Source organism: Rosa rugosa, chromosome 5 (genome assembly GCF_958449725.1).
Source record: "Rosa rugosa chromosome 5, drRosRugo1.1, whole genome shotgun sequence".
Lineage (NCBI taxonomy): Eukaryota > Viridiplantae > Streptophyta > Magnoliopsida > Rosales > Rosaceae > Rosa > Rosa rugosa.
This window is the reverse complement of record NC_084824.1, coordinates 43,294,859-43,365,765: the sequence shown is the minus strand read 5'-3', so window position 1 is coordinate 43,365,765 and position 70,907 is coordinate 43,294,859. Positions and strand designations below refer to the sequence as shown.

The following is a 70,907-nucleotide window of genomic DNA, read 5'->3' as shown; positions in this document are numbered from 1 at the left end:
TACATGTGATAGAACTGAAAGAAACCTGATCCATCCTTTTTTTTAATGAGCAACTGAATTGCATAGGTGGCACTGGTCGAGGAAAATTGAAAGTGTGTGACATGCCCATGAGACCAAAGAAAAAGGTACTGGGTTGAGGTATTAGGGTTTAAGCCTTTAAGAAGTTGGACAGAAAGAAAAATTTTGGGGCGAAGTAGAAAGAATTGGATAGTTGAAGGATTGATTTTGTAATTAACCATAACATTCTCTAGTTCCCAACCAAGGCTAATCCGGACATTTCTTGTACATCAACGGCTGAAGTATACCGTGCTATTAATAGGCCATTCGAGTCCGTCGATTGCCGAAGCCGTCTCATACGTAACCCCGGCAGCGAAACCAGCGCTCCAAGATGTCAAACACTGACCAGACCACGTACCGGGTAACTTCACTTGTTCTCTTCTGTTTTCATCTGCATGTAAATCAAGAAAACTGCCTCGTATTCTTCATTGTGGTTGCCGCTATGTTTTCCAGAGGATGGGCGAAGAAGTTAAGGGAGCAGTCTTGGTTCCGGAATCAGTTTTGAAGAAAACAAAGAGGGCAGAGGAATGGGGTCTGGCAAAGAAGCAAGCTCTGGAAACTGTAAAGAAATATGCAAGTTGATTTAGGGCTAAGAAATATGCACAGGAGTGGGTAAGCATTTTGGAACATGGTATTTGGTACTACTGATGGAATGTTGCTTATGATTTTACTCTTCTGAAATGTTCAGTATCAATGCCATTGACCCAAAAACTAAGAAGATTCTCCAGCTTCTGCGTTTGAGACAGGTAAAACCTCAGTTAGATTTTATATTACTTAAGCTGTAGTTACAACAGAGTAAATTCATACAATTTACATTTGCTGATTCTTAATGTTCGTCTGGTGACAGATCTTCAATGGTGTGTTCTTGAAAGTAAACAAAGTAACATTGAACTGAACCTTATGTGACTTATGGGTAATGCCATTTTTATTTTGGGACCTAAATAGTCCTGTGGTTGTTTCCAGGTTGCCTTGTTGGTGATATCTTGTTAATAGTTTAATACTATGTAGTTGACTTCAGGTATCCTAACTTGAAGAGTGTCAAGGAATTAATCTACAAGAGGGGCTATGGAAAGCTCAACAAGCAGAGAACTGCTTTGACCGACAATTCTGTTGTTGAACAGGTCTGTAGTCGAGAGTTTATGATTAGTAAATAGAGTAGTAATAGGATCAATTGTTCTTATTAACACATTGGAATTATTCATTTATTACTTTCATGTTAAATCACAGGCTTTGGGTAAGCATGGAATCATTTGCGTGGAGGACCTTATCCATGAGATCTTGACTGTTGGACCCCATTTCAAGGAGGCAAACAACTACCTCTGGCCACTTAAGCTCAAGGCACCCCTTGGTGGTTTGAAGAAAAAGAGAAACCACTATGTTGAAGGCGGTGATGCAGGAAACCGCGAAGATTACATCAATGAGCTCATCAGGAGGATGAATTAGGTCTATGCAGGATGTTTCTCCTCTTTAAAATTTTGTTGCCTTCACCTTATCTTTATCAGACTTTTAGTACGCTATTTAAGTTGAATTGTAATATCTTAGCAGAGGTAGTTACTTTTGATTTTGGGAAGCTGAGATTTTCTCAATACTAGTCATTGGAAACATCGAGCTTGTTAAATGTAGTCTGCCTGCTTACCTTTTCATATGGTGGCTACCGACATTTTACAATAACTGAATGTGCATTTGGTATATTAGAAGAATAGCCAATGTCTTCAATACAGCAGCCGTTTGAGGTGGGGATAGCCGTATTAGCCATCTGGCACGACTGCTGCTCAATTAAAATTCACTTAATTTTGCTTGCATCTCTAATTATCCTTACTTAATTAAAGTAAAAAACTCAAAACACTCTTAAAACATCTCCTGTATGTGCACTGATTAGTCAGACTACACATATGGCACGGCTGCTGTATGGAAGTTCTTTCTCCTTAGAATATAAGTCGGAATTTTCCTTTCTTTAAACACTCGGTAAGAGGTGCCGTAATGGTACTGAAATTTGGAACAAATCGTCGATAAAAAGTTGCTAATCCATGAAAGCTTCGCACATCACTAACAGTTTTTGGAGTAGGCCATTCCCTAATTGCTTTGACTTTGTCTTCATCAACATGTATTCCTTCGGAGCTGACAACATAACCCAAGAATAATAACTTGTCGGTGAGGAAGGTACACTTCTTCAAATTGATGTATAATTGATTCTCTTGTAAAACTTCAAGGACTTGTCTTAGATGATCTAGGTGTTCTTCCTCGGACCTACTATATATGAGAATATCATCAAAGTAGACGACCACGAACGTACCAATAAATGGGCGTAACACTTGATTCATAAGATGCATAAAAGTACTTGGGGCATTGGAAAGCCCAAACGGCATCACTAGCCACTCATACAGACCATCCTTGCTCTTGAAAGCTGTCTTCCATTCATCTCCGGGTCTAATTCGAATTTGGTGGTATCCACTCCGCAAATCAATTTTAGAGAAAAACTTAGACCCCCCCAAAACATCAAGCATGTCTTCTAAGCGCGGAATTGGAAATCTGTACCTGATGGTGATTTGATTAATGGCTCGACTATCAACACACATACGCCAGCTGCCATCTTTCTTTGGTACCAACAATACAGGCACTGCACAAGGACTTATGCTTTCGCGAATAAACCCTTTTCGTAGTAAGTCTTCAATTTTCTCCCTCAAGATTTCATTCTCTTTCGGACTCATGCGGTAGTGAGGAAGATTGGGCAAGCTAGATCCAGGAATTAAATCAATTCGATGTTGAATGTTTCTCATAGGTGGTAGTTCATCTGGCAAGTCTTCTGACACCAACTTTTGGAAAGCACGAATTATAGGCTGAACCTTTTCTGGAATTTGTGTCTCCTTTAATTCTTGTTCAGTGGTTAAGATACCTTTCATCACAATAGGACAACAAGCTAGTGCTTCCTTAATTTCAACTTCTAGTTCACGTTCTGACCTTGATAGAGTGAGAAAGTTTGTTGCCTCCAATTTCTCAACATATTTATTCTCACGTGGGCTAGTAGGCTTCAAGACAATTTTGTTTTTATCCCAAACAAAACTGTAGATATTTTTGTAGCCATCAAATCCAACTCTTACATCATACTGCCACGGTCTTCCAAGTAAAATGTGTGAGGCATCCATGTCTATAACATCACATATGATATCGTCCTTGTATGGTCCTATAATTATAGGAACTCTGCAAGTTTCTGTCACAGGCTCTGCAGGCCTTTTTTTTTTTTTTTGAAAAGGGTTTGGAACCCAGCCTAGCTGGGAGGCTCAGCCCCACGCCCGATTTTAATCCAACCCACGGAATAAGGAGTCGGATGCTTTGTTGTTGGAAGCTTAAAACAGTCAACCACTTTCTTGGACACAAAGTTTTCGCAACTGCCAGTGTCAATGATTAGATTGCATGCCATGCCTCCAATGATACACTTAGAGCGAAATATGTTATGCCTTTGAGTTTCCGGTCCTTGCTTTGTTAACAAAAGTCGTTGGCAAACTAGAAACGGCGGGATATCATCAAAATCTCGGTCTTCGATTTCAGTAGTTGCAACTTCATTCTGCTCTTCATCATCTTCATATTCCTCCACATAATGCAATCCTTTTCGTTGAGTACATTTATCAGAAGTGTGACCAGGAATACCGCATCGATTACACTTTTCACCCCTTGGTTTGGCATAATCTCCGAAACCACCTGGTTGCCCTTGTTTTCGAAACGGAACAGTAGCCTTTCCTCGGTCTCCACCACTTGTTTCTATTCTAATGTGCTGCTCTTTTGAAGGTTCTTTAATCTGCAACCCTTTTGAAGTAGATGACTCAGCCCAATTTTTACGATAGCCCATGGTAGTCTGTTGATTGAATTTAGTTTTTGCTAGTAAGGTTTCCGCTTTGAATGCTAAGTTCATGGCTTCTGCTAGAGTCCATATCACTTGCAACCCTATCTTGTCTCGGATTTCCGGCTTCAAACCATGTAGATACCTTGCAACTTTCTGAGTTTCCCTTTCTTCCAATCTGTTACGCTCGCTAAGTCGCATAAACTCATGGTTATAGTCAAATACAGATCGATTTTGCTGAGCGCAATCATAGTACTTCTCAAATAAAGTCTGCTCATAATCTCGAGGTAAGAAACGTCCTCTGAGAAGGGTTTTCATCTTCCGCCATGTTTTGACAGTCTCTTTTCCTTGTCGAATTCGTGACTCCTGCAAATCATCCCACCAACAGGCAGCGGTGGTTTTTAGCTTCCAAGCAACTGTCTTCACTTGCTTGTTTTCTGGAACATCCATTAAACTGAAGAACCTATCCACTTCAAAAAGCCAATCAAGAAATTCTTCTATCTGTAAGTTTCCATAGAAGAAAGATATGTCAGCTTTCATTCTATAATTTTCTTCTTGGTGATTTTGTTGTTGATTGTTTGGTGGGCCCCTTTCGTCTTCTTCCTCAGAATCGTAGTTTCGTTCTTGCTGACGGTGTTGGCCTCGGGCAACTCCTCCGGCTCGCACTGCCACTGTAAGCTGCTGAACGTTATTTGCCAATTGATCCACAAGATTTGTTAGATTTGCCAAATTCTTGCTGGTGTCTTGACGAAAATTCCCAATATCTTGTTTCATAGCAGTAATCTCCCAACCAGCGTCGGCGAGTGTTGTGATATTAACTCTCGCTTCGTCGTCTGCCATCAATACAGGCGAAACCATGCTCTGATGCCAACTAACGCAGTGAAAGCTACAAGGATGATAGATGAAAACGGTAGACAAGCGTCGAACCGAATATGGAACAATAAGAGAGATAAATCTCTGAGAAACTGAATTGTTATTGAATTGTTGAATGCCTAATACAACGTAGAGGGTGCCTTATATAGGCTCTAACTCATAATCCTATTTATTTTAGAACTAGGAAATAACAAACTTGCTGGACTGGAAGTCCTTATTGAAATAGTAAATGTATGCTAAGTCTATGAAGATAAGGAAAATAAACCTAAGAATTATAGGAAACTTATGCTTGCTTACGACGTTGTTTATCGATGCGTTTCTCAAGCTGCTCTTTGAATTCTTCTGCAAGGCGTTCTACATCAGTCTAGAATCCTACTTCTCCTTTGGGGATGTATTTCTTGTTTTGTTTGTATTGAAATGAAATGTTCTATTCCCAACGTCACAGTAATTTTGGCCAAACTATGAGAAATAGCACTTCTTCTGAGGTGCTCTACTTGCTACCTTCACATATATCTTATTACTTGGCAGTGGCAAGTAGCGGCTACCTCAGGTCCTCCTCATACGTGTAGGCTCCTTGCTGCTTGGCTTATGGAAAAGACACATAGGTATGCCACTAATAAATCTATCTCACCAGAAAAATGACACGTATACTATTAGCTCGTGTATAAGATGACTCGTGGATTGAGATTGGAGACAACAAAACATCAAAGATACAGAAGTTTGAAAGACATTAGCTGCATAAACAAAGATGGAGGCTCACAAAGAGAGGAGAGAGCAGATGGAGAATGAGGAAAAGAAGAATGCTACCACCACTACTAGTTGCTGCCGTGGAGGAGTTGCCGATCCGGTGGCGAAGGCGGTTATTCGAGAATCCATAATCAGTGACAGTACTAGCGATGGTAAGGGTCGTGATGAAAAGGGTGGAGCTCAACACCCTGATGATGTTCTTGCTTTTTCCCGATGCGTTAACACAATTGACTCTTCACTTGAGTAAAACAATGGTCCATTGTGTGTTGATAACAAGTTTTTTTTTTTCTGCACCATGTTGCTTGTATGTTCAGAATCAACTGATCCATAGTCAAATTCAGAACGATACAACAAACTATGCAGGTTAGTGCTTAATTGATAATTGATGAAATCAATCGAGCTATATATGGACTAAGCAAAGTGTTTTTTTCCCCCCTTTATTGAGTATGTATAACTTTGATCTCATCGTTGGTTAAAAGTTAATTAAAACATGTTAACTACGACAAGATCCCGTGTAGTGGGGTGAAGATCTATCTTGTCTACAAAATGCAAATCCTAATTAACTATATTATAAACTGCTACCAAGATTGAAAAGATAATTAGAAAAAAAATAAAAAAAAATTAATAAAAAATGCTTTAGTTTTGCAAACTTCATCTTCTACGCGCATGAGGATGTGTTCATAAAACATTCCATCTATTGTGATGGGCAATTACAAATAATGCAATTTGGATGCAATCTGTATCTTTGTCTTGATATTGTCGCTGGGCTAATCTATAACACCTTAATTTTCAATTTTCCCGATGTCTCAAAATTATTAAAAATTGTTTTTCTCTTTTACGAAAAAGCAAATGCTGTTATAAATCAGTCCATCTCATTTTGAGAATATCAAGTTCAGCAGATTTCTTTATAATATTTGCTGCATGACATTTCTTCACTTTAGCACCTGAATCCTGATGTTGAATTTTTAAGTACCATTTTAGAAGTTGTAGTGGAGATAGAAAGCTAGTAGGACTAATTAAATGTAGTATTTTATTTACTTGGTTTTTATAGTATCTAGCTAGTTCTTAGGGCAACTCCATCCTCATTTTAGCACCTCTTTCTTACACTATTTATATTAGTCATATAGCACCAAATTCTCATCTCCAACGATGATGTACTATATTAGGCTATGTTTGTTAAGCAGGATTGGATGGGACTGGACAGGCTTATCTGTTATAAGTTATCCCATGTTTGGCAACAACAGGGATTCGATTAAATGAGACTATGCAGTCCCCAATATGCTCCCAACACCTTCTTACACAGCGACCCCAAAATTCACCGGACTGTGGAAGCAAGTCTTCAACAGCGCTAAAATCTCATTCTTGTCGCTCTTGGCTTAAGCCTCATCGTTCTCACTCACTTGTTTCTTTCATCCCAGTCTCATTCGGCTGCTCTTTTTCAGGCTCTATTTCTTGTGTTGATTATCTTTCACTCTCCCCTTCTAACCCCCTCTACCTTTTTCTTTCTCTGTCGACTGTAATCTGTTTTATAAAAGACTATGGAGTGATTAACTCTTGTAATTTGTTTATGGTTGTGATATTTTACTGATTGATTAAGGATTTGGTGTCTGGGTAGCTTGATCTATGATCAATTTCATGACTGGGTTTATTGATTTTGATGTTGATTTCATGGACAGAGTTATTTGTGTCATCTCTCCTGGTTTACAATATTGCATAGTCTGTCGCAGCCGGCAGTGGAAGAAATAGGGGACTTGTGGAGGCAGAATCTGATCGCAGGTATGTCCACGCCGGTGCCGCTTTTGTAAGATGATCTGTTTCTTCTTTCCTGAAAGAAATGGTATCAAATACACGCGTCTCCAGTGATGTTTATGGGTTGTAATTTGTAAAATATCAATTGCTGATTGTTTATGGGTTGTAATTTGTATCACTGTGGAATACAAATTTACAGATTCTTGAAATTTATTAGCAGCTAACTTCAATGTTATAGCAGCCTTATTACATCTCTACTCTCTCTTCATCAAACAACAATAATAAACCAATTAAGATGGCCACTGCCCAGAATTGAACAAATTATACTATATGGTAATTTAAGACCAAGTGCACAACAATTATTCAACATGATATTTTACTCGGATGCTGTTGCTGTTGCTGTTGCTGAAGCATAGTTAATTTGAAACCATTGCTGATGCTGTTTTCCTATCAGATTTGTAATTGAGGATCCATTTTTGTTTTTTGTTTTTGGAGTCCTTTAACTGGTTGTTTATGTAATTGACTCTCCAAGCACATAGACCTTGCTTGTTTGTTGTTTAACATGGACATTCTTGGCTTCTTGCTCTGTCTCTCAAGTTGGTTTCTTTTCCATAATAAAATGGGTCTTTACAAGATAATATTCTTAGAAATATTATCTTTTATTAATAGATAACTTTTTGCTCAACAACAAAAATATTGTGGTATCCAAAATTAATTTAGTCCAATATGCCATCAAACATAGGATATCACTATTGTGATTATTCTGCTCTTTAGTCCTACGCTTACCAAACATGAGTCAGGTATTAGTATAACATAAGCCAGGCTAGTGGAGTCCTGGACTGTTATAGAAATTAAGGTGGGGGATAATAGTCCTGTGAAACAAACATAGCTTTAGGGTGCTATTTTCACTATTTTTAATTAAAATATAATATAAGTATAATATTTATTAATATTATATCAAAAACATGTTAACTGATTTAATTGAAAATGTGTGGTCTCAAGCTACTGTTCATGGTCATATATCAACTAAAGCTTGGATTCGTTTTATCGCCCCACACATGCCTGGACACTCTAATGGGATCTTGGACAGTAAGTTACTTGTGGGGTTAGGTGTAACTCCAGTGCCGAAAATTAGGCGAATTCCTCGACTTGTTTTTTGGCATCTCCCTATTCTTCCTTGGTTGAAACTTAATACCGATGGCCTTGCTAAAGGAAATCCAGGCCCTGCTGCTTGTGGTGGTGTTTTCCGGGATTGTTCTGGCCAATTCGTTGGAGGTTTTTGTAAAGGCTTAGATCAACAAAGTGCTTTCTTCTCTGATCCTCTTTTTATATAAGGAGAAAAGAAAAAGAAAAAGTGCTTTCTTCTCTGAATTAACGGGGTCACTATTGGGGTTGAATTAGCTTACCGGATGGGGTGGCATCATATTTGGCTTGAAAGTGATTCAACAAGTATTCTGGCATGTCTCTCTTCCTCTTCTTTTATCCCACCATGGCCGCTGCGAATTTTGTGGTTAAATTGCCTAGATCGGATTCGTGCCATGCATTTCTTTTGCTCTCATATTCTTCGTGAGGGCAACACAGTGGCTGATAAGATTACGAGCTTGGGTTTAACATCCACATCTCTTGTTTGGTATGCTACTCCTCCATCTGAGCTTCTCCCATTGTTATATGTGGATGCCATGGGTTTCCCATATGTTAGGGCAACTTAATTTGGCAATCTTTCTTATGGGTTTTGTCCATTATTATAGTTATGGTTGTGCACCTACTTTTAATCCATGTTGGAGTACTATGTGGATTTGACAAGGGCACGTTGTGTTGGAGTTGGTTTTGGTTCTACTTGCCGTCCATCAGATGCTTTCACGAAGACATAGTTGCTACTCCCAATTGGACTACTTGCATTTAGGTCATGAAGAGTTACTCTCTTCTTGCTTTTGTATAGTTTTCCTTTTGGTTTTGTACAAGAGATGGGGGATGCTTCATTTAAATCCCTATTCTCTTTTTCTTGTACTTTACTAGTTGGACTTTGTATTTTTTTCTTGTTATTTAATAAAATTATATAGGAGGATAGGCGGTGGGCTCCCAGAGCGTGGTGGACCCTTCACCTTCGGGTTTGAGGGTGAGACTTGTTCCCTACATTGTCCATCTCCGAGGAACTAATATCGCCTAATCTCTTATCTATAAAAAAAAATAAAAAAAACGGTTATGGTTATGAAAAAGTCACAAATTTGAGACTTGGTTTAAGACCAAGTCCTATATTTTTGACCAAGTCCTATATTTTTTAGACCAATTTTATCTAAAATAAATTGTTGGAGAGCCCAAGTCTCATTTTGGTTTTAAATATGGGATAGAACTCCCATGGTTGGAGTTTGTGTCTCACTAATGAAGGCACAGACTTGCTTTTATTTCTTACTTAGTTTTCTTTACCGTATTACTGAGCAATTTTCATTTCAACTAGTAGGAAATTCTTAATCAGGGATAGATGTAGGAAATCTCCGTTTCACCTCAATAAAAATGTCAAATTTAAAATTCTGTTAGTTAAATGAATCACGGTAGTCTATAGGAACTTTCTTTTTGAACATGAAGAGCAAAGTAGTCACGTACATCACGATTACTACTTGAGCATGAGCATGGTTTTTTAACTCAATTATATATTGTGTAAAGTTCTCATATCCAATCATTTTCCATAAAATTATCTAGCAATATTTAAAACTTTAAGGAGATATTATCTTGTTAAATGTAGATATATATAGTATATCACCAACTTTATTCAGTAACACCATTGTGAGTCTAGACATAATATTATTTTTATCTAAGAAGATTACATTAAACTACGTTTAGGCTTGAGCATGAACATGGTTTTTTAACTCAATTATATATTGAGTAAAGTTCTCATATCCGATCATTTTCCATAAAATTATCCAGTAATATTTAAAATTTTAAGGAGATACTATCTTTTTAAGTTTAGATGTATAGTATATCACCAACTTTATTCAGTAACAACATTGTGAGCCTAGACTATCTTCTTTACAGCTTTGCAGGAGGAGGCAAGCTGAAGGATTAGAAGATAACTAGTTGCAAATATTTTCAGGATTGTTAAACAATGCTAGAAATTTTATCCCGGATTTAGGTAAAATTGTTGTTTTACATAGTAAGACTAGCAAAATTAGTGAAAAATATTTTAATATTAAATTAATATAACAAATTAAATAAATAAGAAATTACACAGTTTCAATTGTTTTTTTTTTTATGAAAAGAGGTCAGCCCATTATATAGATTCAGCAAGCAGTACAAAAATGAAACACCCCTAAGGGGTCGACAGAAAGAATCGTTTCTCAGAGTACCCTGAGACTCCTATTCTAGAACAAGAACAAGAACCCACTATACTCCCAGTACACCCACCTTTTGAACAGTTCACGCACTTTTATTCCAAACAAAAACCAATAATCTCCGAAGCAAGATAAAAAACCCTCAGAGATTATGATTTTTGCAATACTATTAGATAATAGTTATAAAATAATAGAAAGATTTCTCTTGCATCCGTCTGATGAACCTTAAATGCCACTGTAATTGGCAGAATTTTTTTTTTTAAAAGGCCACAAGTATTGGCCCTAAGTAATACTAAGACAATGACAATGAGTAAGTCTTAACCTGTAAAGTTTGGCATTAAAATCATGCCACAAAATTTTTGAAATGCCTCATATGCTGCAACAAACACAATGATATCTCTACATATTATCAAAGCCTCCCCCAGACTAAACTCTCAACCTACGTTGAACCCAGAGATAGTCAAGGAGCGCCTTGACACCGAGAGGCTAAGGATCGCCTTAGCAACCTTTATGCTTTCTCCACATTTTCAGTGATTGCTCTGCTCAATCTACAATATTGAGTATCGATTCTGTGACGCTAGAGATCACACCAAATGTCCTTATTCTGTTAAGGCAAAAGAAGAACCTTGTGACGAGGTTGGTGCTCTCCTCGTCCACAAGCTTGAGTAAGAAGTCAGATCTGGGACAACCCAGACGATCACACCCCACGGTGTTGGCACGCCGCACATCATCAACAAAAGAGACTGTTTGCTAGCCTTCTTGGTCTGTTTGCTGATGATGTGCAGCGTGCCAACACCGTGGGTTGTGATAGTCTGGGCTGTCCCAGATCTGACTTCTTACTCAAGCTTGTGGACGAGGAGAGCACCAACCTCGTCACAAGGTTCTTCTTTTGCCTTAACAGAATAAGGACTTTTGGTATGATCTCTAGCGTCACAGAATCAATACTCACTATTGTAGATTGAGCAGAGCAATCACTGGGAAGGTGGAGAAAGCACAAAGGTTGTTAAGGCGATCCTTAGCCTCATGATGTCAAGGCGCTCATTGACTATCTCTGGATTCAACGTAGATTGAGAGTTTGCTCATTGGGAGGCTTTTATCAGATGTCGTTGTGTTTGTGTTGTTATATTTCGTCTTAGCCTCTATATATATAGGCTACTTAATTACTTGATTTCCAAGCATCTTCAACATGCGGATTCACTTTCCTATTAGAACTTAAATATCGCTAAGATATCCCCTGCTCAAAAGGATGAAGATAGGCTATATTTTAGTCCACACAGTTATTGGCCTTAAATCCAATCAAAACACTTATTAGTCTTGATAACATATCATAGGCAATAATTTTTTTTGAAGAGAAGGACAACAAATTTTATTGATAGGACTAAGTTGTATACGAAGTAGAAAGGAGCCCATCATAAGAAATAATTAATTACCTCTAATCACGTAGTCATCTTCTAGGCAATATAATTGCCTCTTGGAAACCAACTCTTGGCTATGTACGTTATATATGTTAAATACAATTAAGGATTATATCCTTCCCATCTGTTCCACGTCCAACAACCTTAATTGCATGGGTAACCTTGATTTTTTTTTTGAATAGGAATGATTGCATTAGTAATCAAGCCATGAAAACAGGTCTGAGTCTAACAGAACTTACATAAGAAATCCCGGGATAATCCAGGTAACCTATCTAAGCCACAACTAAACTCGATTGCTTGCACAGCCCACGTCCATTATTCCTTCAATTATTTCTATTAACGTTAGTGATCCGAGGGATCTCTAGTTAGCATAAAGAATGAGAGAGAGAGAGAGAGTGTGACACGAGATGTATAGTGGTTCGTCTCCCAATGTTTAACTAGTGTGTTTGGGTCTTGCGGCCCAAAGGGGATTACAAAGTGTGTAATGGGATGTTGAGTAAGTGGGAAGGAGTCTCCTTTTATAGGGGAGGGAGGCTTCTTCATTTACATGTTTTCCAATGTGGGATGCTAAAACCACTATTCTAGTGTAGAAAGGCCTATTATGGAGGCAACTTGGCAAGGCCGGGAAGGTGGCTTCCGGGCGAGGTATTGGCCGCTTCCGACTACAGTGGCGTAGCTTGAACATAGGGCTACAAGATGCATGTCTCGGTTGGGCCTCACCATGGCTTGTGGGTGTCCCAAAGAGGGTGTTACTTATGCTTGGTGATGTAGCAAATCCTCCATATTGTTGGAGGTATGTACAAGTCCCCGAAGTCCCTAAGTAAGAGGAGCTTCTTGATTGGGGAGTTATACACATGAAGTCATCAAGCATAAGTAATGTCCGGGAGGCGCCTAGCCCCTACAAGTCCCCGAACTCCGTAAGCAAGAAGGGACTCTTTTAACCTACACAATGAGACAAAAATGCGCATATGTAGAATGCTTGTTGTATTGGTTACCGTTCGTATTAATGGAATTCGAAAAGAATTCGATTTGTAGCGAACAACAAATGGTAGACGAAGTCAATATTCCATTAATGTGTATGAACATGTAAAATATTGATAGTTGTATATGTGGATCTTATGGCCATATAACACGCACAATAGATAGTGGCAAGTGTAATGGGTGTCCATATAAAATTGTGGGAGTAGTCCCGGACTCCCGGTGACATCGTATGAAGCGTTTGTGAACTTGGGGCTTAAGTAAAACATGTTGGACATGATCGAGCAAGTTGGGTTGTTCGAGCAAGTCGGGTGTAGTTGAGTGTGTAGGCGCTGTGCGAGCATGCAAGGCGTGGCCCAAGCGCAAGTCGTGGCCATACTCGATACCCAAGCGAGTCGTAACCCGAGCAAGTCGTTTATCCGAGCATGTTTAATTAAGTCGTAAGTGTCACAAGCTTCTAGATGCATGTCACATGAAAGTGAATTTAAGCATGTATGTGTGTAGCATGTACTTGTAGTAAAGTTGCTAATAACATTTTGCATTATTGTAAATATGCTTAGAGATCATGAAGACATGTAAATGCATATCAAGTGTGATATATTGTAGGCATGCTTAGAAGTAGTAAAAGCATGTAAGAGCATGGCAACGGCTCTAATTGCAAGAGCGTAAAAGATAAGATATAGTTACTTATCTTATGCCGATTTGGAGCGAGTTGGAGTTGGAATTGATATAAGTACCCAAATCATGTTGGAGTTGTCCAAGCATGACGCTCCATTGCCCCCGACGAAGCACCTTAGTAGAAAGATGATGATTTCATTAATTGGAGAGGTGATTGATGATTATGTCCTCTTGAAACAAAATAGGTGATTAGTGCGTAAGTATGTAAAATCAACACTAATGTCTTGTATATGTACTTTGATAAAATGAACAAAGTAATTTAAATATATGTATCAATTTGAGCAAAGTATATGTATCAAGCTGTCTTGTATATCCTTCCCATCTGTTCCACGTCCAACAACCTTTGCTCAAATATAACGTTATATATGGTTGTGTAACTTTGGAACGCTATGGTTGTGTTACTAATATTGTTAGTTCCATCCCTGATGTTAATTGGAAGTGCACATGAAAATTTAATGTTCCCCCCAAATCAAGGAATTTTGCTTGGATCATTGCTTAAGGCAGATTCCTTGCTAATTCCCATAATGGATATTATTGGGGCGGGAGAGGTTTTCAGAGATTGGAATGGCAATTGGATTCAAGGCTACATGCCACAATATTGGTAGAGGTGATATTGATCAAGCTGAAATTTGGGGTATTTAAATTGGTCTCAAAACTGCCATGGATCTTCAAATCAAAAAACTGATTGTACAGTGTGATTCTACGGTGTCTGTTAAGCTTATTAATGGCAGTGATTCTGGTACTTGGATCTCTATTTGTCAAGTAAATTTAGGCATTGGAGAGATTTTGGACTGAAGCTTAGGGTATTTAATATGCTTTGAATCTGTAGTTAAGTTGCAACATCTCGTATCTTGAGATTGAATCAGATTCTGCCAACCCTAGTTCATATGCTGCAGCCTGCAGGGTAACAACGTTGATTTGCAATTTTGCATCCTCTTGGCTCTCTAGTTGCTCGCTGCTTCCAAATCTTTTGAATGTCCATTTCACTAGTACTTTCCGTGAATGTAATATAAATGCTGATGCCTTGGCAAAGAAAAGCATAGAAAAAGATCATCGTCTCATCACTTGAACCTCCCCCTATCTACGCTTCACAAGCTTTATCTTGCTCATATAAATGAAAAAGTTTCAAGAACTGAAAGATCTGGAAATGGCTGTAGTGGCTAGTTAGTTTATTTCTTTTCTTTGATATTTTGGCCTTATGGGCCTCCCTTGTAACCAAAAATGGAAAAAATATACGACATTGCAAACACGCATCAATGAACAAAATGAAAGGAAACAGTTTTAAAAAAATAAAAATAAAAATAAAAACAAAGAAATGAAGGAAACGGTCACTGCATTTGCCAAAAACTAGACACTAGAGTTACTAATGGAAATTCCTCTGTTGCTTACAACACTGAAAATTACTCATACAGAAACAAGGATATTGAAACCCTACACCAAAGCAGCTAAGATGAAGAAAGAGGAATTGGCTTCACCGCACTTTGGATTCGACGAAATGCTGTCTTTACTCTTTCCTTGAGGCCTTCATTTTCACTCTCAACGTCCCCACTCTGTTTATCAAGCTGTGCCACATTTCCATCAACACTGATCACCAACTTCCCATTTTCTCCAGGCTTCACATCCCCAAAGAGTGATACAAGAAGTGCACGAATGACCTTGTCCGTCTTCCTCCCATTCTCTTCCTCTGTTGTTATATCTTCCGATTCAATGACTACCTTGGGGACTTCCCTGTTGATATTCAAAATTAGAGCCACAATGGAGTCTGACACCATGTCACTTATAGGATCTGACATCCAATGCAGTGAAACATGTTTATCTGTATCCTGCCTCACAGTCACTCGATCATGCACTCGCAACATCGGCACTCCAGATTCCTCATCCACAGAAGATTCTACGCTCTCATACATTTGCCTCAGCCGATGTCTTATCACCATGAAGCCAGTAGTATACGGGATAGTAATACGTTGAGTGACATTTGTCGTGGACAGCTGCGAGAAAACATGAAGATCTTCAGAGGCCATTATCTGATAACTGAAGCCTTTTTTAACCACTAAACCGCTGACTGTTTCACCAACTTCCGGGGTTCTCTCGGCAAGCCTTCCAATAGCTTTAGCCATTTTCTGCGAGTTAAAATACATTTCAACAGACTGACAATTCTTTGGTGTGAGGATTTTTGTGTTGCGATCACGAAATTGAGTCATGAGCTTCTCTTTCAGCCTTCCCATCTCATGAGCTTCTCCATGAACAAGGATTATGTTAGGAGGCCTCAGCTCCTCCAAAAATGCACATGTCTGAACAGAATCTGCATGAGCAGCGAATGAAATGTAATGGATTGACATGTTGAGAGGAGCGGCAAGCCCATTCATAAGGGTAACCTCTTTCGGTTCATTCATGATTGTCTTAGCAAGTGTCCCCTCAATCACATAACCCGGAATCACACACGCATTTCTCTTATCAGAGCACCACTTATCAAATAGCTGCCTTGACAGCCCGCTTTGAAGAGTACCAGGGCTTGCCATCACCACCGAGGGGCCCACATCTTTGAAATTCTCAATGCTGTTTAATGGTGATATGTTGTTGAAGATGAAGGGATTTGACTTGGCATTGCGGATCCTATCATTCATTGAAAGGGTGTACGTCTCATAAACAGACAAACATTTTTTTGCCAGTGGGGAAGCATAATATATAGGAATATTATGAAGCTCGGGATGGTTTGACCAATACTCATCAAGAATCAGGAGAAGTTCTTGGGCACGGCCAAGTGCATATGCAGGAATTAAGACGCGACCCCCTCGAGAGATTGCTGTGTGTATAGCTTCAGTGAATCGCTTCTCTCGGACGTTTCGAGGTTGATGGTGCTGGACACCAAATGTGGACTCAATGATGCATATATCAGGGGAGAACTGTGGGATCTCAGCAGCATGGAGGTGTCGGTCTTCTTCACGTGAATAATCTCCAGTGTAGAGGACCCTAACACCGGCAATATCAACCATGAACATAGCAGCACCAAGGACATGGCCTGCAGTGTAGCACCAAAACCGAATGCCCTCAACTTCTACTGTTTGGTGGAAATCAATAACCTACAATTACCAAGCCCGTCAGACAAAAATCATGAGAAAATCATTCATGTCTTGTTTTACTTAAAAGGATCCAACAATAGATGTACCAGAAAATGGATACAGGCATCAGCATACAAATTAATATTGTACTTGCGGGGAAAAAGTGCATAACAATCTAAAGATGGCAGTGAGAATGAGATCCCATTGATGAAAAACATTAATTTGACCCAAAAAAAAAAAAAAAAAGACATATTAATTAACCAAACTACTGATATTTCTGAATGCCCTGCAGCAATGATCAATAAAGATCATGAACATCTAACTCAGATTCTTTATTTTTCTTTTTCTTTTTCTTTTTCAACAGCAGCATCTAACTCAGATTCTAAGACACTTCTACCTAGTGAACTTTGAGAATTTCATTGACAGAACATACAACCCATATGAAACTGACTAAACATTAAAAAAAATTATAATCCCAATGCTAATCTGTGATAGGTTATTCAGTTATTATTATTATTTTTTTTGAAAAGACAAAAAAGCATGGGTTAGGTTATTCAGTTGAGAACAATAACAGGCTGAAACAAAATACATTCATCATGGGAAACAACAAACCTCAATTTTATCCATAGAAGCATTTATGTCCTTCTCATCAAACAACATATCTTCAACTGAAACTTTGCTCACTTTCATATAATCTGCCAAAAGCAACCTATAGATAGCCTTTGTTGCATAAGTCATAAAGACTCGGCCCTTGAATGTGGTCTATCAAAGGTTATAGATATGTTAATTATCTGAAAGGAGGGAGGGAGAGAGAGAGAGTGAGTTTAATTTTCATTTAGAATGTATAAAGTATATACCTTCTCAAGGAAGTAAGGTACGGATGCAGCATGATCCAAGTGAAAACTGCAAGAAAAAAGTATGACCTAATATTAGTACATAGATGATAATGAAATGAGGTAGCAGAACTTTTGTTCGTACAAACTAACAGGAAAAACCCAGAGCATTCGGAACTTTTAAACAGGAGTTAGACAGCAAAAGGTGGAAGACAGACACATGCACATACATGTAGCAAGAAAAAGTATTGACATGTAAAAGGCACCAGCCGATCTAGAAAATACATTATGTTCATACATTCTTCACAATAGCCTGTAATTGCGATGCATGGGTTCTCACATGTGACAAAAAATCTCTGCGCAATTGCAGATGAGCATGGTAAAAGTACAACTGATCCTAAGAAGAGAGCCTCTTTTAATTTCCTTCATTCTCGTTCTAATTTTTTTTTTTCCTTTGTTTGGTGACTGGTCATCCACTCATCCTCGAGTCAACTTGGGATCTACCACTTACAAAAGGGAGACTTATGCCACTAGACCAAATGGGCGCGGACACCTTGATTATTGTTTGGGTGACTTTTGTTATGCTTTCTGCATTCTTGTTTTCAGTTTACTGTTGGATGAGAGTGGTACCTTTTTGGACTGCTACTCCATTAGCACTAACATAATTCCCCGAAAAGAAATAAAGCCAGAGACTTGAGCAAAAAAAGAAAATGAATTAAGGGAGATGGAAAACTCCTCCTCATCAGCAAATTTTGAGAAGAACTAATGAATGCCAAAGACGAAAAAATGGTAGGACCTTCACGAAGTTCTTAAGACATCTTAGTTATCCTCCTCTGGCGGCAAAACCTAAGAAACTCTTTAGCGGATCCAAGTGATAATTTTGTCCAGACATTCACGTGCTCAACACCTCCATGTGTTTGCTCATTCTTTGATGGATTAAGGGGATGTTGTTTGCTTAAACACTTGAAAGAGGTTTAGGCAGAGGCAAAAGCTGCTGATGGGCCGGGAAGGCTAAAAAGAGTTCAAAGAATTGCCTCCAAGAGGTTAAGCAAGGACAACTGAACAAGCAAAGCATGCTGGCATACTAGGTTCATCTTTTAGAAAAGGAACTCTACAAGATTAGATTTGATTCTCACCCTTATTTAACATATAAGATGAGGACTCAAATTTTATGAGCTAAACTATTAGGATGTTATAAGAACTATGCAATAACCTCCTTAGAGCACTTTAAAGACATAGCAAGCAAAAGATTAATGACCGGATACCTTAGTACCTAATATAACAATAATCAACCCAACAAGCACATGCCACAAAGTAGTTGAAAAACAAAGTAGAAAACTTATATGTTTAAAGAGCCATGAAAGAAGCTTTAGCTTTCCGATTTAATTCATCTACTCCAATAAAGGTTGAGAAAGAAGGGTGAATCAATTTTATACAAACAGGAGTAAATCATTGGGGTTAACTAGATAAAATAAAATAAAACTTCAGGACCCAACGTGTCATGTATGATACAACACAGGGTTGTTCTGTTTATGGGTGCACAAACAAGTGGTGTCTGAGAAGCAAGGACATAATAGTACTAGACAAGTAATACAATACAAGTCTTCAAGATACTAAGAAGTAGAGAAAATAGAAACATACTGGGTTATGAGAAGGACATCAATTGTGGAAGGATCAATCTCATCAAAGTAGGGCAAAGCAGCCATGCCCGAGAAAGCGGGATTGATTCCGCAATCAAACTATCAAAGCATATACAAGGTGAGTGAGTGAGGAGAAAATGAATGAATGATTGATTGAAGAACTGAAGAGAAACATACCAAGACATTTTTGCCTTTGTAGGACATGTACACGCAAGAGCGACCAACTTCGCTACCACCTCCTAATGGAGTCACAATCAGCTTATCTTCCTGTTTTGCTGCTGAAGACGACGATGCTTCACGCCTCTTTTGTCCCCCCATCGAAGCCATTTTGGTAAAACTGAATCTGAAAAGTAATCAGCTAAATGAAAACCCCAAGGCCACCATACACACACATGAGGAGGCTCAATTGAATTTCAGATTCTTACCTGTAGTCTTCTGCCAATCCCAGCCGTGAATTCTTGGAATGGGCAGAGCCGTCTTTATAAGATATTTAACAAATTCAATTTTTATAGAAATTACGTACAATCTACTATCATTCAAATTTAGTACTTCTGATCAAAATCAACAATCATCAAACCATTTCAATACAAAGCAATCCGTACATTAAGCTTTATATTGCATATCAGATACAAATTCATGTTATAAATTTTTCTGCATTCTGATAATATACAGCAGTATTCATACAACAAAATTCAGGGCACCTAGTTCATCGTAAAAAAAAAAAAGGAGTTCAGGGCACCTAGACATATACCAAAACTATCTTCTACTCGACAATACTCGAACAGTCAAACCAATTATCTGGAAGCTGGGATGTCCAGCCTCTTGATCTTATCAATCTTCTCCTTCGTAAATCACTACATTACACAAGAGTAATTATATTTAAATAACAAAACTCAATCTTCATGATCAAAATTACTAATTATTCCCCTTAAAACACGCAAATTAACTGCTTATATATAGTAAAAACACTACAACGGAATAAAGATCAAAGCAAGGTTCATACCTGCTAAGTAGGTGATTTTGTCTTTTCGATGCCGAAAAGACGACGGAATAAGTTGCTTAAGAACACCAACACTCCTATCAAGATTTCCAAGTCATCAAATCTGAGATGCAACAAAACTTTATATCAAAGAAGGAACACGACGAGGTGAGAGTAATGGGGACGCAAAACCTTGCTATTTAGGTTTCTACATCCAAAATAAGCAACGCCGATTCAAAATAAACCGAACAATTTGATCAGCAATTTACAGATTACAAGTAAAAAATACACAATTCTAGTAAGGTTATGTAGAAAGAGAAATAACCTAAAATCGGCAGCCGAACTGGGGTCAAAATTTTGGGGGGTTTTTGAGATACAGAAAAACTGAAAGTAGAAGATGAAAATCAATCCATAGTAGCGGCGGAGTGTAACCAAGAAAAGCAATAGTCAGAAGAGAGAAAAGAGAGGTGGAGAGCGGAGGAATTTACCCGTCACACCCACCGATTGGAAATAGAGACAAAGCAGTTTTTTCGTTTTTTTGTTTTTTTCAAATAGAGACAAAAGCAGTCTATCACGCTATCCATAACAGCTGGCTCATTTTAAGCGATTATATTCGTGTCGTGTTTGGAATGGCTAATTTTAAGCGATCATGATTATTCGTGCTTCTGTTCACGGTATGTTGCCCGGCCTGGTCCATGGCTCGAACTCTTGTTGTGTCAGGTCGTGCTCGGACCATCTCAAAATTAGGCAAGGGCTCTTGACTAAATGCCCAAATTTAGCCCAACAAGTGTCTACTTACTCCACTAAAAGATTTGTGTACTCAGTCACCCCACCTAAAGGTAAAAAGACAAGTTTGGCCTTCGAATAATTAAAGTCATTGCAGATTGCGCTGGAAACCTCACTGGAGGTCGCTGGACTCCAGTCACCGGTCACCGAAGGTTGCTAGAGGTCGTCGGAGATGTCGTTAGAGACTTCTAAACTCAACAAAAATTTTATTGGGGAGCAATAAAAGTTTATTGGGTATTATTGATGGGCAATAAAATCAGACGCCGGATTCTGGCCACCGATTGCCCGTTGCGGGACTCTGATCACTGGTCATCGGAGCTTGCCTAAGGTCCCTAAAGAAATCGTCAGAGATCTTATAGGTCACCGGAAACTTTTATTACCCCTATCGGAGCTTACGAAATAATTTTAAACTTTTATTGGATTTTATTGGGGAGCAATAAAAGTTTATTTGGTGTCACGCCCTGGACCCAGTGTCAATGAATTTTAAGCACCTAATGCCAAATCCAAGGTGTGAGTGTTACAAAGCAAAATGTAAATAAACTCTTCCTTCTAGACTAGTCCAACCCACTTCGGTTTATCAAAATCTAAGTACTTCTCTGCAAAAGGTATTAGAGATGGGTGGGTGAGCAAAACCACGCTCTCAGTGAGTATATCATGTAATATACCAGTAAAGCCATGTCATTTTACACACGCTAGAAAGTAATATATCGTATACACAACAATTCACATCAATTCATCACATTACATCATCCCTTCTTATTGATTATCCTTCAATTTAGTGTACCTCACGAGAACCCTGTTGATACCTAAATTTCCACAAGTTCAAATTTAACGAATGACAAGCAAAAGGGATGAGTCATCAACCTCATGACCTAATTAGGTGTGATGCCCCGGAAATTCGTATTTACTTTCCGAGGATTTTCTGGAATTTAATTAGTGGTTGTTGGAAGGTTTCGTGGCTCGTGGATGGAGCGGAAGTGTTTCGGATGAATTTGTATTCGAAAAGTATGACTTTAGGTTGACTTTTGATTCGTTGCGATTCTCCGAAAACTTCCTTCATGAAAGTTATAGAGCGCGTCGATACGAGTTCGTGGATATGCGGAACGCGAGAATCGGAGTTCGTATGAAGAAGTTATGGTCTTCTGAAAAACTTTCCATTTTGGTATAAAATGACAAAAATTCCGAAAATTGCAAAAAAGGCCAGGTTTCCATTTTAGGAAACCCAGCTCTGTTTTCTCTCTCCCCGAGCCCGAGTCGCCTCTCCATTTTCGCCGGCTTCGTTCTCCCTCCTCCGGCCACCATAGGATGCGATTCAAAGTGGGTTCTCTTCGCCTCAATCCCCTCTTGAGGTCTGTGGAAGAATTGGAGCATGAAACGAGCTGTGGAGGGCGGTGCAAGGCCGAGAAGTTTGGCGGCGGAGCTGCGTCGGACCCAGGTGTGAACTTCCGATTCCGGCCACCTTTGCCGGTGATTCTTGAGGGCTTTGAAGCCCATAGGACGTTGATGCTTCTCCCAAAGCGGCTTGGGACGATTTCACTTGTGGAGGACAAATCGAAGCTTTGAAATTCTAGGGTTTCAATCGGTCCGGTTTGTTCTAAGGTAAAATTCGATCGATTGGTTTATAATTGGACTTTGCTGTAGTTATGAAAGTTGAAATTGGAGTTGAGATGAAGAACTTTGGTGTTGGAAGTTTTGTCAAATTTCGAGTTTGGTTTGGCGGCGGTGCCGCCACTGTGGTGGTGTTTTCCGGCGGTTTCCAGCCACCTCAGGGATAGTTTCTGTTCCTGAGTTCGATCTACTCGTCGATACGAGCATTTCGATATATTGTTTGTAATTTTTGGAGATCGTATGAGCATGTTGTGATTTTTACTGTTTTGGACCGTTCGATGTTTGGATCCGTGAGGATTCGAGCTTCCGATTGACTTGTGATTTTGGCATATCGATCGTAGAAGTATTCCGGAGACATTGGGTGGTCTCAGATGTGGTTTCGCCTTGATTGGCGTCACCTTGGGAATTTTGGTTCGATTTAGGGTTTCGAACATTATTCCTTGTGATTCGTTAACTGAATCAGAGTTGTGTTTCCTTAGGTACTTTACGAAGTATTCTTTGGACGGCTATTGTGATTGGCTGCTTTGTTTTGTATTGAAGACGCAACGGGAGTTTCGAGGTGAGTAATCTCACAATGTTCATTTACGAACGGGCTTACTTTATCGTTTTGTTAGTTGTTTAGTTAACTGCAAACTAAAGTTGGTATTAGTAGGCATTCCTGAGCGAATGACTACGCGTATATATATTTACGCGAAATATATATATTCTTGTGGATGGTATTTGATGAATAATATGCATGATGATGCTTATATTATTGTTGAATGTGACTTTTCATGGAAACAATATTGTGGAAAAAGATGTTTTCTATTGTTGAAATGTATTGAGTTTGATGTTACATTTTTGAGTCAAGCGTGACTCATTTAAATGTATTGGTCTTTGTACTAAGGGTCACAGATGGTGAGCAGGGATAGGAAAGTCGAAATTAGATAATTGTAACGTTTTAGGTCAGGTGTGACTTACTTAACGTTTGACTTTGAGACCAGACGGTGTCTAAAGATCATATGTCACAGGTGGTGACAGGTTGCAGATGGCGACCTTGATGTTTGATTTCATGATCAGACGGGGTCTGAAATCATATGTCACAGATGGTGACTGGTCGCAGATGGTGACTAAGGCAGGAAATAGGTAATCACGTCCTTGGTAGGACGAGTGATTACGATTTCAATAGAGCTCTAGTCTGTCCGCCGTGCTTTGTTTCTTGATTGAAACGTGATTTGTTTATTGATTTAAACGTGATTTGTGTGAGTTTATCTCGTGATTCGTGTGGGTTTATCTCGTGATTCGTGTGGGTTTATCCCGTGATTTGTTTATTGATTTAAACGTCATTTGTGTGAGTTTATCTCGTGATTCGTGTGGGTTTATCCCGTGATTTGTTTATTGATTTAAACGTGATTTGTGTGAGTTTATCTCGTGATTCGTGTGGGTTTATCCCGTGCTTTGTTTATTGATTTAAACGTGATTTGTGTGAGTTGTTTCCTCGATCGAAACGTGCGGGCTTTTATCCCGTAGTTTTGTGCGAGTTGTTTTGAGTTACTCATACGGGCTTGCAAAAGCTTACCAGGTTTGTTGTGTGACAACCCGGTGCACCATTCCAACGGTGTAGGGGTTAATCCTGCATGGTAGGATAATCGGGGCTGAAGCTGAGGTAGCTTGTTGGCAGCAGAACTGGTAGGAAGCAAACTTGTCTGGATTTGCCATTGTTATGACTTCCGCTATGTAGTAAACTCTGAGGAGCTTCTACGTTTTACTTTGTTGTTGACAATTCAATTCGTAAGCTTATGTAATATATGACTCTGTAGGAGGGTCAATATTGACATAGTGGGTTGAGGGCATCAATATGTATATTGTATAAGGGAAAAAGTTTTCCAGGTATTTGGTATTAATGGCTGAACGTTCACGCATGTATAATTATGGGATTATATATCGATTTTTATTTGTGTTAAAAATCAGGGGCGTGACATTAGGCCTTCAAGCAAGCCCACTTCATGTCAAAAGGAGGCTCTCTATTTAGCAAGCGATACTTAGAAGCCCAAATTCTCAAACGATTAACATGCATTTTCCAAGAAGCCAACACGCTTATTTACCATGCGATACGCGTAGACCCAAGCTACATTCGGGGCTTATATGGAAGGATGTGGTGTGGAAGGTAACAGATCCCGTGAGGCCCACATTAAGATAAAGTTCGTCAATAATTTTGGACTTGGGAACCAAAATTCATGCTTGATGGACAAAAGTCTTAATATGGGCTAGTGTGGAGGAATGAAAAGCAAGCCCAGTGAAACCCAAAGCCCATTAAAGCCATTCTCTCAACCAAAGTCCATTTGGCCTTTTACCCAAAGCCCATTAGAGTAATCTTCTCCCCCAGTCTCGCCCGAACAAGAAGCACCGCCTATCAGAATCGCTGCTAGGATTGGTGTTCCACCATTTCTGGCAAGAGCTCAAAATCGACGAAAACCCTTCTAACACAATCTCATCTCAACATTTAATAATCTTAGTAGACTGTCATCACAAGTTTCAATACCAGAAATTGAGAAACTAAAATCTTCAAAAGATCACGACAGCACAAATTCTGGGATGATCACCGTCCTAAACCTGTGCCACTGCCCTTCAGTCTCCTAGCTTAAAGAAATTTCCATAGCTTTCACAATTTATCTTCCCGAAATTGAGAGTGGTCTCTAAAAACCCTCAGTCCTTGTCACCAACCTTCTTCTTCCACCTTTGCTATAAAAAGCTGGTCTGCTGCTGTTGGAAACCAAGCCAGAACGACCCAGAAACTTCAAGTAAGAGATCAAGCTTCATCTCTAAAAAACCTCGCCATCAATACCCAAATAGCCTTATCCCGTAACCCAAAACCATGCCACTGCTGGAATTTCCTCCTCACTAAACTCACAGGCATCTAGCTCCCACACCATATCCACCTATAAGCTCTGTTCTCGTGAAATTAACTTCAATCGATGTTGTTATCATCTAATCCAATCACTGCTGTTATCATCTAAGCTCCATTTTCTGAAATCAATTCTCATCGCTGCTGTTACCATCCCGCTAGTCACAAGGAAGTTGTTCTTAGGTCCAACCTTTGATCAATTTCGGGCCTAGTCTCGCTTAATCAAGAGGGCCCTGCTGCAAAAGATCCAAAACACAAAATCGCCTTCAGAAACCCTAATGCCTTTCTCTAGCCCTATACCACCGTGTCACACATCCTTACATCGGCATAATCCATCAAGAAGTTCTCATGTTCCATGACTTGTAAAACAATGGATCCACCACATAATATATAGAGAGAATTTTAAGAACAGTACATGAACTTAAGGCCACTCCGAATTTTGGTGGCCAACGTTTATATAACCCAAAATAAGTACATGAACTTTTAATCCCGACCCAGTTTTCATACATGCCGTCACTAACACCGTTAACATCTATGCCACGTGGCATATTAATAAGGCATAGGTGTTAACGGTGTTAGTGACGGTATGTATGAAAACTGGGTCGGGATTAAAAGTTCATGTACTTATTTTGGGTTATATAAACATTGGCCACCAAAATTCGGAGTGATCTTAAGTTCATGTACTGTTCTTAAAAATTTCCCTAATATATATAAATTCCACATATTTCGCAAATAGACATGCTTCACTTAAAAATAGAGAGATATTTCGTACATAGATAAAATCATGCTTTTCCACCATTTTTATAGCAAATAAGAATATTTGAAACATATTACACAACCCACTCACCTCGACAATCCGAATCGCCTCCTAGAATACCGATCGTAAAACGAGCCTCCTAGAACGAGCCTTCTAGAAATCACCGTTGGATCTAACTCAAACCTCTAACGATAGAAAGAGGGAATCAAGACGAATCCGCAACCTTTCGTGGACCTTGAATCAGAGTTACGAATCAAAAATTATGATCCGTCGAAGTTTTAGAGGGAGAAAACTAGAGAAAGAAAATGTAGAGAGAGAAAGTCTTAGAAATTGGTACGGAATATAATGGGGATTCAAATTTGCTCACCACATTACTAAAGGTGGTGATATCACCACCCTATTAAAACTTGTCACGTTGTATAAATTTTAATCATGGTTAACTATAATGAAAAACTCATTAATTAATTATTTTATTTTATTTTTAATAAAATATAAAAGCCTCTCCTTCAGTCCTACAATTCTCTCTCTGTTTCTTCTTAATTGTCATCACGCTCTCTCACCCACCATCACCCACCATAGCTACACGACCCCAGGTCCTCAACCCCCTCTCCGGCTCCAGAGACAACGAGAGGCTAGCATTTTTTTTTTGCTTTGGTGAGGCTGAGAGCAAGTGCACCCGTAGTCAAGAAAAGGCAAAGTCGAGAAGTCAAGAATTCGACCAGTCAAGTTACTATTCACTGCCACTGGACATAGGTTTGCATCCGTTTTTTTTCTTGACCAGTCAAGACTGTTCACTTTTGACTGTTCATCTACTTTTACTGTTTATATTCCACTGTTCATCAAATATTTTACTTTTAATTTTAGTATTCATTTTTTTACTGTTTATTAATTTGGAGCGATCTGGGCCATTCAAATCCTCACCTTTTAATCTTAGCCCTCGGATTAAACTGAGTTTTGGGTATAAATATCCCTCCGCACAGTTCAACGACCAAGATCGTTCCAGAAGCATCGAGCTCCCTCGACCCGAGAGAGAGAACTGGCGACCCGTATGGAAGACCCGACCAAAACTTTCTATTCCGGCCATATCACGGCGGCGGACCACTGGCATTCGCTTCTTCTTGACGACGCCGGCGCACCTCTGGCCACGGATCGTCCATGCACGGACCGTGGAGAGAGATTCGAGCTCGGAAGCTTGAAGCTTTTCCGGCAATTTCTGACTTTTCCTGCGACTCCGGCCATCGTTTGGGTCACCTAAGGTATGAAACACAATCCTCTCGTCGAGCTCTAATCTGGGTATACTTACTTGTTGGAATTGATCGACTTTTAATGCTTTTCGATTATGGGTACCGTCGGCTTTGTCGGAGTTACCTTGCACTGCGGTGATTCTGGAATGTCTGGGCTTGTTTTGATGTTGGTTCTCGTCCTAGAATCAAGAAGTGATGATCTCGGAGCAAATCAGACCGAATCCGATCATCGTCCTTCGTCGAGTCTCTCTCTCTCTCTCCACACAACACGCTGACGTCAGCCACGACAGGTTTCTGCTGAGCTGGCAGCCGGCGAGCCTGGGCAAGAAAAAAGTCACGGCCTTGCCTTTTTTCTTGGCCTCGGTCATGAAAAGGCAAACCTTGGCCGGTGGAAGCAAAATTTTCCTTCTGCCCGGTCACCACATCATCATTCTCCCCTTTTGCCCGGGCAAAGCAAGACCGGTGCACTTGCTCTGAGAGACCTCTCTTTTTGGACGTCGTTGGCGGTGTCAAGGTCGGACCTTTGCTCCCTCCCTTCATCTCTCTTCCCTTTTTTGTGTCATCGATCTTCATTATGAGAAGGAAATCCAAATTTGCAAGATATGGATACATCAGAGACTAATGGTTTATCAAAGAAACAAACTAAGTTTTTGAGCAAGATTTAAAACTCGCTAGCACAAATTATCAATATATTGGACTCAATTTTGAACACAATGTATCTGAGTCGATGTCATTCACCGAATCACCGTAGCAGTTTTTTCTTTTTGTTTTTGTTTTTCAGAAACAGACCACTGATCGATCAAATTCAGACCCATCTGTGGTCTTTCCTTCTTGGTTTTCAACATGTTAGACAACCCAAGATTCAAAATTAAAATTGGATGTTGGATTTGAAAGAAATTCATATAAACACAGTTTCTGGTCATAACGAGATGAAGAGGAACATGGGAGAGAGACAAAAGATGGAGAGAGAGAGAGAGAGAGACGAATGGGAGGAGAGATAAGAGTTTTTTAATATTTTATTTTTGTGAGAAAATAGTATAAATTGTATCAGATAATGAAAAATTAGAAGGATTAACCATGGTTATAGTTTTGGACAGATGTTATGATTTAGTAGTGCGGTGGTATCACCACCTATTCATTTGTGGTGAGCAAATTCAAATCTTAGGCGGAGTTCCTATTTATAGGCTTGCCATGTGTCAACACATAAAACTTCCACCCAAGGTGCTTGAAACACTTGTCAACTATAGAACAATGTTCATGTCTATTTTTGACAAGTGGCAGATCACTAGCCTTTTAAAATAACAACAACGAGGCTGCTACTCCGTGGTCACCAAGTCATGCTTTCGACCAATAATGAGGCGTCACGTTGCCACCTAATTTGCTTTGCACCCAAACTTCAAAAATTCCTTAAAATAACTCAGGAATCGGAAAAATTCACCAAAAAATGCTGCAAACTCATGGCTACCTCTACTTTCCACTTCCAAGCTCAAAAATAAAATTCAACTAACTTTAAAATTCAGGATCTCACATTTGGTTTTATTATGGGACAATAAAACTTCACACCTATCAGGTGGGTTAAGTTGGGATAATATCGGTACAATCGTGGGTCACAGGCCACGTTTGTCGCCGTTCATAGTATCAAAGTGGGTCTCTATCCAATCACATCTCCAATTGTCATGGACCCAATTTGGGTTCATTAAATTGGCCATCGAAAATATTCCAATTGATTTGTTAATTGACCAAGTCCCTGATATGGGGCTTGTGTCCCAATTTCCAATGTCGGTGTTAGATTTGTTAATTGATTTTTCAAATATCCAATACAGGACTTGTGCCCAAATTTCCAACGTGAGAGGTGTGTCAGAGAAGAAAGATCTCACATTAGAAAAGTGACAAAAGATAATATAACTTATAAGTGGGTGGCTTACAGCCAATTGTACCTAATTATTTTGTGATTAAAACTCAACACCTATTAGGTGGTTAAGTTGGGACAGTATCAGTCATAGCGCGTTTGCGCTTTTCTTACCTCAAACCGCACCTTAATCGGCGGCGCCTGTTAAAACAGTGATGAGTGACAAAACCAATAGAAGTTAAAGTCCCCTTCCGTTTTCCTTTAGGCAAACCCAATTACCTTAATGGCTTAATATAATGTTCTTCATAGACATACATACTCCTATGAAAACAATGGATACGACTCTGCCTCTATAATGCCATGGTGAAAAGATTTCTTTCAACGCAAGAAATCTATATGCCGGTTGCCAATGCATGTAACATGTAAATGACTTTGATTTGCCAACTGAAACAAAAATGGTACTGTATATTTTCAAAACAATTAAACAAGTATATATATATATATATATATATTTTTTGGTCGAATAAACAAATATATATAAATTGATATCATTGTTATGTGTAATGGACAAGTCCAGCTAGGTATATCCACAACGGGTGTCTGATCGATGGTCAGAATTTGACAATATATATAGAATAATTCCATTTAGCTGGAAAAAATTCTTCCGTGCCTAAACAGATAAGATATATTATTTAAAAAAAAAAAAAACAGATAATATATATAAACGAAGTTTTCTTCGATCAAATCACATAATTGAAAGGATAGCCTCAAATTCTTGGCCTTACTGATTATGATTATATCCCACAGCTACACTCCACAGATGATCCACCTAATTGATAACTAATATATATATATCATATATGAGGATATATTGGAACTCATCTTTCATAGATCTGTTTGATTAATAATAGTTGACACGCACACACTTGAATTATGTAGTCTGCATTTTTCATATTGATATCGTCAGATTTTTTTCTTCTAACAAAACAACCCTCAAATTGGCAAGTTTTTAATGTATTGATGCAACACGTACTTGGTAGAGAGTTCTACATTTTGTGTTATTAAAGGACAATGGAGCCAATACCCTAAAAATCAAAGTTATAAGAAAATCATGTCTAATACAATCTAAGATCCAAAAAGACTTCTCACCAAATGATCAAACACTCCTCACGAACACTAAAATGAGTAATTATATGCACTATTAAATTATACTCGTGTCGCTAATAAATGACTTTCAAGACTAGAAGCCATAACATTAAAGTGCAAATCTCAGCAACAAGAACACAGTGAAGCATTTAAATTTGATGAATGGGGAGTGCAAGATTTCATTTGGTTTAAATTATGTACTTCACTTTGGCCTTTAACGAACAAGTTGGATATTTTTTTTTTATAATTAGCAAATATACTATAATTAAGATCACGTGTAATGCTAATGACAAGTTTTATATGCTAAATGGTTCAGCAATTTTGAACAGCGCTTTTTTGGTATAATAAAACAAACCTAAAAAGGGCTTCTGAGTATGTGAAAATTCGAAAGCGTACGTGTACGAACTACGAAGTAATCTCGTGAATCATGAAAGAAAAGCTTCTGGAATCTATAATATTTTGATCCTATGGAAAACAAGACAATAAGAATCCCTTTGTTTTATTAATTATGTAAAAGCTTTATTTTCAGCAAAATCAAATTACTAACAAAGTCAATTCTGAACAACTATACCGCAAAGCTTCACAGTTCACACGCTTTGTTTTTTTTTTTTTTTTTTTTTCAATAAAAAAGTTGGGCTCAATATGTCATTTGCTCTTTTTGAATATTTGTTTTAACAATCTTGCTCTTTCTGACTTGTGTTTACCTCTTTTCTCATTTATATGAACATAAAACTATAGAATACACTTTTCTCATTTATATGAACATAAGTATTCTACATTGAAGGAAATGGAGTTGGATAAGTAATGTTTTTTTTATTCTTCAAGTGATGTTCACTTGATCATCAGGTGATTAATAATTGTGTGGTGTGCTTTGATTTCAATCCTTAATATTATATTCATAAATTAGTTATCACAAAATATATCGTCAAATGAGCATGCTTAAAAAAAACAGCCTCATTTTATACTATCTTACGTGATGAATAAAGCAGTTGAATGTTTACTCAAACCGTGAAACCAAATGAAGAAAGTTATGATCTAGTTGCATGTAGCCCAAGATTGCTGCTTAAATTCTAGCAATGGTAACCGATTATAGATTACCCAAGAAGAGAAAAAGAGCCCCCTTGCTTTTTTGCTTTTGTTGAGGTTTCTCTCCATATCTTATAAATTATTAGGAGCATGTTGTATTCCACAACTTTCCTATGGCAGCCATTGACCCAGTGTGTCCAGGTCTACAGCACGTGCCCATAATTCAATTAGAAGTGTTGACTTACCAATTAAGTTAGAAGAGACTTCTACTAACTGATATTGCCAATTGGTAATTAGCACGTGCCCATAAACAGAAACTGATATTGCCCATAATTCAAGGAGAAGTGTTGACCCAGTGACCAGTGTGAGATACATCCAGGTCTACAGCACGTGCACATAAACAGAAACTGATATTGCCAATTGGTAATTAGCTAGGATTATATTTCTTCAGGTTATCAAAGCGTTAGTCTATATGTGAACTCGAACGGTCCTAAGTGCTTCAACTCATTATAAGTTATCCACTTATTTGACTTGAGTCTTGCCACACATGATATCACATGTGAGAAAGGTTTTAAATTTCTCCGAAACTGCCGAAATTTCCGTAATTTTGAAGTACCGAAACGAAATTCATATGCTATATCATTTCCGTAAGAAGTTTCTCGAAATTTTCCGAAATTTTCCGTACATTTCCACGAAATTCTTAATTTCCGAAATATCTACACACACAATATATATTTAAAAATTCACACCGAAATTTTGTCCGAAATTTCTCTAAAATTTCTGTTAAATTTTTTTGTCACCTACAATAAATTTTTACTTCACACTTTTATAGAGAAAATATGAAATTTTGATTTTTTTTTTTTTTTTTTTTTGCAATCAAGTTGAATGCTCCAACCATAACATGATTTCATTTTTGCTTCGTCTCAAATATTGTATGCTTTCATACACTGTAACATCATATTAGGTAATTCCACAATATCCGATGTATGGATTGCATGTGGAAAGGGAACAACACATACACATACAATAACCATGTGATGAAGTACGGAAATCATTTCCAAAATTCATGTACTTGGGAGCAGTATTGTATGATACTAAATGAAAGCAGTTCAACCAGCTAGATCGAACCACATCGTAGTAGCTTTTATATTCTTTTTGTTGTACTCATTCATTTTCATTCACGAGGTTTTGGTTTTACGTGCCCCGCCCCACCCCCTTGTAATTTTCTAATTATTAAAAAAAGTAAATCATATTTACATTATCAATATACAACACATTATCAATACACAATTACACATAGACAAAAACACTAGTTTAGCAATCTCGTCCATATAAAATATCATAATTCTATTATAAATGTATAATTTTAGAGATGTTACATTGTAAATAGGTTTATTATAGGTTAGTTTAGTCTATGTAAAAGTTTAATTCAAAAATATCATTTTATAAATGCAATTAATTTGATTTCTTTATTTTTAACCGAAATTTCCACCGAAATCGAAACTTTCTCCGAAATTTCCTTAAATTTGAAGTACCGAAACCGAAATTTGAAACCTTGCATGTGAGACAATTGAGTGTATGTTATATATTTTTTAACTCTGTATATACTTATTAGAGACTGATGACTTCATCTATTGTTAATTGATTTCGTGTTAAGTGAGTACTCAAATTTTTTTTAAGAGGAATAATGAAAATTTGATCAATATGGGAGAGACCACTAAGAAAAATTCACAAATGATATAAAGAGAAAAAAAAGCATTCTAGATGTTTTTCATTTATTTATGACTTCCCCACTGCTTAGACAAGGCCAGCCTTGAGGGCTGTTGCCTGAGGCAGCTGCCTCAGGCCACCGCTCTCCCGCAGGCCTCCGCCAATTTTTTTTTTTTTAAGTTTACATATATACGTTGTATAATTATATATTGTTCTTTCCCCCATAATCTGTTGTGTGGACGTGCTAGTGCAACAGTAACATAGTTTTGTTGCTGTTTGCAGCACCAAAGTTCGAAACAGAGTGGCCCCCCTCTTTTTGTCTTCTTTTTTCTTTCTTAATTAGTTTATGTGTAATTAAACGTTTTTTTTTTTCCCTTCTTTTTCTAGCTTCTATGGAAAGAATATTTTGGAATGGAATACTAATGTATTTGCCCTTTGTTTTTCATTGGTTTCTTTTGTAATTAAATATATTTTGTTCTTTTTTATTTTTTTGAACTTCTAAGAGAAAAATTATTTTGGAATTGAACACCTTATTTTTTTTAATTACTATTAATGTAGGAGTTTAATATATATATATATATATATATATATATATTTTGTTCAATTTTATGATTGTTTTATGTGAGGTCATATTTTAATTATTTGGTTCAGATCTCCAAAATGTCAGGACTGGCCTGTGCTTAGATTATAACTTTTCACATTATCTTGAGGTCCTACGCACTGTGATTAGTGTTGGCCTCACTGAAAGTGAAACACGATGCAATTTGCTGCCTCCACGTGAATGAAAATTTGCTGTCAGGGTGAAGATCGATTGTTTCTGTATTTCGGCAAATATGAATAAAGAAGAAAGTGATTTCATCCACTTATGCAAATAAACGACAAGGTTGTACATTTTACCACTTCTCAACGCATTGATTTGGAACCACCTCACCTCTCTGGCTCTCTGCCTCTGTTTGCATGCGTATAAATTATCTGAGCCCCCAGCTCTGAGAGAGAATCAGTTTGTGACGATTTACCAACTTTGGAGGGATGTGATCCCGATTCAGAATTTTCAGAACTTCTGAAAATAATAATGGAGATTGAGCGAGAGTAAATTACACAAGTTGGTTAAAGAAGTCTTTAGAAAAAGGAAAGAACTAATCAGTGGAAATCACTAGGGTAGTTAAAAAAAAAATTCTTTCTCTCAATCTACCTATATATGGATTCAAACCAAAGCTTTGATTTAGAACAATTTAATTATATTAATCAAAGTTGAAAGTTAAGGAGGACCTCATGTATGTTACTGCTGCAATGCTGCATCAATAATGGGATGAGAAATTGGCCAGAACATTTTAATTTACTATTTTCCCCTATTGGCAAGGATACATTTTGATTTGATCATTTGAAAAAGATTTCTTGGTAGTTGGTACACGAACTCATTAAACAATGGTCGGCAAGCTCTAAAGTCGTGTATTTGGTTATGCTTGTATTTTCAGCTACACGGATTCTCAATAGCCAATAAACAAACTAGGAAGCGTAAATAAGTTACTGATTTCTACTGGAGCTTTGAAACACTCCCCAATCTTTCTCCATTTTGTTTCTCATAGAAGAATAAAAAAGCTTCAGTTTTGACCCAGAGACTTGTAGGTAAGAAATTCAGAAGTCTAGAGATTTCCATGATGAAATATTTTCTGCAAAAAAAAGAAGAAGAAGGTGGTGGCAAATGACCCCCGTGTCCTTTCCTTTTGAATGAAGTGGGGACTTGCGATTCCCCTTCAGAACATCTGTCACTAGTTACATCCAATGCAATAAGAAAATTAAACTTCCAGAAATAGTTAGAAACTGGGGAGCAAATAGTCTTCTTGACTCTAAACCAAATATCTAAAACTGATTTTCCATAATAATAATAAAAGGATTAAGAAGGAAAATGAATAAATAAAGTACTAATCATCACCTCTAAACAGGATTTAGAAAAAGGGTAAGGAGAAAAAGAACAAGCTTTCACCTAATAATCATCATAATATTCAGTACAAAGACCCAAATTGAACATTGCTACTAACCAGTCAATCTCAAAGGCATTCAAATCAAGAACCCATTTCCCCACATCTAACAATCCTTTTGTACAAAACCCAAATCTCCTAGCTAGATTTCCTGAATCTCATTGTACCCAAAACCAGAATCACATCAGAAACACACACACAAACAGAGGGAGAGAGATTAATCACAAACAGAGAGAAGAGCCTAAATTTTTCTGGGTCTTAATTTGAGCTGGATGCTTATTGGTTTGAGCTAGTAGTACAAGACCAAGCGCCTGGAGCAGAGAGAACAGAAGTACTTCCTCTTGATCTTGAAACACATGGGGAGAAAGCAAAACTTCCACTGAGACTCAACATCCACAGCTTCTACTTTGCCTCCACAGTGAGGACAGGACCCAGGAGCTTGTTGCCTTCCCAATTCCTTCTCTTCCTCATCACACACATAAACCAACCACATTTTTCTCCTGCCTGCAAAACAAGAATGAACAATCAATTCCCCTTTCCTCTCTTTGGTGGTTTTGTTTCTCTGCAATTTGCTCAGCTGGGTGTTATGGGGGATGGGGGAGTCTTGTTTGATCTGAGATTATAAAAGAAAGCTCTGCTATGTTGGGTTGGGGTTGGACAGTGAAATGGGATTGTGAACTGGAATGTGAAACTGAGGCCATCTTCAAGTCCTGTCAGAATACTTATGGACAGGGGGGAGAGAGAAAGTCGGTTTGGTGAGGGAGAGAATATTCCTTTTACTGAAATTAATTTGTAGGATTTACCTTTTTACCAATTACCATGGGATCATTATTTTTTTTTTTTAAAGATTTTATGATCTTTTTTAACATCTGCAAACTAACGCGTCACCAAAATGTGAGGACTCATATATTTACTTTAACAAAAAGGAATACTCAAAAAGTCATTTGAAAGCTATGCATAAAAATAACGTCATATTATCATGAGGTCACATTATCCAACAATTGGTAGTCATGTTTCATGTTTGGCAAGGTCTTTAAATCATTAAGCGTTACATCTAGTTGTTATCGCAAAATCTTTTTGCTCCATTATCATATCTTATGCTATTAGGGATTACTTATGCTACCATTAGAGTCTCTCATACGCTTCTCATCTTCCAACCGCTGCCTCTAAAGACTTTGACACATTGCTAAGCCAGTGTCACAGAGATTAGCCTGCTTTTTGACCATCGCTTGTATGATGATATTTCGATCTGCATTTATGTGATACCGTAGTCGCTTCTACGATCCAGATACAAAGTTTGATGATCGATCTTTGCAGGTTTCTCAAATTAAAATCTCTCCTACATGGTTGATGGTCGTGGGACCTCGAAGTTTCTGTTTTACTAGTTACGTAGGAAATACCTAAAAGGATGCGAAATACAAGTAAACTTTTCTTCATTTATTTTCCAATGGTCAGATTTGGTTTGTTTCTCCATTGCTCACGGTTGTTTCATTTTATCTACCCATTCTAAGTTAAAAGCCTCCTTCGCTTTCTTTTGCAGTGTTGTACAGATTGCTTTCTCACCTGTCACTGTTGGATGTGCGCGGGTGACCACACCCACCGGTCTCAATTTGTTTTCCCTTTTTGGTGAGTTTGGATTAAAGACACAATTACCCGATTTAAGTCCATGTCCCATTCCCAATTCGCATCTTGTTTTCTTCAACACATGGATTAAGACAAAATCCATGTTTTTTAATTAAATCAAACCAACACAATTAAAATATTTACGAGGAGCAGATGGACTCGTCCTCAGTTACCAATGTAATTTATGATATAAATGAAAAGGTTTGATAGTGGCTTCTTCATGTACACAATGTATAACACGTTATGTTAACTAATATACTCAATATACTACGTTTTTTTAAAGATTGAGTTAGACACACTCACATTAGAGATAACTAGTCTGTCATTTTCTGTTTGTTTCTAGAATACCAATTTATTAACCTACTATAATTATAATCATATTTACACGCTCAAAGTACATAGATTTATTTTCGTTGTCCCATAAACAAATGTATTACCCATTGATTACCAAGTTTATTGTTCCATAATAAATAAATTTATTATCTCACAATAAAATCTAGATTTTCGATATTGATTCGTTTCTAATTTTCTACTTCGATTACTTAGCTATTACGTGTAGGAAAATTTCTTACATATAGAAGGATAAAAAAAATTTATTGAGGAATAATAAAACTGCACTTTAAAATTTCTTTGTTGTTTATACACTAGCTATCCTAATAAAAATAGAAAAGAAAACGAGTACTTACCACTCACTATATCTGGATTCGAATTGAGACTTAGGATAAGAAAGAACAAGAAATATCCACCTAGGATCATTATCCATAATTATTTTATTTTTGTTGGACAAATTAAAGATCATTATCCATAATTAAGAAAAGATGAAGAAAAGCCACATTTTTGTGGAACAAGGGAAACGCCCCCACTCTCTCTCCAAGGTAATCCATGACGTCAGAACCTGGATCTGTTGGAGCCCTTATTAAAGGGTGGGCCCCCAGCTGACGTCGACAGCCCAGATTCACGTTTTGGCAGCGCCTGTAGCCCAGTCATCGACAAAAAAGGCCCAATTGTAAATTTAATTGAAGCCGCGTCGGCGCGTGGAATGTGGACGCAGACCCGCCGACTTAGCACACAGGAACAGGAACAGAAACAGAAACGGGAAGAAACGCATATTCGGAAGGTGGGCGTGAGCGTTTGCGCATGCATGCATCTCCTCTTTGGTTTTCTTTGCCAAGAGATAAGCCATTGTTGAAATTCACCGCGTCGGTTCGATTGGTATTACCTAGCAAATTGGTTCAATATAAAATTATAAATGAATACCGGCTTCATATAATGATAGACTAGTTTAACGTGATTGGGAACTAGTTTACGATTTTAGAAAGCTGGTCTACTGATATAGAGAGTTGGTCTACAATTGATGTACCGATACGTTAATATATATCATAAAATTATTCAAATAGTACAAGTATGAAAAAATTTCTTGTACATTAATAATGTGTACGTCAATAGTACACTCTAAATGAGAATGAGCTCTATCTCGAAAATAGTCTTTGTTGGAGCTTAATTAAAATATCCTCATTGACTTCATCATAAGAGAAGTGATCATCCTCCTTAGCGAATCAGAATGCTTATTAAGGACATTCTTTTCTTGACTTCAAAGTTCAACAACATCTCTCTCAAACATATATGAAGCAGAAGCAAACTTCTTGGCGGACTCTATTGTAAACATCAGACATTCCATTACAATTGCTAGTTGGAACAGATCGATCTCTACCACTCTCTTTTATGAATGCCTTTCATCATGATATGTTAGGTCTATGTTGTGTTAGGAGAGGCTTCTTGTAGCCTTTGTTATTTTATTTTTCTATAAAAAAAAAAGTCCGTAGTCTTGGTTGGATGCATTATAAAGGACTCCCATCTTCCTAAACGCTGTCTTCATTTGTCTGCTTATTGTTTTGACTAACAATTCGAGGCTCTGTATGTCAAATCTGTTGCATCTTCTAATTTTAAGTATTGATAATTAAACATATATGTACATAACTTTGTGAACGTTTTCGTATTCAAAGTCAAGCAAGTACATGAAATATAGGCATAGAACACTAGAACTTGATCTATTTTTCATAAATTAATTATGTATGATTTTTCTGTTTACCCCTTGTTGTGTCCCCAGCGTTCTATTTGAATCAGCTAAGAAGGGGAGTTAGTAGAGATTTTATTTTCTAAGTTTTTTGTATTTATTTCTGTCATCGAAAAAAAAAAAGTGTCCATAGCATATATTATATAACTCCTTTCCTACATATGATCAATGCACATCCTTTCCTACATATGATTAATGTAACGCCCCAAGCTGCACCTCACCAGCTTAAGCACGTCACAGTGCCGCGAGCCTCTAAAACATAAATCGAACGCTCAATTTACATTCTAGAGAACCGCTAGGCATTTTGTTTGAAAACTTTTCGTAAAACACAGCGAAAGCTAGAAATATTTTTGAGGTGAAAATCTTTGAGTTGCCCAAAAATCATTTTGTTCGTCCAGACTTGAAATGAATGCTCACTCAGGAGGCACAAGATTTAAGGACTAGGAATTTAACCGCGTTTGACCCAAGAATTCCGGGACACAAAGTTCGAGAAATAAAAAGCAGAATAAAGCCCAGAAGGCGGTTTACCAAACTTGTTCCGCACACCCAGCTCCGTCCGCCATTGTCCCGTCACCAGTGCACAGTACCTGCATCCATACTGTTGTAGGGGGTGAGCTTTCGTCCTCGCTGCTCAACAGGAACTCTACCTCAACTAGACTCAAAACCAATAAACAAACATTTGGGCTGCCCAGTATGAAAACATATTTAAACCAAATATTTAAAAGAACGACAAACTTTAATGATTTTCAACTTGAAAACCGATGCATGATGCTTAAATAAATACGGCGCCAAATCCAAGTATTACCTGATGGCCGGTCCCATAGACCCACTACACGACCTTACCTCAAATTAATTTATCACCAGGTAAGCGTAGCGAGAGCGTCCACTACCTAGCTACACACACGTACCGGGCCCGTCATTACAATCGGAATACCCGGACGACTGGCGTAACTAACCCTCCGGAGGTTAAAGGGATCGAACCCAAGGAAGTCAGAGCCACCCTTCGCTCTCAAGCCATCACACATTTTCTCACGGATTGGTTAGTATGCATTGCATTTTACATAACCAACCCATACCACTTATCATGCATCACATTAATAAAATATAAAAGAAAATCACCAACCGAGGAGAGTCCTGAATCCCTACCTGGATTCCGATGCGTTCTCTCACGTACTCCGAGAGTTGCGAACCTTCTGTTCCTCGGGTAACTGGAGTCCTAGATTCCGACATTTCGATAGTTAATAACTTTTGAACAGTTAAACGAAATCTCGAAGATTAATATATCGTCCAAACCAACTTTTCCTGGTTTGACCAGGAGTTGACCAAGGGTTGACTACTTTGACCATTTGACCATGTTTGACTAACACTGACCCGTTTGACCACGTTTGACCAATCTCGACAAGTTCGATAATTAACCCAGATTACCGACCATTTAAATGGTAATGTCGACCAAATACACATGTTTATACATTGAGTGTACCCAAATTACTAAGGCCACAAAATATATTACTTTTCATCTCTTTACTTATTACCCTTTCCGATAATACTCAAGCAACCGAATGTTACATCAAATTCTCAATTTCGCCAACGAATAAGTTCACTTTGCTTAACGATTGTGTCGCATAGTGATTCGACGGAATTACTATGGACACCCAATATTTTCCAACATAATTCTGACTCGATATGGGTGTACCTAATTTACTCTGGACACCCATATATTACTTTAAGCCACTTCCACCATATAATTTCAATTCAACACTAGTATTAGTCCTGAACAAAAGTCATCAAGACAACATACGACTATCAGCCATAGCAACACTGACAGAATATCAAACTTGATAATCATAACCCATTCAAAACAACCACTATGTGCATGTAATCAAGCTCGTACCCAGGATAGTCCAATTTCAACCAAACACCACAATTCAACAAATCTATCAAGAGTACCCAGAAGTACAGAACCTCAATTTTACCTTCTGGGGCAGAATTTGCAGATGAAACCTCGATGACGAAGAACACAATTTCCGGAGATAGCCTAGTCGACGCCGAGTCGATCAACTCCGTCCTACCTAATTCGAAGCTCAACCGGTAATGGAGTTCGACGTCTGCAACCCAGCAAGTTCGGGCTTTCTGCTCCAATTGATGTCAGCTTGCTCCTATGAATACACCCAAGCCGAAACTAAGCCGAGGAGAGGCCGAGAAACTGCCGGCGTTGAGGTACCGCGACGGAGGCAGAAGTAACCCAGAAACGAAGATGAGTTAAAGTTGATTGAATTGGAGAACTAATTAGACTAACATGTAGAGCACGACGAGAAGATGAAGTTTCATACCGAATGCGCCCTGAACAATGGCCGGAAATGGCTGAACTTCGCCGGAGCAGTCCGATCTTCTCACTGTCGTTTCTCCCTCCTCGTCCGGTGCATGGGCGATCGAAGACCACAATCGTGACGGCGACGATGAGACGAAGGCGATGGTGTCCGTGCGCCGGCCGGAGGTGGCCTGACGGTGGAGCGCCGACCGGGTTGAGGTGTCGGGTCAGAGAGCTCCCAGCTCTCCCTCTTTCTCTCTCTCGATCATTCTGGATCCATTCTGACTTGGTCCCCTTCCTTTAAAATGAAATCAAGGGCCCAGATCAAGCGGTGGAGAGAGAATAGATGGACAGGATTGCTCCACGTGTTTCTACTTCTTGAATTAATTTCTAATATCCCAAAACTTCAGACTACCACGATAAATAGCCCGGGTATCCGAATAAATCTCTGAAAATTTCCACGAACTCGTCGTGCGGTGTACGTTATTATCCAACTCCTAAGTTGAGGATTTCACTTGGTGGAAATTTCTGAAAATATTCTCGAGTACTTTGACAATTACCGAGATCGTAAATAAATAATTTGTCGAACGATCTCAATTTAAGCTTGATAAATTTTCCGGGGCTCACAGTTCCACCCCCCTTAAATAAATTTCGTCCTCGAAATTTCAGGATTGGTCAAACGGTCAACCATACTTCACTTTTCATGTCGGACTCCAGTACCCATAACAATTTCTCATTCTGAGTTCTTGTGGTACAACTGGATTATCACTAGTCATACATGTCAACACAGGAGCTAGCATTTCTCTTACCAAGTGTTCCTTATTTATCACCAACAGGATACACTTCGCTCCATTTCACTTTATTCTTCTGTACCCACAAGATTTTTCTTATAACAACCAGAATGAGTAATTTACCGTTTTATCACTCTCCTCATAACACTACCATACTTGGCATTTCCACAGACAATTCATGTCTGTACCAATTAAATCTGGGTAACTACCAACCCTGTTACCCTAACTCAATATTGCCACAGCTGGCAACTCGTAGACGATTTACGTCTCCATCCAATTCCCGCTTACTACAAGTACACCGTTAATCGGGAATTTGAACTTAACCATAGACCTACGCAACTACCCGTAGGTATAAATATGTTCCCATTATGGAACTTCCATCAATTATGAACAACAAGTAGACGTCGTCGTCACTAACATGAAATTCACAATTCACCGTGGAAGAGGACACTGTCCTCAGAAAGACAAACACTTGCGAAGTTGGCTTAGCATCCGTCTTTCTAATCAAGCTATATGGGAAAAGCACGACGGAACCTAACAGCCGATTTCTAAAAGTTATTCTACAAATTTCCACATGACGACACTTTACAACTTTTATCATAGTACACTCGAGTTCGTTACATATTCATTTATGACGCCGTCTTGGCTAATGCATCCACTTCACGAACTCGAAAGTGAAGTACTTCTTCCAACCACGTGGACGATATGCGTCGTGTTACCAACATCGAATCATGTTGCCCTACCTGCAACAACCACGTGCCAACGGATCTTTGGACACTAGTTCGACGAACTGATGATCAGTCTTGAAAATGAGATTTAACAAGTACTTCCGTCACTATCTGACGAAATTCGAGGATCACCGTTAAAGGTTTACCTCTTGAAGACTGAAGGCTCACACGCTTCCACACATAGCACAGCGTTGATCTCGAAAGCATCGCCAAAATTAGAGGAGCTGATGGTTAAACAACCATGAACAACACTCATAACGTACTTGACGTCAAAACACTTTTCCAGATCACCCGTCGTTCAGACCATGTCAAGCCATGTCGCTGAAGTCGCAAGTTGCGTTCCTAATGGTGACGACGCAAGCTTTCTACCTCTCGTTCTTTGCACGTCTCTTTCTTGCCTTTCGGTTGCCAATCGTCTAGTAGTGTAGAGAATATCCTCCCTTACTACAGTTTACGTTGAACTTGACCTATATGGATAAGCAACCGAAAACAATGCTCAAAACTTCGTTTTGCAAATTTCCTAAGAAAAGGAATTTGAGCTCTAGGAAATTCCAAATGATTTTCAATACCAAATCCGTAAACTTCCAAGAAGGGAAGTGAAAATTTTACCAAAACAACTTATAGAGAAGTTTTCAAAATTTTCCTTTCTCGTAAAGCAGATTTGGAAAAATGGCCACGACTTTATGTCTAGTTGAAATGAAGTGAAATTTTCCAGATCATTGGCCAAAATGCCGAACATTGTTGTGTTAAAATTTTCAAAATTTCGAAGCACTGGAAGTCATTAGAAATTGATTCCAAAGTTACTGCAACGGGAAAATCAGCAAAACTTTGAGATTAAAAATCTCAGCCTTGAGACTGTTTCGGAGGGTTAATATTCCTCACCTTTGGGTGAAATTGGTTGGAATTGAAAACAATTTTGAAATCACTTTAATCGAAATACTTTTGCAACCGGAAAAACTTTCTCAAAACACAAGATCTTTTAAACCTCGGAAACAATTGAAATGGAGAAGTCTAAATGTTGAACTAGCATGACTTCAACTACAACTAAAACTTCAATGATGTCAGAGAATTGAGAAACAAAATTAACCAAAGGAAGAAAATAAAAGTCAACGTAACTATTAACAAGGAAGAAATACTCGCAGTCCTTATAGGATCCTTACCGGTAACACGTGTTGTTGTAAATGGCCAGAATCCTAGAGAGTCGCCTGCCCTTCCTTGAAATACGTTTGACTTGATGACCTTCACCTAGAGTCGAGCCGTTTGGTCCACGAAACAAAGTAGCCTTATTTCCTCATACGTATGCGAATCTCGACATCTAGAAGCCTGAGTTAGTTATAGACTCGGAGTTCCCACCTCACATAGGTGTAAGTCGAAGAAACAAAATTCGCGAAGTCTCTATAGAGGTTGCACGGTGATACACACCTCTTCTCCTTCTTCCTTCACGATACGCTTCGGCCCATACTGACAACGCATTAACTTGCTAAAGCATTCCCGAGGAGGTCCACACACCGCCAAGTGTATCTTAAGGGCCTTTAGTCAAATTTATAAATTTTCTAATCACGTAGCTTCCTCGGCTTCCCCCAGAGCAATGCCTTCTTATGGTACCACTCGTCGAATCCAAGATTAGATTTTGGGACAGAGGCCGATCAAGTAGCTATTTGCTCTCTTCTCCGTGCCTTCAGATTTTACAATCCTAAGATTCCACAAGCAACGTCGATTGGCGAGCACTAAAGCACAGTAAACTCCTCTAACTTCATTTTGAAGTCAACACGTCCAAGCGAGAAATTTCATTCCGTTATTCAGTGGATTAAATAGCTGAAGATCCACTTTTCCGTGACTCATACACCAATGCACGAGTAATGTCAACAGGTTGTGCTCGACAAGATCTTCTCGGAATAACGATTCGAACTATCCGAGATTCCTTTGTTAAGCGACGTTTCAAGTTTAACACGAAAGCAACAATCAAGTACGTATAATCGATACGACAACTGGACTGATACAAGGTGCCACACCATAATGATTTCATTTCCAAAATAAACATCCCCACTCAAGCAATCAACCAAAAGAAACCCACAAGACAGTTTCCTTGTACAAACATTTTCTTATGGAGACTCAAAGTTTGTCGTTCACGTACCTTTTCCTTTTTACTTTTACCTCATACTGGGCCCACGTAATCTTTGTCACGGTCTGTGCACTGTGGAGGAGCTTTAGGTGGCAATGCTCGTTCAAATTCAATAAACAAATAATAGGATGAACAATAACTGGACTCGATAAAGATTACAAGACAGATGCAACATCGAGTCCTTCCAACAATAGTTCAATGAATAGGATTCACGTGATTATGAACAAGTTGAAAGTGAATCCATAAACCAATTTAACATGATGTATAAACATATAACAGTTGGACTTGAAAAGACTTTAAGACAAATCACAACAATCGAGTCTGTGGAAGCAATCAAGTAAACTAGACTCGACAAGATATCCAAAGAGGAATCAATTACCAAGTCCAACCTTAATAGCAACAAGCACAACTTCAACAGACCGGATTCACTGAACAGAGCAATGACAAGCAAAAGTTCAATTACAACGACAAGTCGGAACATAAGTCAAAGGGATCCAAAGGGGAAAACAAACAATAGTTCCGACTCACAAGAAGTTGAAGTTTCGGAGAATACCGCTAGAGTAATTTATTTGTCGCAAGTTGTATTCAGTAATTTAACAATTTTCAACCTCGGTATACATTAGGGGGATCCGGTGGCCAGTCGGGCCCTAAACCGAGTGAAGAGTTGTAATTATATGAATACACACTAGCAACAATCCTTTCAGGTAAACTTTCTTTTTACCCTCTCACAACCAAGGAGTGAACCGGAATTTCATGGTAAAGAAATTCCTAAAGTCTCCCACGTAACCGGAAATCCAGACTCTAGACGAATTTCGAAAAAAAACTTTTTAAATCAGTGCAAGATTTCGTTCAAAAACCTCAAATGTAAAAATCCACGTTGAAGTTAAACAACGATTTCCACTAAAACTTGCCTTTTCGGCACAAAGCATATTTCCGACAAAACACATGTCAAAGTTGGCTTGGGTTAAACACGTAAATAGTAAATACCGAAATCCAAACCTTTTGAACAGTAACGGGAAGTAAATCCCTTTTTACCAAAACGCCTTTCAAAGCACTTTCGCTTTTGGCACCCCTTCTTTTTGGAAACACCTTTAAAACCCGCTCGTGAACCGTTTTTCGAAATCCTTTTTCCGGAAACTTTCTTGAACGTTTTTCGAAACTAGGTCTTAAAAACCGAAGTCAAGCCTTTTTAAGCATTAGGTAGAAATTTTTCACAACTTTTCAAGTCAAAGGTTCGGAAACACGTTCTCGAACAAGCGTTTCCCAAGTCGACTTTTTACCAAGACTTGGAAATTTTCACAAGCCAACAAAAACTTTTTTCCGGTATCAGAGGTTTTTAAATTGTTGAAAACAAAGACTCGAAAGCATGGCTCTGATACCACTTTCTGTAACGCCCCAAGCTGCACCTCACCAGCTTAAGCACGTCACAGTGCCGCGAGCCTCTAAAACATAAATCGAACGCTCAATTTACATTCTAGAGAACCGCTAGGCATTTTGTTTGAAAACTTTTCGTAAAACACAGCGAAAGCTAGAAATATTTTTGAGGTGAAAATCTTTGAGTTGCCCAAAAATCATTTTGTTCGTCCAGACTTGAAATGAATGCTCACTCAGGAGGCACAAGATTTAAGGACTAGGAATTTAACCGCGTTTGACCCAAGAATTCCGGGACACAAAGTTCGAGAAATAAAAAGCAGAATAAAGCCCAGAAGGCGGTTTACCAAACTTGTTCCGCACACCCAGCTCCGTCCGCCATTGTCCCGTCACCAGTGCACAGTACCTGCATCCATACTGTTGTAGGGGGTGAGCTTTCGTCCTCGCTGCTCAACAGGAACTCTACCTCAACTAGACTCAAAACCAATAAACAAACATTTGGGCTGCCCAGTATGAAAACATATTTAAACCAAATATTTAAAAGAACGACAAACTTTAATGATTTTCAACTTGAAAACCGATGCATGATGCTTAAATAAATACGGCGCCAAATCCAAGTATTACCTGATGGCCGGTCCCATAGACCCACTACACGACCTTACCTCAAATTAATTTATCACCAGGTAAGCGTAGCGAGAGCGTCCACTACCTAGCTACACACACGTACCGGGCCCGTCATTACAATCGGAATACCCGGACGACTGGCGTAACTAACCCTCCGGAGGTTAAGGGGATCGAACCCAAGGAAGTCAGAGCCACCCTTCGCTCTCAAGCCATCACACATTTTCTCACGGATTGGTTAGTATGCATTGCATTTTACATAACCAACCCATACCACTTATCATGCATCACATTAATAAAATATAAAAGAAAATCACCAACCGAGGAGAGTCCTGAATCCCTACCTGGATTCCGATGCGTTCTCTCACGTACTCCGAGAGTTGCGAACCTTCTGTTCCTCGGGTAACTGGAGTCCTAGATTCCGACATTTCGATAGTTAATAACTTTTGAACAGTTAAACGAAATCTCGAAGATTAATATATCGTCCAAACCAACTTTTCCTGGTTTGACCAGGAGTTGACCAAGGGTTGACTACTTTGACCATTTGACCATGTTTGACTAACACTGACCCGTTTGACCACGTTTGACCAATCTCGACAAGTTCGATAATTAACCCAGATTACCGACCATTTAAATGGTAATGTCGACCAAATACACATGTTTATACATTGAGTGTACCCAAATTACTAAGGCCACAAAATATATTACTTTTCATCTCTTTACTTATTACCCTTTCCGATAATACTCAAGCAACCGAATGTTACATCAAATTCTCAATTTCGCCAACGAATAAGTTCACTTTGCTTAACGATTGTGTCGCATAGTGATTCGACGGAATTACTATGGACACCCAATATTTTCCAACATAATTCTGACTCGATATGGGTGTACCTAATTTACTCTGGACACCCATATATTACTTTAAGCCACTTCCACCATATAATTTCAATTCAACACTAGTATTAGTCCTGAACAAAAGTCATCAAGACAACATACGACTATCAGCCATAGCAACACTGACAGAATATCAAACTTGATAATCATAACCCATTCAAAACAACCACTATGTGCATGTAATCAAGCTCGTACCCAGGATAGTCCAATTTCAACCAAACACCACAATTCAACAAATCTATCAAGAGTACCCAGAAGTACAGAACCTCAATTTTACCTTCTGGGGCAGAATTTGCAGATGAAACCTCGATGACGAAGAACACAATTTCCGGAGATAGCCTAGTCGACGCCGAGTCGATCAACTCCGTCCTACCTAATTCGAAGCTCAACCGGTAATGGAGTTCGACGTCTGCAACCCAGCAAGTTCGGGCTTTCTGCTCCAATTGATGTCAGCTTGCTCCTATGAATACACCCAAGCCGAAACTAAGCCGAGGAGAGGCCGAGAAACTGCCGGCGTTGAGGTACCGCGACGGAGGCAGAAGTAACCCAGAAACGAAGATGAGTTAAAGTTGATTGAATTGGAGAACTAATTAGACTAACATGTAGAGCACGACGAGAAGATGAAGTTTCATACCGAATGCGCCCTGAACAATGGCCGGAAATGGCTGAACTTCGCCGGAGCAGTCCGATCTTCTCACTGTCGTTTCTCCCTCCTCGTCCGGTGCATGGGCGATCGAAGACCACAATCGTGACGGCGACGATGAGACGAAGGCGATGGTGTCCGTGCGCCGGCCGGAGGTGGCCTGACGGTGGAGCGCCGACCGGGTTGAGGTGTCGGGTCAGAGAGCTCCCAGCTCTCCCTCTTTCTCTCTCTCGATCATTCTGGATCCATTCTGACTTGGTCCCCTTCCTTTAAAATGAAATCAAGGGCCCAGATCAAGCGGTGGAGAGAGAATAGATGGACAGGATTGCTCCACGTGTTTCTACTTCTTGAATTAATTTCTAATATCCCAAAACTTCAGACTACCACGATAAATAGCCCGGGTATCCGAATAAATCTCTGAAAATTTCCACGAACTCGTCGTGCGGTGTACGTTATTATCCAACTCCTAAGTTGAGGATTTCACTTGGTGGAAATTTCTGAAAATATTCTCGAGTACTTTGACAATTACCGAGATCGTAAATAAATAATTTGTCGAACGATCTCAATTTAAGCTTGATAAATTTTCCGGGGCTCACAATTAATGCACACGTCGACCCAAAGGTTGATAATTCACACGTCGACCCAAGGTTGATAATTGACAGCATCTTGGAACCAACCTACATAAGCAGTTGTTTTATACTTTTATATACAGAGAGGTCATGATCAACGAAGGGAAGGTCAAGTGGGGTGGTTAAAATGTTGCTTTACCATAAATAAAAATATGCAGCAGCAGTACAGAATTCAGTTGTTGTTTTGCTAGCTATCGGCTAGTCCAAACAGAGCAAGTTTTACTCGTGAAAAACATGCACTGCTACCAATGAGTACGTGCGTAATTCTAATTCCAGAGCCGTGTTCGGGTTCATATGGAACGAGTAATCCGATCCTCTACAACAGGGAAAGTGTAAACAATGTATTAAAAAACACCTTGTGAATACATAGATATGGGCTTGTGAATACATAGATATGGGTTCGTCTATATTACATATTGATACGAGGCTATTTTTGATTCAATTCAGAGAGACTGTTCCATATATTAATTGACTACTTCTAATACTTCATATAACAGTATATATGGATGTACCGTAAAATTTCTTTATAATAATTTTATTAATTATGATGCATATAAGGGTATAAGTATAACCACATTTCACAACAACCAAGCGGACATGAAATAGCCTAAGATCAAAAGGTTACAAGCACTACTAGCAAAATGAGCAATACACACAGATTTTATACATACTGACTTTCACACTGATAAAAAATCAGTGGGTTTTAGTTTGTAGATACAAATATCCGTGTGAACTAAAACTGGGTCCCATATACACACATGCTCACACTATCACTCACTGAAATCAGTGTAGCTAGACTTTCTCACAGATATCTGTATGTACCAAATATCTAACATATACTGATATCCGTGTGAACTAAAACTAGGTCCCATATACACACATGCTCACTCTATCACTCACTGAAATCAGTGTGGCTAGACTTTCTCACAGATATCTGTATGTACCAAATATCTAACATATACTGATATCCGTGTGAACTAAAACTAGGTCCTATATAAACACATGCTCACTCTATCACTCACTGAAATCAGTGTGGATAGACTTTCTCACAGATATCTGTATGTACCAAATATCTAACATATACTGATATCCGTGTGAACTAAAAACTGGGTCCCATATAAACACATACTCACTCTATCACTCACTGAAATCAGTGTGGATAGACTTTCTCACAGATATCTGTATGTACCAAATATCTAACATATACTGATATCTGTGTGAACTAAAAACTGGGTCCCATATAAACACATACTCACTCTATCACTCACTGAAATCAGTGTGGATAGACTTTCTCACAGATATCTGTATGTACCAAATATCTAACATATACTGATATCCGTGTGAACTAAAAACTGGGTCCCATATAAACACATACTCACTCTATCACTCACTGAAATCAGTGTGGCTAGACTTTCTTACAGATGTCTGTATGTACTAAATATTTAACCTAAACTGATATCTGTGAAAATGATTTTACACAAATATTCGTCACTATTAAAAAATTATAATTTTTAAAATAATTTTTCATTTACACGGCCATCTGTAACAATTGATTTTTCACACTGTTGTCAGTATGAATGTGACGGTGATAGTAATACCAGTATGAAGTTTCACTCAGTTTTTTTGTAGCAAGTGCTACTTTTCCCACAAACATTTGTGGCAATATTTGTTTAAGAGATGGTTCTGACAAAAAAAAAATAATTGCATCTCACACACAGATATCAGTGTGAATTGAGAATTAAAACGATTAGAAAATAGAAACAAATCGCGCGCACAGATATGCGTTTGCATTATTGTTGTTGATTCCCACAGCTATCAGTGTGAAACCTAATAATAATTGTTAATTACCCCTAAAGCTGGTCATTAATAATTACCACACACTATTAAAATTGCATTATGTATTAATTTATAATAGAATTGTTATAAAATGTGCCATGGCTGACAGATATTATGAATCTTTGTATTAATTTAATAAGTAGAGGTTGCAACAACCACTACTTCTGCTCTCTCAGTTTCTCACTTCTTCCTCTTAAGTTTGAAACTTTGAGTCTTTATCTTTTCTATAGGGTTTTCGTTTTTCTCACTATGGCCTCTACCGAGATCGAGTTTCGTTGCTTCGTCGGAGGGATGGCCTGCGCCACCGACAACGATGCGCTCGAAAGGGCCTTCACTCCTTTTGCCGAGATCATCGAATCGAAGGTCTGTTAGTCGCAGAGATAAGATGGATCTGATCTGTCCTCTCATCTCTGTGATCTGTGTTTCTATGTTACTTGATCTATAATACTACTCCCTCTGTTACTATATGTCACTGTGATTCTTGTGTTTTACTATCTCAAAATCGGGTAGTTCATCTTCATCTTTCTAGATTGAAGATCGATCGGTTCCTTTATTATTTCTTTTTGTTTTGATCTGTTTTGTGATTCTGATTTGTGTTTATGCTCAGATCTGATTCGATTTTGGTTTGTTTGTTTTTCAGATCATCAATGACCGTGAGACCGGAAAGGAAGGGGTTTCGGATTCGTCACCTTCAACAACATAAAGGTAGCAGCCGGGGCGGCGGTGGTTACGGTGGCCGTTGTGAAGGCGGAGGTGGTGGCGTGAGGGTAGAGGCAGTGATACAGCCGCGGGGGTGGTAGCTATGGAAGCGGTGGTGGCCGAGACTGTGAATCTGAAAATTATGACTAAAAATACATTTGACTCAGGAAATTATTATCACTAATTGTGATTATATTAATTAATCTTTAAAGTAAATTAAGAAAAACAAAAATGCAAAAACGATATCCTTAATGGAATATTTATAGAGATGGGTCCGCCGCAGAAAATACTTCACACTGATATCAAGTACCAAATATTTTTAATGGATATACTAGTGTAGAGATGGGTCCTGCAAAAATTCACACTGATTTTTTTATCAGTGTGGAAAGACCAAAGGCCACCCCCCTCAAATGGGACAGAAATCTGATCTGTGAGTGTAGGGTGCCTATTGGGCTTCCCACACAGATATCAGTAACTATTACATGTTACAGCTACTGATTGCAGTCTGTGTGTATAAGTAGTTTTGCTAGTAGTGAAGGGCATGCAGCCCTATCCATAATGGTTAGGTAGTCAAACCACTTATCGAACAAATGATAACATTGTGATCGGTCGACATGCAAGAGCCTAAGCCTCGAATACTCTAATCGATCGATCTACGTAGATAACAAAACTACCGACTTTATGATCGATTAACTCAAAAAATTTGGGGTCCGATACGATCGCCTCAGATCACACCCTCAGAATCAGCCGTGTTTTGTGATACGTACACGTCTCGTTTTGGAAGTCAAGCAATTAATCGATATATACGTATACACACATGCACGCACACCTAATTAGTAGGCATAGATCGAACACTAGAACTTACTCTACTTCATACAATAGAACGACTGAACGAGTAGTCCCATCCTCTACTGTAGGGAAGGTTGTAAGCAATAGTCGTTTCATATATTATCATATTTTTGCTAGCTGCACACACTGTGTGGAGCTCGACCACGAGATAGTGGTTTAGGGAGACGACGTCAATAGTCGTTTCATTATCATATTTTTGCTAGCTGCACACACTGTGGAGCTCAAGAGATCACATGAGTGCGTGCATGCATGTGTACTATAGAATCCTCTTGTTTAATAAATCGATTAATATTAGTTAATTGTTGTTTGGTTTGAGCAAATTGTAATTGTATATTAGTTTAATTGACCTGTAACTCTGTAAGGATAATGCATGCGTTATCTTTTTTGATCAAACTCTTTGATTTTTGAGCTGTAGTGATCGATATACTCTGTAGAGCAAGGATGGCTAAGTTGACTAAGCATCGATCAAGTTGACGAAGCTGTCAAAAATGACTGAGAAAGTGAGGGGTTTGCCGTTTGCACTTGATGATCGATTAGAACAAAATGAAATATATATCAAGTGTTTGTAAATGCATGCATGTGGCATTAGTATTAGTGGGAATATCATACCACGTGCGTAAATAGAATTCGTGCTCATAAACATATACCGAGTCTGCAAATTAGATAAATAATTTGTATTGCATAAAATGCCATCTTGTAATAAGTGGAGAGATGTTCACTTTATCATCTTGTATTAAATGGAGGGATGTTCCCAAATCACAATAACTTATATAAGATATATGAAGAAGCATATCTAAAAACAATATATCTATCTCTATATATAAAGCGAGGAGAACTTTATTGTTCATCCTTTGGTCAAATTTTTGAATTTCCGATTTTGCCCATATTTGTTATTTAGTTTTTATCCAGTTGTCACCACAATTAATTGCACCGCTTTCATCTGGAATATCCAGACAGAGAGAGAGAGAGAGAGAGCAGAGGAAGAAGGGAAAGAAGAAGAAAATCGGAAGTTCTTGGGGCTTATGAATCTACACGTACTCCTTGGGTACCTCCAGGCTCTGGATGTCAAAGCAGCAAGGACCTTACATCTTATTTGGTCGATTGGTCTGACATTTTGGTTTTGAATTTTGGGTGCGATTGATTGAGTTATAGCTTGTGTGATTGATTGGTCTACTAACAGAACTCTTCGTTCTCAATGGACTCTACTTCTTTCTTCTCATTCGACCGATGAAGTAATTGTTTTCAAATGTCTCTTTGGCACACCTATATCCACTCAACTAAGTTTAACACCCGTACGTCCACTCTCCCAAATTATACTTGGAGAAACAATTCATTTGATCTTGATTCGAGCTCTAAACTTTAATTCGTTACAGACACGTACAGTCCTCATTCTAAAGCACGCCATCTAAACGCCACTATTAAAGCGTTTAACTAGAGACACGTTTACTTTATTGAAATGAAAAATAATTATGAATTGAAGACAAGTAGAATGGGAGAAGAAATGAATCGGAATTGATTCCTAGACCCATCTCCTCCATTCGTAATCAAATTCTTGAGTATTCAGGAATCGATTCCTGATAAGGAGGTGGGACCTACATCTATTCTGATTCCTTCATGTATTAGTAAACGCAGGAATTATTTTATCCGGAATCATTCCGATTCCTTTATGTGTTAGTAAACGCAGGAATATTTTTACACCGTAATCATTCCCTGCCATTCCAAGTAAGTAAACGTGTCATAGTTTCCACTACCAAAATTTAGATTAATCATATTTATTGGACAAATCTGCCCTTGGGCCAGATATTTGAACATATTAAAACACTAGGCCGGCCCAAATAAGTTTAACCCGGCCCACAACTGAGGGAGCCCGTTTGCCAGCTCCACCAGCTTCCTTGCCTTTCTGGCAAAAATTCGTGTTTTTGTTATTGCTTCTCTTGTATGATGAGAATCAAACACACATTCGCACCTCTCTGTGTGCTCAGAGAGACTAGATGCTGATCAAAACGCTGCGTTTCGTCGGCGATCTTCGAAATCCGTACCGGAATGCCATCAAATAGTACTACGCTCTGGTAACCCTTATTCTGCAGAGACAAAACAAAATCATGTGGTTTTCGTTTTGGAGATCCAGGGATCGATTCTCCTTCGATGAGCTCAGGTCTGCATATTCAATTGTGCTCAATTTAGTTCTGAATTTCACAAATTTTGATTGCTTATTATTATTATTATTATTATTTTTTTTTTTGTGAATTAAGTTAACGTTAATGGCTAATTAGGGCTACTGAGTCTGCTACATGTTTGCTTCGATTGAGTTGATTGTAATGATACTGTGTAGTTAATTTAGGTTACAGAATCGAAATTATGGAGTAAAGTCGATTTCTTTCGGTGTTTTTGATGGTTTTTGAGGAAGTAGAATCTTGTCTGAGCATGGCTAGAGAGTATAAGAAGTGTGAAGAGTGACAAGTTTAAGTGCATGGAGTTTAATAGTAATGAATGGGAGGTTCCGTTTGCGGATGTTAGTAAGTTGAGTTTAGAAGAGGTGATGTTTTGTGCTTGAGGGAGCCTTAGATGCTAAAGCTTCGATATTGAATATTCGGAACTGTTTTGAGATCTATAGTAATAAAAATTGGTATATCTACTGGGATTACATGTCTTCGACTGTGATTAATAGAAGAGAACAGCACCGCAAGAGAGGGGTTTGGATCAAGTTTTTGAACGTCTGCTGCATCCTGCTTGAATGTTGTTTGGGAATCAAATTGGAATTGTGGAGGAACGTGTACTTTTTCTCACCTTGAGGTGGAAAAATCAGTTGACTATCGATATTTGATGTGCTACATTTAATAAGTATACAGAGCTACAAAGAAGAATGCTGGTTTTCTATGACTAGCATGGTGAAGGAAAGCATTCATGATGATGGTGATGGTCTAGGGCTTCAACTCAAATGTGTACTAGGCTGGGAGAGGTTTGAAAAAACTACAGGGTGAAGCAACATGGGTGTTACTTTTAAGATGATTTTCCATCTTCATGAACGAATTGTATACTCAACAAACATGTATGTCAATTTACATGCAAGTATATGTAGAGTTCTCTAAGTTGGAGCCAATTTTCAAGAAAAGAATAGACAACATTGGTGCGGCTGCTACCGCAATTTAGTCCAATGATCTGAATTGTCCCTTTTTCAGGTTCTTTAAAACAATTCCTGCAAAAGAGTAACAAATTGGGAATCGATTAGGCATTGGATTTCGTGTTTACGGGAAATACTACATTCTTTCTTAATCTCAGTTTGTCCCTTCATAGTTTTTTAACCCTAGAGTTCTCTTGGAGCATAATGTCTTATCTGTCATTCAGGAGTATGAGAGGATTGGTGGTGTTTGGAACTTGATTTTGTACACCTGATATGTGATGTTTGTAGTAAATATATTGCTATAGTTATGTAATCAATATTTGCCTTCCTGGAGCAGGTATTTAACTGATCAGCTGGTGAAAATTCAAGTTGTGAATGACGTTAACAAGGTAATTGGACTATTTTCTGCCTCCTTCAGCTGAAGTTTCTTGTTGGCATTTTTTTTCCCTCTCAATGTACCAACATTTAGTCTGTTATGAAGGATTTCGTTATTGAAGCTCTGAGATCAATTGCGGAGTTGATAACTTATGGCGACCAGCATGACACAACTTTTTTTGAGTATGACTTCTCAAAGCTTACTGTTTCTTTATGCACATGATTTGCTGTTAGATTTTAATCTCATCCTGTTGATTATCTAGATTTTTTATGGAGAAGCAAATCATGGGAGAGTTTGTACGTATATTGAAGATTAGCAGAAATATGACTGTTTCACTTCAGTTGCTGCAGACAATCAGCATTATGATACAGAACCTAAAAAATGAACATGCTATATGTAAGTTTTCTCTGGAAGAAGAACATGATAAATTTTGCAGTTGCTAAAGTTTCTCTAGTTGGGTCATAACCTTGTTGATGGATTTGGTGGGTTTTACTAATTATTAATTAATTATTTTTTTTTGCAGATTACATGTTCAGTAATGAACATATGAACTACTTAATAACTTACTCATTTGATTTTAAGAATGAAGAGCTACTTTCTTACTATATATCCTTCTTAAGGTTTGTTTTTTGCTCTTTTTGTTGTCCGTATTTTAATATTTGCTAACATGTGGTTACCCTATATTCTTACAAATTCTCTTTGACAAGTACCTTTTTTTTTTTTTTTCTCATTTGCTTGCTTTTTTATTTGATTGCATGTGCTATGGTCTATGAAGAGCAATAAGTGGAAAGCTAGATAGAAATACAATTTCTCTGCTTGTAAAGACTCAAGAGGTAAGTAATGTTTCGCTCTCATTTATTGTGTTTTGATAGCACTTACAATTATCTTTCAAGTGAAATTTGCTTTGCTGTTTTTTTGTTTTTGTTTTCAGTAATGTGGTTACTACGTAATAAGGATTTGAGCATGTATATAGTTTAAAAACCATTAATTTTAAATAATGTGAACCGATTACTGATTTTTAATGGCTAAAGTGTCAAACCCTATTAGCTGTCATTGTCTGATGTCGTATGTGGAGTCTCAAAACAACCAATGAAAAAAAATGCATGAACAATGGCTAGATCCTTTTTTCAATTGCTGCATCAATTGTGGCCTAGATTACATAAAAATTCCTATAAATAATGATATGAAATCATACATGTATCAGACAGATGCACAATGAGGAATTCGGCATCCTGAGTTAAATACTTATCATGCCTCAACCTTTGCACATTATTTGCATCTCTGCTATAGATTCTAAACTAGTACCATTTTGAGTATGTTTTGGTGATTTGTTGGCTACCTAGCTTGCAAGTGCTGGAAACAAACTGCTTAATTCTTTTGGCACTTCTAGGATGGAGTGCATTTGACGTTATTGCCAAAGGATGACAAATGAAGTTTTGATGTAACAATAACCACTCATTAGTTTTGATTGAATCCCGGGAGTGAGAACTCTCTTGTTCCTTTAAGTACTCTATTGTGGACTAGAATTTGGTACTGTTCAGGTTTCCTTTATTGTTCTAATTAAATCATTGCCGATTGCTTGTGGATATCTTAATTATTTTCTCTTTACCAGTTGTAAGTTCTAGTGAATAATAGCAGTGTATGCATCTCTTTTTGTGCATCTAGGATGAAGTTGTTTCATTTCCGCTTTATGTTGAGGCAATACGATTTGCTTTTCATGAGGAGAGCATGGTCCGCACTGCTGTACGGGCTCTGACGCTTAATGTTTATCACGGTTAGTTTTGGTTCTCTCTTTGCTTAAGAAATTTAATTTACCTTAACTCAAACTATGGAATGCGGTCATGTTCAGTGCAACTTTATCTATACTAATTTATAAATTGTTATGATTTTTCAGTTGGAGATGATTCTGTCAATAGATATGTCACCAGTGCCCCTCATTCAGATTATTTTTCAAACTTGGTTAAATTTTTCCGGAAGCAGTGCATCGATCTAAATGTATTGGTTTCTGACACTACGACGTAAGAGTAGGAGTAGTATTCTGATTTTACTGTGAGTAGATTGCGTTTATTTTCTCTAAAGTTTTTCATTTATATTTTGAGACAGAAACCTGGGTGCAGACACAACCTTGTCAATTCCTGCTGCTGTTGATGAGATCGAGGACAATCTCTACTATTTCAGTGATATTATTTCTGCGGGAATTCCTGATGTTGGGAGGTTATTCACAGACAACATATTGCAGCTTTTGATATTTCCATTGCTTCTACCGTCTCTAACACTAAAAGCTGTCAAGGTATGGAAACATATCCTTACTGCCTTCTATTTTAAATATTCAAGTTCGGGAGGCAAGGGCTATTAGTATTGTGTTGGTAGTTGGTGCATTTGATAATTCTTAGAATGCAACTTGCCATTGACCTTTTGTAGCTTATAAATCCAGGGGATTCAAATGGGTGCTGTCACGTCTTTGTATTTGATTTGTTGCATCTTGCGCATAGTAAAAATCAAGGATCTGTCAAATACTATTGCTGCTGCCCTATTCTGTCCGTTAGAAGCTTTCTTATCAAAGTCTGTTGCTGAACCCAATGGCTACATGTCTGGTTATGATGTTGCCCATGAAAGCCAATCACCAGGCAGTAATAATCAAACTAAGGCAGAAGTGGGAAATTTAAGTGTTGATGTGGCAAACTTGTCAATCTCTCCCCAAATCCAGCCAGTTGATGTCAGTATTGCAACAGGAAATGATAGTTGTGATTGTCATTTGCCTTTGAGGTAATACGACGTCTTTGATTACCACTTATGTCAGACCTTTTCTTTTCTATTTCTCTTACTAGATACGTTCGTGATCTTTTTAGATACAATATCTGCTAGAACACAACTCTACTCTTTAGTGAAAGATTACTCACTGACTACGCTTTATATTGTTTTGGTTTTATTAGCTGCTAAGAGATCTATGATGTGTTTGTCTCTGTTTTTTCACTATAGCGTGCTGATTGGAAAAAAGAATTAATAGTTTTTGCTTTTTTACTGGCATTTATGATCTTGAAATTCGCCTTATGGCTATGGTACATTAGAACTCCTTTATTAAATAACTTCTTAGCAATGATTATCAATCTCACAACACAACAGTACATATTCACACTAACAAAATGAGTATGTCTCAAGTTTTTTTTTTCCTTCTTTTTTTTTTTTTTTTTTTTTGCCTGAAGTTTTAATTTAGTGAAAATCTAGTTTTTATACTTATCTATTTATCTATTTATTCATTTTTTGTTAACTTATTTGTTTATTGTATGATATGAATCATATGAATATAAATGATGCTCGATAAATGCAAATCATCATTAGTTACTTTTCCCTATATGGCTATGCCTCCCTAACTCATAATTGAACATCTTTCAGTCCTGAGCAGAATTGCATATTATTATTAACTTCGTCACTTTGTCAGTATGGTCGATTAATTTCCATTTTGTTTATTATTTAATTATAATGTTGACCATGTCTACAGGGAGGCTTTGCTTTCTTACCTTACGAGTGGGAACGATGTACAAGTTTCGGGTTCATTGAGTGTGCTGGCTACTTTGTTGCAGACAAAAGGTTATATTATTGTATTGCAGATTTAATCAGAACCGCTTCTCATCATTGATTTCTTACCAATATCACAACTGCTTCTTGTCTCTGTTTCTTACTAAATATCCTCTTTTATAGAATTGGATGAATCAATGTCAGATGCTCTGGGAATACTTCCTCAACGCAAACAGTATAAGAAACTTCTGCTGGTATGCCTTTGAAAGTTAACTTTTTTTTTTTTTTTTCTCTTTTTGTGCTTGTGGAATGAGAAATAACTAAAATGATTACTAGAACTGGTATCTTTTTCCACTTAATGACTTTGAGAATATACAGAAGTGATGGGCCTGTTTAGTGGAAATAGGTGGATAACAGTAATGTTACGACAGAGTATTTTTCTGTGTAATGTTTTACATCTACCAGTAGCATCTTTTGAATTGGTTTGATTAATATAAGTTTCAAAACTTCCAAAACGTAAATAATTTTAAAATCCAAAGTGCAAACAGAAGTACTAAACCAATCTGAATAGTTTAAAATCAGACACAAACTGGTTGCTTTGGCACTTTTCTCTTTCCCACTCTTCTAACAGAAAAACAAAATAAGAAAAGCGCGTATTCAAGTACACCCTAGTGGTGTTCCCAGGTTACACAATACTTCCTTATGGTATTGGATATTGTTTGTGACAGCATAATTCCTGTGCTTTCTTTTGTACAGCAAGCTTTTTTATCCCCTTTCAATCAATGCTGTTTTGTGCAAATATATATTATATGGAGCAATCATATAACTCATTACAGTGAATTGCTTAATTTCCTCTTATCCATTTACATTTCTTGTCATTTATTCGGTGCAATATACGTGAGGTGTATAATCGTAAATAGCAAAGGATAGGTTACAGGGTGTCCAAGTAATTTCATACTGGGAGGGGGCTGCAATTAATCAAACACATTGGGGCAGCTACATGTATCATTTTTCTGAAATACTTGACAAGAGCATGAGATTTTTACCACCACTTTCTTTTTGTCATATGACTCGTGTACAGCTACACTGGTAACAATTTGAGTTAAATTCTTCTGGGTATCTGTATTCATTTTGTTTTTTGTTTAACTGTTGATCTACAGTCTTCACTACATCATATGATTGAAAGTGTTGTTGCATCGAATAAGTTCCAATATAATGCTTTTCTGTTGCATTCTTGCAGCAAGCTTTGGTTGGTGAAAGCTCAGGTGAAGAGCAACTTTTTTCTTCAGAAAGTGGCTCCTTGAGAAACGGAATTGAATTTGGCAGTGAGCTTGATGGCTGTCTACAAAAGCTTAAGGTAATAATGCTAATGTTGCTGTATTTATCTGCTAAAGCTGTTGTACGGTTGTGTAGAGCTGCTATTACTGGCCACAGGTTTTGCAAGTTGGATAGTCAAAGCTGTGTTTCAATTATAGAGAACGGTTTAGGAACTTCGACTGCAAATTCTTTGATGAAATGGCGTGAATATTTCATTTTGGGTCAATAGATCAATGATTATCTTATACGATTTAACCTAAGTTGTTTAACTATCTGTCTGTTACATAGATATTAAATTCTTAAAATATGAGTCACTTACTTTGTTCCACTTTCTTTAAGTAAGGGTTTAGCATGTTTTCAGCGTTCTGTATAATGATAGTTTGTTTTGTCGGTTGGTTAACTTTTTCTTTCCTGTAATTAACAGGAACAGTATGGAGTATCATGTTCTTTTCTGGAAGTGAGAGCTAGCCCTCGTGTACATAGATTTCAGGTACCTTGGGTAAAAGATTTAAGAACTTTGAACCTACAGAACAGTTTTATTCGCTCGTTTGTCTCAATGTGTTTACTCCGTAAAGTGTAGGTTCTTTTTAAAGTTAGTCAATTGTCGTAAGCTAAACAAATAAGCATCACTGACGAAAAAGATCATTGTGATTAGTTGTGGCAGTTCACTCGATCCAAAAGATTTTGATTTATTTCCATTCCCATGGTCTGTTGGTGACTTTACGGGTTCTATTTATCTCTGCCTCACACACACATACACATAAATGCACACATCCATTCCCATGCTTTATTCATGTACTGAATTGATGTTGTTCTACTGTTGACTAGGATATTCTCTTAGCCAGTATTAAGATATAAAATCATAATGAACCCACATATGACAGTTGACCAAAAAGGTTTGTAATCATATCAAGATTTCTGTTCTTCATATCAGTGCAGTTGGATCACCCAAATTTATGTTGAACTCCATATGTTGGGTTCTAATGGTGAAGAGAGGCCACAAGATAGCTAGTTGATTAACCATTTCTTTCCTAAGACTTAAGCTGTTAGGATGTGAACAAACTAATATTTTATATTCTTACATGTGGGGGCTCCAATACCAGAGAGGGCATGTTATGAAATTCAACATAGATGGTGAAATTGTATTTGGAGTGATTCGAACTCAAGATACATAATTGTATTTAACTACAGTTTCTATGTTGAGATACATACTTGATATTATTGTCTTTAATCCCTAATTTTTATGCATCTCTCTCTCTCTCTCTCTCTCGTATCATCCAGCTGAATTTGTACAGTACATTTTGTCATCGAAACTTAGAACCATATTTCTCAAGGAATCTGCATTCTTTCTTCTCTTTCTACTATTTCTTCTTTACCAGTATCTGGGTAGTCTAGACCAAGGTTTAATATGAGTAAGCTGTTGCCTCGTTTTGCCTCTGAGACTTGGACCCTTAATTAACCCAAAACTTGTAACCATATTATATTTCTTTATATTTTGGGCTAGGTGCTTGATGCATTGGTCAGTGTCTTCTGCCGTTCAAATTTATCGGCGGAGACTTTATGGGATGGAGGTTGGCTTTTGCGTCAATTACTTCCTTATAGTGAGGCAGAATTCAACAGCCATCATCGGAAGTTGCTGAAGGTAAGTGTGTTGGCTTCTCTTTCTCTTTAATGTTTTAGCTTTTTCTTCGCAGGCTAATGGAAATAATTTTAGTAGCCACCTCTTAAACAGCTCCTTCAGTTAAATAGGTCTATGGAAGGATCTCATAGTAAAATATAGATCGCTGAACTCATGTTGGTTTATTATCTAGTTGATTGATAGTTGACTACATTCGTGTCTTAGTGGATAGGTTTTCTGACATTACAACATTCACAGTTCATCTACTTCATTATAATGTACTTAGCTATATCATGATGATGTTTACTCCCTGTTTCTCTTATACAGGAATCGTACAAGAACTGTGCTAGTGCTCTTATTGAGGAGACTAGAGGAATCTGGATGGATATACTTGTAACAGTGCTCTGTGATGAATGGAAAAAGTGCAAGAGAGGTAATTCATGTCACATTTTATTGTAACTGATGAGTTGGTTTTAAAATGTTTTATTGATGTGTTTGAATACTTATAGGAATAGAGGCATCATCCCCTCGCAAAGAGCCCAAGGACATTTTGTTTTCATCTCGAAAGTTCTCCACTGAAGGTAGCATTGGAGACCAGTGTTGTGGGAATTTAATTGAAGAATTTTGAAACCTCCATGCATTTTTCTTTTCTTTAATTGAGCACACTTGGAGTTGATGCATCATCTTTGCTGACAGATGGTATCACAAGCGATTCATCGTTTGCTGCTGGTGAAAGGATGTGTGAGTTGGTGAAGGTTTGTGTCTGTACTAATTGATCTTTTTAAGATGTTATTATCAGATAGGCATAACACTGTAGCATCATGGAGGTTAAAACCAATAAATAAATTTCTTGTTCTTTGAATCTATGTTGATTAGTGAATTGAATAAGAAACAATGATGAGTTAGTTATCAATTAATACTCAGATGAAGAAAGTTATGAGGGATTTTCTTAACAAAGGGGGTCAAGGAAGGGATCTTAATAAGGTGGGAAGAAGTTTCTTGAATCAAAGCAAGAGGAAGATTTAGGTGTCGGTTATCTAGTTGGTAAGAACGCCACCTTATTATTCAAGTGGTTGTGGAGAGTTCTAGTTGATAGGAAAAATCACCTGGGCATGCTGTCATTAGAAGAAAGTATGGAAGTCAAGGAAATGGGTGTATGCAAATATGGCTGCAAGAAGTCAAGTAAAAGTTTGTAGAAGAATATATCTCAAGGATACATAGGGCTTTTAGAATGCTGCAAAGTGATGGGGAATGAAAAAAGGGTGCAGTTTTGAGAGGATCATCCGGTGGGGTTGCAGCCCTCAAAATTTGGTTCAGGTTACCATGACAGCATGACTTACAAAGTAGCTGATGTGATGGCTCAGGCTCCTGTTAAAGTTGGGAATAGGGGTTTAGAAGGATTTTATTTTATTTTGAAATGAAGAAGCTGATCTCGATATTAGGCAGTTGGGGAATGTTAGGTTGTGGATCCAGATCATATTCAAGGGTATGGATGCTTGAATGTGGCTGGGGGTATATTCCTACAAATCCTTTTTCAGTTCTCTCTGAGATAATAGAATTTGAACCAACGGCATTGATTTGGAAAGCGAAGGTCCTCCCAAAGTCAAAGTTTGGCCTGTGTTGCAACTATCTGAGCATGCTATACTCAATTCATGTGTGACTTGCTTCAGAAAATGAGATGGGACATTTTTTTCGTGCGACTTTTGTCGGGGGAAAGTGCTCACCATGATTCATTCTGAAGTTGAACAATGGCCCAGTCTAATCTATTTACGGAAGCTGAAATTGTCTGGGATGCTATTCTCTGGTAAGTGCACAGCTTAGATATAGGGAGAGAAGGGAAACAGCTTTGTGAAATTGCAGAATTGTGGCATTATATGAAATTTTCGAGGAGCGTAGAGAGACGGGAGTGGAGGAATTGTACAAAGAGATTGTGTATTGATCCTCTTTCTAGGCTTCTGTTTTAGTAGCTTGAGGAAGTTAAGATTGTCTTCCATTTGTGGAAACTGGAAGGCAGCTATCAGCTAGTTTTCTTTTGACTTGTTTGTTTTGTAATGCTTTTATAATGTGGATGCCTTGTCAGGTTTTTATTTTCCTGCCTTAGTTAATAGTTTCTTTTCAAAGTTGAGTAAATTCCATTTATCCTGTGGTGGTACCTGATACATTCTGCTGGTGCTAATACATATCATATTTTAGGTGTTTGTACTTCTACATCAACTTCAAATTTTCACCCTTGGTAGACCTTTGCCTGAGCAACCTCTTATTTATCCTCCAGCTGACCTTTTAGAAAACTCTCGTGCAAAGAGTGCTGGCATAGATGCTTCAGGTCCCAAGCTTGGTAATGAGCTAAGACTTGGTCAGTTCTCCATCCAACACATATCTGTATTTGCACTTAATTTGAACTGTACAAACTAGTATAAGCTTCCTTCAACTTCTACTCATTTACTAAACTACTTCTGGATTGGTTTGCTATGTTTCCTAATTTCGTGAAAGGGTTAATATAGTCTGGCCTCTGTCATATGCAGTTGATGCTGTGCCTTGTAGAATTGCGTTTGAGAGGGGTAAAGAACGTCACTTTTGCTTTCTAGCAATCTCTTTGGGAGAATCAGGGTGGGTTGTTTTAGCTGAAGAATTACCCTTGAAGCAGCATCATGGTGTCGTTCGTGTGGCTGCACCTCTGGCTGGTTGCAATGTATGTACTCTACTGCTTTTTGTGCTCTTTAACTTATTTTGGTTTCAAATATATGTGAAACATTTATAGCAATAATGCTGTCTTTTGTGTTTGTTCATTTACAATCTTATGGTATTATCAAACCTAGTACGTAAAATAATGTATATTATTCCCAGTCCCTTCACAAATGAAGCACCATATGATTTGCTGTTGAAAGTTGATAATTGTGATTTGTTGATCTTTAATTTGAACTTATTGTTTCACATATATTTAATTGTTTATTTTCATTTCCTACAGCCAAGAATTGATGATAAACATTCGAAATGGTTACACTTGCGGATCCGTCCATATACTCTACCCTCAATGGATCCTGCTAGATCTGGTGCATATGGGAAAGTGAAGACAAAAGCTTTGGTTGATGGGAGATGGACTCTTGCATTCAGGGATGAAGAATCTTGCAAATCTGCTTTGGCTATGATTTCGGAGGAGTTAAATCTACAAAGTAATGAGGTGGGCAGAAGACTAAAACCTTTACTTGACCTCGAAACCGTTGTACAATCTTCAAACCCTTCTCTAGGTCCTCCCGAGGCTTCCTCTTCTTATTCAACACCTTCCAATTCCTTATAGCTTGCAAGAATAGTTTCCTTTACTTATGGGGTGGGAATGTATTATGTCTTGGTCACCCCTTGTACATTGTTCAGCCAACCTTAGGTATACCTAGAAATGTAGAGTAGCACCTTTATTAGTACCATTCTTTTGTATATTAGCCTTCCTTGCCCTCGTTTTTTTTTAGTTTAGCTGTGTTTTCCCCTCATTCTTTAGCAGCCCTAACCCAAGGGAAGGGTTTTAAGCTTCCTTCCATATTTTGTTATTCTTGTAACAACTGTACAAATGAGGCAATTCCAGGGCTTTTTGTATATCAGAAACAGACTTTGTGTGCAGACTTTGTGTGCATCTGAAACAGACTTTTGTGTGCATCTGGTTACTATATGTACATAGTTATTAGATGAGTGATGAGTATAAAGCAAAAGAAAGTGGGCATGACCTATATAATAGTTGGATGATATCAGCTATAGGGGTTCACGTTGAATTGACAAAGTTGATTGGTATCAATTCCAGATGTTAAATTTATCAAGATCCAAGAACTATTGCTTTTGTCTCGTTAGTCTAACCACTATTTGCCTCGGGGGTTTGCCCCAAGTGGGGAGGCCAGGATGGAGGCTATAAAACTTGGCTAGGATTTGGCAAGTTAGAGTTTTGATGGAGAGAAGAACCCTTAACCTCAGTTACCTGGTGATTGAGGCTTTGGCTCTCACCATCTTCTCAATGTGCAGTAGTAAATTTCATGCCGAAAGGTGTGCCTTTTGGGTTAGATGTAGGTCCAGTCACCAGTGTGACATACGCTTGTGTTGCTCTTACTTGTAATCACTCATTCTGATATTAAAAAATGGGAATGGTCCATTTTGGGGCCTTGTAAAACTGGACTAAGTTACCTTTGTTTAATGAATTTTTTATTTGTAATCACTCATTATGATTTTAGCATTACTTATAATAGAAACATGTATAAAGAATTGAAGTACAAAAATGTAGGAAGCCACCCAAAAACTTGTGAAAGCAAATCAAAGGCCAAAAGAGATAACGGAGAGGGAATAATGAAGATAGAAGAGTAAAATTGAAATGAATTAATTAAAAACAAGAAGAAGAGGAAAGTGATGAGAATAAAGTAGAACTGTAGAAGAACAAAGACATGATAATAGGGTGTAGAAAAATGATTTTGTTGTGCTGATGACAACATATATTAGGTAAGGTTTTATGCATACCAAATTAATTTGAAAAACAACATTAACTCTCAATTAATCTGCTCATAATTTATCAAGGGTTTTGAGTAATATTGTTATGAGTAAATTCGTTATGTGGAAAAGTAGAAGTTGACTCATCATGCTAATATAGAAAAGTAAATTGACATGAATATCTAGTCACTGGACCACGATTAAGAAAGAAAGTTCATACGTATAACATTCAAAATAAGTCACTTAAAACAATTTTAATGATAAAAAAATTAATTATAAAAGACGTCCCAAATTATACATTCATTTATTTTCATACCAAGGTATCAAATTTTGTCGTTTTCATTGCCAAATGTCAAGTTTCTATAGGGAGACAGAGAGAGAGACAGGGTTTTTGGGGACAGAAGATTTGAAGCGGTCAACAAGTTGGTACCTCAAGCCTTAACATCGTTAAATTACCCAGTTTCTGCTGATGTGGCAATAGGGAGGTCCTACATGTGTTAGATTCTCTATTCTTGCCAAGGGTATATTCATCCATTCACAACTTGTGCACAAAGTAAAACAATCAGCCTCCACATCCCTCACCGGCCAGCAAATTATCGTCAGAAATTCCCCGTCTCTCTCATTTAACGAGATTGAGTTCTCAGGAAACTGCTAGTGAGGCCAGAGGAATTGTCTTCACCACCTTAACTTCTGATCGATTAGTGATTACAGATGATAACATCAGCACCCCTTATTCACTAGCTAGAGGGTATAAACACACTATGAAGTTTGATATTAATAGAAAAAATGCTTAGCGTTTTGGGTTTGCTGAACCATATTTAAGGTTAAGGATGATATTGTTTGGCTCCAAAACCAGTCTGGTGTGCAAACAGTCTCTTTTGAATGCGTGAGCATGCCAGCACCGTGCGGTGCAGTCGTCGGGGCGTCCCTTGACCTGACTTCTGAATCAAACGTTGTGGACGAGGAGAGCACCAACCCCGTCACCAGGTTCTTTTCTATGCCTTTCGGAAAAGGACTTCTTGCCTTATGGGTAAGGACTTGTGATGTGATCTCTTGTGTCACCGAGTCGATACTTAGTGTTGTAGACTAAGCCCGGGAAGTAGGAGAAAACACGGGTTTTGCTAAAGCGTGACTTTAGTTTCGCTGGGTTGTGAGGGCATTACCCTTGCTTCGCTGTGATTCAAATAGGAGGTTGAAGGTAGGTTTGCTCCGGAGAGGCTTTGAATAATCTTTGAGATTGATTGGAGAGTTGTGTCTTCTGTATCCTTGAACCCCGGTATTTATATCTAGGGTTTCGACTGTTCCTTGCCATAGAAGGATTATTGACTGAAGATTCCTAATTGGTCTCTGCTACTTGATTCCTATAAGGGCTCGTTTTCCTTATGGATCTCGGAATGAGCTAAGCTATAACACAAACCCAAGTAGACTTAATTTTGGGCCGCAGGTATCGGCCCGCTACGCTAAACCCCCTTAAGGGATCTTGCCAAAAATTCTTTTGGGCTCAAACAGATATACCTCTTTGATAAGATGTCTGCAACCCCAACTATGATTTACTTGTCTGTAGTTAATTATAATTAGGTATTTAGGTATACCATGTTCTTGTCTAAATAACATTCCCCATAAACCCTAGTCTTTGTGCTCTACGCTTAAGACGCCGACAATGTTTGCTTCTGTCATTTCCCTTTACAGTAATTATACAGCAATCTTATATACAAGAAAGTTATGAAACTAATAGATTTCTCGGATGGTCCGACCAACCTTTGCCTGAGCAACCTCCTATTCCCCCTGCATCTGAAGTTCCAGAAAATTCGATCGGGTGCAAAACGTATTGCCCTTAATGCTTCAGATCCCAAGCCTGGCAGATGAATGTTGATCGTCATATTTACTTTCTAGCAATCACTTTGGGAACATATTGGGTGGCTTGTTCTAGCTGAAGCCGAATTGCGGAGTCGTTCGTGTTGCTGCACCATTAGCTGGCTGCAACGCCAAAATTAATAATAAGCGCTCAAGATGGTTGCACTTAAGTACAGAGTGCCTGCGGGGAAGCAAAGAGAACAAAAGTTGAAGATGCATGGACCCTAGTATTCACGGATGAAGAATCTTGATTGCTACTCTGCTTTGGCTATGGTTTTGGAGGTTATGAATCTACAATTCTACAAAGCAATGAGGTCGACATAAATTGAAAACCTTTACTTGGCCTTGAAGGATCTGTGAACTAGCTGGGTTCTCCTGATGCTTATTCCAATGATAGAGCCAGGGTTTAGAAAAAGAAAAAAAGCTGGTAATTAGTGACTGGAATTTCATCAATGAAATGCCAAATTTCTAGCGGCACTGCTGGGTTGGTCTCGATCTCGATCTCTTGAAGCAGATTCAAGCCATGCACCTTCCAACGTGGATGGGTTCCGACGACGACAACTGTTTTTGTGGGATGGGCGTCTGTGGTTTTAAGTTTTAACTTAGTTTTGGGGAATCCCACTGTGGAGTTTGGTGTACATGGGATCCAGGCCAGGTTCAGTCAATGGGGAGGCTGGTGTTGTGGTGGGTTGGGCGCGAGCTGTCGGGCTTTGGTTTGCTGCAGACAATGTTGCAGATCCTGATGGCAGCGGCCTTGATCCAGAGGTAGCCACGGATGGTGACAGTCATCCGCGCTTGTGTCTGGGTTTGGCTAATCCGACCTTGGTCTGCTAATGGGCCCACTTCACCATTTGTTGGACCCAATTCCATGGGTCTGGATTTGGGACCCAGAGGTCTTTTGGGTATTTTTTTTTGCTCAATTGTGTTATTCTTATTATTTTGGGTGTGCTGTGCTTCCATGTAGGTAGATTGCTCATTACTACATTCTATAAAAGATCTCAGTATAAACACGCTGTGAGTACCACAATTGCTCGTTTTGACGAGCAATGTTCTTTATGCTAGGACAAGTTTAGTTTTGATTGGTCTGCTGATCCCTTACATACCTGAATTGCAGATTATGATGGTTTGGTATCCAAATCTCAAGGTCGTGACAATGATTCCATTGTTGGTAATTATCTTGAAGAGGTTGGAAAGTTACCTTTAGTTTTTGTTAGTTTCTTTAAAAGTGTTTCAGAGCCCATTTCAAAAAAAAAAAAAAAAGTGTTTCAGAGCAGTGTTTTATTGTACATCTTCTGGTTTGTTCTATCTTAGCTCTAACTTCAAGCCGTTTGTGGCTTATGTCTACTCCCAAGATTATTCGGGATGTCATTCTAAATAATTATAATCGTTAAAATTTTCAATAAGCTTTAATGGATAGAGAAAAGCATTAATGTAAGAATGTTGTTGTAAGAATGGTCTTTGAAGGTAATAATTTAGTGGTAATTACCTTTGAACATATTACAGTCAATTAATGATAATTGATGGTGATTTTGTATTTTCTATTTAGGTATAGATTTACGCTAAATACCTTTTCTTTTTTTAAGAAAAGGGTTTTTGTCCATTTACCCCATTTCTAGGAATTTTTTTCTCACTTACCCCATTAAGTTTTTTTAATTCCCTCTTACCCAAAACACTCTAAAGAGGTCTTCCCTAATACCCCATTAAGTTTTTTTTTAATATCATTTTACCCTCACCCCTTTGTTACTTAGAGAGAGAGAGAGAGAGAGAGAGAATGGAAGAGAGAGAAAATATAGGAGTCTTCCCCAGAGCCGGTCACCGGCCGCCGGATTCCGGTCATCGGTCGTCGGATTTCGATCACCGGTCTCCGGATTCCTGCAAACTTTCGCCGGATTCCGGTCACTGGTTGTCGGGATCTGGTCATCGGCCGCCGGCTACCGGAATTTTCTGAAAACCTCTATTTCCCCCAATAGACGTCTATTGCCCTCCAATACACGTCTATTGGCCCCAATAGAGGGGCAATAAACCTCTATTGCCCCCCAATAGAACTTTTGATAGCCGGAATGAGAACTAATCTTCCTAAAATTAGAAAATAAAACTTTGATTAAAGAAAAAAACAAAGAGGTTATGTCAATTTAAAAATGTCTATTGCCCTCCAATAGACGTCTACTGCCCCCCAATAGACATTCAATTTTTTTTTTCTTTCCTTCTGTACCATTACTTAAAAAAAAAAAAAAAAAAAAAAAAATTGATCTGGGCACCCATCTCTTCCCACACGGCCATGATCTCTGCCTTCATCTCCCT

The 70,907-nt window shown here is 38.2% G+C and overlaps 4 protein-coding genes, 2 long non-coding RNA genes and 1 pseudogene across 14 annotated transcripts; 2 read left to right on the top strand and 5 right to left on the bottom strand.

Moving 5' to 3' along the window:
* The first annotated feature begins 211 nt into the window (after positions 1-211).
* LOC133712833 (large ribosomal subunit protein uL30w-like) lies at positions 212-1,559 on the top strand (annotated as a pseudogene).
* Positions 1,560-1,982: 423 nt separating this feature from the next.
* Positions 1,983-4,732, bottom strand: LOC133711705 (uncharacterized). The gene is made up of 2 exons (XM_062137807.1): positions 3,364-4,732; positions 1,983-3,238 (listed from the first exon to the last, which is right to left on the bottom strand). Exons 1-2 carry the CDS (start codon positions 4,730-4,732, stop codon positions 1,983-1,985), a joined length of 2,625 nt encoding a protein of 874 aa, XP_061993791.1.
* A 10,242-nt stretch (positions 4,733-14,974) lies between these two features.
* On the bottom strand, positions 14,975-20,670 carry LOC133708682 (cleavage and polyadenylation specificity factor subunit 3-I-like). 8 transcript variants are annotated; one of them, XM_062134164.1, is made up of 9 exons: positions 20,495-20,669; positions 20,194-20,293; positions 19,942-20,044; positions 19,616-19,667; positions 19,368-19,533; positions 19,192-19,289; positions 17,575-17,620; positions 17,330-17,479; positions 14,975-16,738 (listed from the first exon to the last, which is right to left on the bottom strand). In XM_062134164.1, the coding sequence occupies exons 5-9, from the start codon at positions 19,515-19,517 to the stop codon at positions 15,104-15,106; spliced, it is 2,079 nt and encodes a 692-aa protein (XP_061990148.1). In that variant the 5' UTR covers positions 19,518-19,533; positions 19,616-19,667; positions 19,942-20,044; positions 20,194-20,293; positions 20,495-20,669; the 3' UTR covers positions 14,975-15,103. The 8 variants fall into 8 exon arrangements, with proteins under 8 accessions (XP_061990148.1, XP_061990150.1, XP_061990146.1 ...); XM_062134166.1 differs by having other exon boundaries at positions 19,616-19,647; XM_062134162.1 differs by having other exon boundaries at positions 19,616-20,044.
* A 14,467-nt stretch (positions 20,671-35,137) lies between these two features.
* On the bottom strand, positions 35,138-35,857 carry LOC133709794 (uncharacterized). The gene has a single exon (XM_062135671.1). The coding sequence runs from the start codon at positions 35,649-35,651 to the stop codon at positions 35,448-35,450; it is 204 nt and encodes a 67-aa protein (XP_061991655.1). The 5' UTR covers positions 35,652-35,857; the 3' UTR covers positions 35,138-35,447.
* Positions 35,858-39,202: 3,345 nt separating this feature from the next.
* Positions 39,203-41,448, bottom strand: LOC133710964 (uncharacterized). Its single transcript, XR_009846983.1, has 4 exons — positions 41,186-41,448; positions 40,829-41,058; positions 40,002-40,071; positions 39,203-39,453 (listed from the first exon to the last, which is right to left on the bottom strand). It is a non-coding gene; the product is annotated as an uncharacterized LOC133710964 (long non-coding RNA).
* Positions 41,449-46,341: 4,893 nt separating this feature from the next.
* On the bottom strand, positions 46,342-48,587 carry LOC133710855 (uncharacterized). The gene is made up of 4 exons (XR_009846922.1): positions 48,325-48,587; positions 47,968-48,197; positions 47,141-47,210; positions 46,342-46,592 (listed from the first exon to the last, which is right to left on the bottom strand). It is a non-coding gene; the product is annotated as an uncharacterized LOC133710855 (long non-coding RNA).
* A 5,665-nt stretch (positions 48,588-54,252) lies between these two features.
* Positions 54,253-65,903, top strand: LOC133708972 (protein TRANSPARENT TESTA 9). 2 transcript variants are annotated; one of them, XM_062134564.1, is made up of 21 exons: positions 54,253-54,501; positions 55,805-55,856; positions 55,949-56,025; positions 56,106-56,239; positions 56,367-56,463; positions 56,619-56,676; positions 57,509-57,617; positions 57,738-57,861; positions 57,947-58,133; positions 58,278-58,609; positions 59,343-59,431; positions 59,543-59,613; positions 60,600-60,716; positions 61,101-61,166; positions 62,181-62,318; positions 62,622-62,727; positions 62,804-62,875; positions 62,991-63,049; positions 64,488-64,629; positions 64,817-64,983; positions 65,260-65,903. In XM_062134564.1, exons 1-21 carry the CDS (start codon positions 54,449-54,451, stop codon positions 65,587-65,589), a joined length of 2,580 nt encoding a protein of 859 aa, XP_061990548.1. In that variant the 5' UTR covers positions 54,253-54,448; the 3' UTR covers positions 65,590-65,903. The 2 variants fall into 2 exon arrangements, with proteins under 2 accessions (XP_061990548.1, XP_061990547.1); XM_062134563.1 differs by having other exon boundaries at positions 54,257-54,501; positions 64,488-64,647.
* Positions 65,904-70,907: the final 5,004 nt, after the last annotated feature.

What these genes read in the sequence shown, in the direction of transcription:
- LOC133708682 (XM_062134162.1), bottom strand. Translation starts at nt 19,517, where the DNA reads ATGGCTTCGATGGGGGGACAAAAGAGGCGTGAAGCATCGTCGTCTTCA. An exon ending in GATGTCCTTCTCATAACCCA is followed by an intron (nt 17,621 to 19,191) that starts GTATGTTTCTAT and finishes TTTTTCTTGCAG; the next exon opens with TTTTCACTTGGATCATGCTG. An exon ending in TACCTTACTTCCTTGAGAAG is followed by an intron (nt 17,480 to 17,574) that starts GTATATACTTTA and finishes AACCTTTGATAG; the next exon opens with ACCACATTCAAGGGCCGAGT.
- LOC133711705 (XM_062137807.1), bottom strand. Translation starts at nt 4,732, where the DNA reads ATGGCAGACGACGAAGCGAGAGTTAATATCACAACACTCGCCGACGCT. An exon ending in TCCGACTCCTTATTCCGTGG is followed by an intron (nt 3,239 to 3,363) that starts GTTGGATTAAAA and finishes CTATAATTATAG; the next exon opens with GACCATACAAGGACGATATC.
- LOC133708972 (XM_062134563.1), top strand. Translation starts at nt 54,449, where the DNA reads ATGTGGTTTTCGTTTTGGAGATCCAGGGATCGATTCTCCTTCGATGAG. An exon ending in GATTGTCATTTGCCTTTGAG is followed by an intron (nt 58,610 to 59,342) that starts GTAATACGACGT and finishes CCATGTCTACAG; the next exon opens with GGAGGCTTTGCTTTCTTACC. An exon ending in GGATGTGTGAGTTGGTGAAG is followed by an intron (nt 63,050 to 64,487) that starts GTTTGTGTCTGT and finishes ATCATATTTTAG; the next exon opens with GTGTTTGTACTTCTACATCA.
- LOC133709794 (XM_062135671.1), bottom strand. Translation starts at nt 35,651, where the DNA reads ATGTGGTTGGTTTATGTGTGTGATGAGGAAGAGAAGGAATTGGGAAGG.